At 41.3% G+C, this 64,724-nt stretch overlaps 1 protein-coding gene across 5 annotated transcripts; it reads right to left on the minus strand.

Moving 5' to 3' along the window:
* Positions 1–2,281: 2,281 nt before the first annotated feature.
* Positions 2,282–49,874, minus strand: znf516 (zinc finger protein 516). Of its 5 annotated transcripts, XM_055013693.1 has the most exons (6): positions 47,158–47,419; positions 20,742–23,032; positions 16,326–17,645; positions 12,833–12,937; positions 10,439–10,509; positions 6,193–6,388 (listed from the first exon to the last, which is right to left on the minus strand). In XM_055013693.1, the coding sequence occupies exons 2-6, from the start codon at positions 22,510–22,512 to the stop codon at positions 6,329–6,331; spliced, it is 3,327 nt and encodes a 1,108-aa protein (XP_054869668.1). In that variant the 5' UTR covers positions 22,513–23,032; positions 47,158–47,419; the 3' UTR covers positions 6,193–6,328. The 5 variants fall into 5 exon arrangements, with proteins under 5 accessions (XP_035808974.2, XP_054869667.1, XP_035808975.2 ...); XM_035953081.2 differs by lacking the exons at positions 10,439–10,509; positions 47,158–47,419 and adding an exon at positions 49,781–49,874 and having other exon boundaries at positions 2,282–6,388; XM_055013692.1 differs by lacking the exons at positions 10,439–10,509; positions 47,158–47,419 and adding an exon at positions 49,409–49,449 and having other exon boundaries at positions 2,282–6,388.
* Between the last annotated feature and the right edge of the window lie 14,850 nt (positions 49,875–64,724).

Genomic DNA, 64,724 nt, shown 5'->3' on the forward strand with positions numbered 1-64,724 from the left:
TGCTTGAAACATTTATGAGGAGGTTTGAAGATCGGTTCATACAGAAGCAGCAAGGCAAGCTGCAGAGTATGTCAGCATGTTTTTCATTTGGATTATTGTGGATCTATTGTGTGAAAATCTAAATTAAAGACAGCCTGTCTATCTTCAGCGTTAGTACATTCACAACCAGCACAGTCACTGGATCGGCTTGGATAGGAATCAGTAGGTCTACATCTGCATACAGGTTTGCTTTGGTCACTGTCTGGAACAAATAATTTACATGTAGCTTGAATATAAAAATATCGGCTCAGTGGGAAAATATTTACTATAGTTCTATCTTACATTGAATCCATCTACAGAACCAAATAAGATGTAGAATGTTGGAATGTGTCTAATTTTCTGATATGTTCATGCCATTATTCATACATGCAAATATACACAGATCAAACATAACACTGTGACCACCTGCCTAATACTGTGTTGGTCCCCTTTATGCTGCTAAAACTCCTCTGACCCAGTGGGGCATGGACTCAGGACCTCTAGGGATGTCCTGGTGGCACCAGGATGGTGGCAGTGGATTCTGTAGGTCCTGTGGGTTGCAGGGGGAGGCCTACCTAGATCACATTTATCCTGGAACATCCCACAGATGCTCAGTAAGATTTGGATGTGGGGAGTGTAGAAGCCGGGTGAACAGCTCAGCTCTATCGTGTTCTCCGGGCCACTCCTGAGCAGTTTTTGTGGTGTATTGGGGTGCATTGTCCAGCTGAGGGTGGTAACTGGCATCAAGGACTGCTGTTGCCATGGGGGTCAGGGGGTTGCTTGACCTGCAATGTTTAGGTGGGTGGTAAATGTCAAACATCCACATGAATGTCAGAACTTAAGGTTTCCCAGCAGAATGTTGCATCATAACAGGATGATCAATAATGTAGTAATTCCACAGAACATCAGATCTCTCCGTAGTAGAATTAGCATACTAAAAAATGCGATATCTTGTTTTTATGTAACATTTCCAAAGAAAACTGTACACGTTTGTCCTGTCAGGCATCATCTGCCAAATTTTAAAGCCTTTATCAGTCGATGGTGTTGACAACACCATAGTGCACCACTGAGCCAGAGGTTCTACGGTGTGTAAATAAGATTCCTTTATGAAGAATGCCAAGTCATTTATTTGCTTCCACACTGCTGGTACCAGTCGACAGCTCTTTGGTGTAAATACCTGAGGCGGCCAACGGTGAACATTCACAGCAACCTCCCCTAATCACACCTTTCAGCCTTTCTTTTGGGCAATGAAGGGTTTGTTTTGATAGACTTTATGGTGGCTTTTATGTTTAAAATGGTAATATTTGAGAGGGTAAAACTGCAACAAGGACATCAACAGGGCAGAATTAGGATGCACCAATCAGCATCTGTCTTCTCTAAGTTTAACCAATCAGCATTGAGACCTACCATGGAGAAGGTACTTGCCTTAAAAAAGGGTTCTACATTGTTGGTTCCTGCAGTCCAAAGCCTGGGCTGCCTTAAACCTAACAACATGTTCCTGTAATGAAAAGCAGAATTGTTTTGTCATGATTGAGCTGTATGTTTAGTTCAAATCCAAATCCCTGCAACTGTGATTGTGGATCAATAAATCGGAATCCAGGTACTTAGAGATCTTTGCTTAACCTGTATGTGTTTGGAAACCAGAAAAAAAAGATATATAAATACCACACAGAAAAAGCACCATTTAGTTTTAAACACGAGAATTTCCTGCTGCATGGTCAAACTGCTGAAGCTGAACTAACAAGAGAATGAAATAATGAGAAAAGTTTTGACAATTTTGAGTTAAATTTAACAGTTTAGCAGTTTTTACAGACTTTATGTGCTGCAGTCTGGGAGGATTTGTGAAAAGCACTGACTGTTATCCAGTGAGGTTACAGTAGAAGTCAATGATGGCAGAGATAAAGACTTTTTCACCTGCACCAGGCCTTTCTTTACATCACGATGTCCGTGACAATAAGATTAAATTTTAGTAGTTTGTCTGCAAGGTGCTGACCATGAAATCCAGTATCAGCAGCAAGATTAAGTCATGTGAGAGACACAAAAAATACAAAACATGCTGAGTTTGTTAAACCTGTCAATATTCAGATACGGTGCATTTCTAGGTTTCTTTGTTAATTTCACACAAGCAGTGTGAATAAAAGAGAAAAATAAAGTCTAAAAACTGCAAAGCTTTTTCATCTAAAGTTGGACGTGTTCAGTCGCGGCAGCTGTGGTAAATTTAAAAACAAACAAGCGAAAACCAGATGAAAAAAGCGCCAACAGGTGCCATTTTGTGTGTCTTTATTGTGGACATGACATTACATCTTTTGGAAATGATGTACAAAAGTGTAACAGAACTGAGAATGGCTCAGACGAGGTAGAGCTTTCACATCGGCTTGCTGGCTTGAAAACTACACAGTATAAAAACAAAAACAACCCAGAAAAATCAAATTAAAACAAACACTCCTGTCTGCCTCGGTCCTCTTATCCTTTTTGAAGTGATAATAAATACAGATATCAACTAAATACATTTGGAATAATAATGTCTTCTAAGGTAAATTAATCATGAAGCTCATAACAAAAGAAATACGGACACAAATAATACAACTTAAGAGGCATGATAAAAACCCAACCAAAGAGAAAAGAACAACACCTGCCAGCCCCTCTGGGAGGGCAGCCGTGACTAGCTACTGAACAAATCCTACAGTTTAGCAAAGAGAAAGACTAAAAACACACTCTTACATCTCTCTGAAAAAATAAGCACTGCGCACCTAGCATTATCAAACTTTCCACGAGGAGACGTAGCTAAAAAAGCTGTGCCACAGAACAAATCATTTGTCATTCATATCTATGGAATCATTCTATGAAACAAAAAAAAAGCCTCTAAACCAGAAATTACATTGAAGTGTGTTAGCCGGCACCAATAAAAAGACATTCTCAACAAAACCTTAGCTAGAGATGGACAAAATGAGAATGGTTAAAGCACTAACCTAGTCTAAGTGCACTAGTAATGCCATTTGGTTTCTACCGCTGTATATAAAGGGTTTGGTAAGAGTGGATTACAGATATACACTTTATATTACATACACTCACTCCTGCTTCATAGTTTTTCTAAGTCACACTTCGGAGTACAAATTCATAACTGAGGAGTTAATCTTAAAGGGAATTCTGTACAACATTGGTATTAGTACTACACTACCTCAAAGGCTAGAGTATCCGTTTCAAGTATTTTCACTATCCACACCTTCAATATACACATCTGTGTATTGTTAGGCATATTCAAGCACACAATATTGTATGCAGAACTAAACAACCAACTGGTAAAGCAACCGTTTCATCATGTGTTTGGGTAAAAACTACTGAGGTTTCAAAATAGATGGGAACTACAGTACTCTGTATGATCTGCTGTTGGTGTGAATTTTGAATCCAAGAAATTGACAGTTTCAGGTTTGCTCTTTATGTTTTTGAGCTGCTTTGCATTGCTTCTTCTTTTCCCCAACATGTTGAAGTAGGACTACTTATTGGGACCATTTAGGGGTGGAAAACAAAGCAAAACAAACAGCCCCACTTCATGTTCAGGCTTCCATTGCAAAGGAGGTAGGCTAAGCATCTAGACAGGCTGGAGTACACAGAAATGTTGTCAACTTCTTCCACAGTATACAGAGGTTTGAAGGGAATGCGCAAACACACATAAATGTACACTCGCACACACTTGTGTTAAGGCTGTGACAGCTCGACAATTCAATAGGCTTCAAAATGCCTCCACCTTGTGTATTTATTATCCCTGAACTCTCTGGAAGCTCAACCTCCTGACCTCCGGCTGCTCTCTCTGACCTCCTCACTCCGTCCCCCCAGAATTTTAAATCTTCATATCACCATTCAAGGATTAGACTGACAGCATGGGAGACTGGCTCATTAGTCCGTTTAAAAGTTCTGGCAACAAAATCAGCTACGCATTGCTGCTTATCGTGTCACTTGTTGCATGTCCAATAAGCAGGCGAATATATGGTGGATATGTTCACTCATGTGCCCATTTTATCAGTTAAACAAACCTGCCAGCCTTAAAGCAATAGTTTGACATTGTGGGAACACTTTCTTGCCAAGAGTTAGACGAGCACATCGTTGACATGTCTGTCTAGTAGTTTCATCCAGGTGGTTAATTTAGCTTAGCACAAACAGCAAGTCTGGCTCTGAATTTTTTCAGTCAAGTTGTTTAATTTGAGTCTTAGAATCTTTCAACTATCATACAAGAAAAAAAATGAATGTTTTTTAAGCAAAAGTCTAGACAAAGTAGGTTTTTGATTCTCTCCCATCCCAGTATTTTGATTACTTAGTTAGGCGGCACTAAGTTACGGTATCCTGCTGGCAGAAAGCTACCAGAAAGACTAATGCTGGGTTCAGACTACACAATATCGGCACAGAAACACCAAATACAAGAATATTTTCATAGATGACTATTGCTGCATCCAGCATCTGAGATGCCTCATGACATCCCACAAAAAAAATCCATAAAATCAGAATTCCTTTTAGTTTCTCTGCTGTTTGCTGACAACCTCCAAGAGCCCAAAGTGATCATCCAAAGACACAAAAGACACGACAAACTAACTTTTGAACCGGGTGGAATCTACAAATAGGCAGACGGTTGATTTTTATCTGAACAAAACAGCCAATTCCATTCACCCTATTGTTTGCTGACATTCTTGTTTTCAAGAGCTGGCGTTCCTGATCATTTCATTTGTTCTGACAAAATCACGGCAAGATGTCATGACTTTAAAATCGCCAAATCTGACTTTTCAGAGAAAATATTGTGTAGTCTGAACCCAGCATGCGATGATTTTGGTGTCACAGATTTCTTCAAATAGTTTTTGGAAGATCAACAGACTGAGAAGTTATCAGGAAACATTGGGCTGCAGTTTTTTGGGTTTTTTTGCCTAACATGAGAAGTATCACATTCATCTGTGCAAGTACACAAGCTGAAGTGTAATCCGTGCAATCTAGAGTCGACATATTCCTGCCACTCACACTGTTGTGGAGTGTAATTTAAAGTGAGATTTGTCTGAGTGGGAAACACTAATATGAGCAAGTTATGAAGGCAAACTCCACTCAGTCCCTTCCTCTTAAATGGGCAATAATTGAATGGCCATAAAAATGGGACGCTCATTTATATTGGCTATTAAAAACGCACGCTTTTTTTTAATGAGCACTAAAGCAGACACCCCCATTAGCGTTTTCTCTCTCTCTCTCTCTTCCTAACCCTACCTCTCTCCTTCTAATCATCGGCTACACAGCCTCAGAGTGGTCACTGCACTCCCACCGTTACACAGTGGAGTGAAGGGAAGTGAGTTTAACTGTAGCACACAGACACACGCACAGACAGACAGGCAGAAAGATGCAAGTTTTCATCTTCTGACTCAGAAACCCAGAGGAGACTAGCTTGCAATGTGCCAGTCGTCTACTGATGAATTGCAGAGCATCTTCTCTTTCCACGGGTTGACGATTGGTGTCCTGAGGAATGCACAAACTCACATACAATAAAACTAAAAAGAAAAAGTGTTGAGGGGGCAACTACAGCAGCCATGTAATCCCACAGTCCTTGATTAAAATGCTAGCAGTTGCATTCGAGTTCAGAAATTTTGCTGTTCCTGTAAATCTGCACGAGGCAGCTTCACTTGTTGGTACCTCCAAAATGGCAGCAAGAGGTAACTCTTTGAATTTTTTTAGGGCTTCTATATCCAGAAATCCTTTCAGGTGATGCAAACCTTCATCTCAGTGGAAAGAAGCAAAAGATTGAACATTAGTGAGTCCAGCTTTCCCACTAAGGAGACTTTATACTTCATTTTCCAACGGTGAGAGCAATTCCCACCTGTGTACACACCTGGTATACATCGTTTCTAAAAGCAGACTTTCACCAGAAATTCTTTCAATTATGCGAGAGGACACTCTTTCCCAATGCAGCCCCTCTTTGTGATTTTAAAATTTCCTGCTGCAGCCTCTTTCAGATTAAAAAAAAACTTCCAAAAACTACAAGAACCTTCACTGTGGAAAATTCCTCTAAAGGTCATTAAAGGATGATGGGTGGAAGAGAGAAGCTCAAAAGGTCAATAAAGAGTCTTGGGTCCATCTTCCAGATTTTAAAGAATGGTGGGGTTCCCTGACTAGGCTGGTCCTCGAGTCCAAGTCGTGGCGTGTCAGTCAGAAGGTTACTGTTGTGAGTTTGGTGGGTGTTTGGCAGCCAGCGCTCCTCGCTCCTTCTGGCTCAGTAACAAGGTCCTCGTGTCTGGGTACTGGCTGTTGTCAAAAGGCAAATGGTGGACGCTCTGGACGTGCGTCTTTAGGTTCCCTTTCTGAGAGGCTCGGTATGGGCAGAGCTGGCAGCAGAATGGCCTTTCCCCTGAGGAGCACACACATGAAGGCGAAAGGTCAGGGAGAGGCCAGAGGTGGCGCCTTACACAGGATTTAGAAGTTTGAATATACAAGGGATTAAACGAGACACATAAACCACAGATGAGATTTGCTGCAGTGGAAACGGAAAAAAAAGGAGGAAAAAACAAGCAAACAGACACATGATGGCTAGAAGTAGGAAAACATTATGCAGGTCAAGTGAAGCATTCATATTTAATTTTATATACCTAATTTAATGTAAAAAGTTCTCTATCCTGTCCCAGATGGAGTAATTGTTCCTCCCTCTTTCTTGCCATCTGGAGAAGAGTGCCACACATCCCATGTCTGTAAAGTCCTACTTTTGTCCCCATGTATTTGTCTCAATCACCCGGGTTACCCTATGGCCCCTTCACAAACATACTCTATATACAACCTATACTCTCTCTTTTAATTAGACTGACCTACAATGGCACAGACACTATTGTAAAAAAAAAAAATAATGAAAAAATAAAAAAATAGGCAACACACACCTGAACAAAACAAATGAGAGTGCCATTTAATTGCACCTAATTATCATTTTGATAAATGGAAGAATATCAAAGTGGGAAAACAAATGACTCCCCGCACCCCTCCCCACACCCTTCTCCCAGAAGAAGAAACAGGGAAATATAGCTGTTATCATACATCATCAACAGAGAATAGAAATAGAGAGAGGGGGGTGAGAAAGAAAGAGAGAGACAAAAAACAAAAAAAAGGTATAATTAATCACAAAAAAATCATCAAAAAAAAAGAAGGCTGGAAAGATGGCGAGACGTGAGAGGAAAAGCGAGAACCTCCACGACATCGTCCTGTGAGGAAGCATCGCTGACGGGACCGGTGCACTACATTATACTAAAGGTTATCGTCACCGTAAAGCAGCGTCAACACTACATCTAATTGGACCCCTCTGCCTCGCTTGCTCCCATCATTCATAGCGTGCGGTAAATCTGAGTCCGTGTGGGTATGTGTGTGACGTGTGTGATTAATTAAGATGGAGGCGCAGCGTGAGGAACCCGGCTCTCTCCGAATGTCAAAGCAGAGCAGATTTAGTCCTCCGGTCCCTCTGCTCTCAATCCTTGTCTCCATGACTGACTCTTAAAACTCTAAAAACACATTCGAGGAACTAAGTGCAATGTTACTGCAATTTGTTTCGTTTGTTCCCGAGTCTAATTTTCATGTAGCTCTCATTGTTCTTTTTTACTGACTGTGTTTACAAGCGCCGCAGTAATCTGGTTTCTCAAAAAGCAAAGTATCGTGTTTCTGTGTTCAAAAAAATACTATCGTTCAAAAGTTTGGGGTCACCCAGATGTTTTCCATGAAAACGCACACTTTTATTCATGTGCTAACATAATTGCACAAGCATCAATGAGCCTTTCAACACCATTATCTAACACAATGCAGCATTAGAACACAGGGGTGATGGTTGCTGGAAATGTTCCTCTGTACCCCTATGGAGATATTCCATTAAAAATCAGCTGTTTCCACCTAGAATAGTCATTTACCACATTAACAATGTCTAGACTGTTAAAAAACAGCTTTTCTTTCAGAGAAAAAGGACATTTCCAAGTGAGCCCAAACTTTTAAATGGTAGTGTAAGCTAATATGTTGTATCCAACATGTCTATTTGTCCTGTCAGTAATGCTAGCTGTTGGTTGTTTTTACTCTGCTGCTTCTTGCCATGTTGATAACTATAATTCTCTATCGATCGGTAACAAATTCCCGGACTCCGCCATGTACCTAACAACTTGTCTTTGCTCTTGTGCACATGCAAAAAGCAGATTAGAAACCTCTTTACACATATGCTTGGCAGAAAATTAAGTGTTTCCCATGAGAAATCTATTTGGGAAAATCACATTTCTCTAATCACCAGTTAAGGTAACAGGGAGGAAATCAGCTCACTAGAGAAATGCGACTGTAACCTGGTTACTTCAGTGCATGTAAACGCATCCATTAGGAAAGAAATTAACAACTATTCTTAATTATCAACTGAGCTGATAATTGTTTTTTTTTTTTTAAATAATCTCTTAGTCTGTGGTGTATTGTGGTTGTATGAGAATGAAAAGTTCTATATTTTAGCTGCATGCTGCATGTAGAAGTCAAGGTAGGGACAAGAGTTGAAAATTAGCACTAGCTTTAAACTCTCTATGCAGCGCATCAGTTGCATTCTACATGTTGGAATTATGTTAAACTACATTGTCCCAATCAAATAATATATTTTCATATTTAAAATGTCAAAAAAGGACACCAAAATGTCTAAAACCACAAGATGATATCACAAAATATCTTGTCTGGTCTGACCAATAACGGTCCAGAACCCAAACATATAGTTTCAGATAGTGAAAGCTGCAAAGCATCACATCTGAGGAAGTGGAAACAGGGAATGTTTTTAGCATAACTGCTTGTAAAGTGACCTTAAGTATGAATTTATTATAAAAAAAAAAAACAACAAGTTATTTCTAGTCTCCTGATGCTAGCTGACGAAAGCTAAAATTGACATTGATGAAGTCTGACTTCTGGTAGACGGAGCTCTTCTGTATGTTAGAACTTACATGCAGACATCTCATGTTAAAACAGGCTGAAGACCACATGTCAAATGCACACATACAAACTGACAAACAGAAAATTTGTGTTAAACGGCAGGAAAGCATCAAGACAGTTTTATTGTTATTATATGAATATTAAACGCTTCGGCTGCACTTTGCAAATATCTGTATGTGAGATTATTAGTTATGATTTAACTATGCTAAGCTAAATTTCAAATAAGCTGGAAACGGGTCACATACCGCTTCGTGTCACGGATTGTTAGCACTGGCTGTAAATAAAAGATGGACATAGCTTCCTAGTGTAATAAGTAAAACCAATACAGTATTGGTTTAAACCTGCATTGTTTCTAACAACCAGCAGGGGGCCACTAATGTTGTTGCAAAAAAGACAAGTGCAAGAGAAAATCACGCTACTTCTCCCTTTGATTTATTACCTCAGTAAACATTTTCCTAATAAATTTGTGTATGGTTTCAATTGCTAGTTTTAGGACGTTTTAAATACAGCATGAAATAAATTTTGTAAATTATGGTCTCATTTAGAAGAAAATAGCTGTTCTCCAGTCAGCTATATTCCTTACAGCTAAATGCCAATTCGAGGCTTCAAAACAGTAGTCCACAAACCGGTGGTTGACGTCACGGTTGCTACATCCATCTTTTATGTACATTCTATGATTTTTTACCAACAATAGAATCCTGTCAAACTCCTGCCAGTGTATCTGTATGTAACTGACTTGTGTATATTTGGGATCTTTGCTTTGGATAGCTGATATAACTTTTGCCGTTCTTGTGTGTACAACAGTGTGATGGAACTGTGCTGCTACAGAGTGAACCAGAAATAAATTCCATCTGTTTAGCTGTGATCGGTCAGTAAATTCACAAACTGATATTTTAAAGAGCTTTTACAAGGTGGCTTTATGAAGCTTAATGAAGTGGCGATAGGTTAAATAAATCTGTAACAGAAAGGAACCATAAACCAAAAACGCAGATGGAGATTTATATTAAGTGAGCAAAATTAAGTGTATGCAAATACCTCGCACTGTAGGAATCGGCAATTTTGCAAGGCTAAGGAAAATCAGATTTTAGTAATGCCAGTGTTGACGCAAATGATTAACAACTAAAGAAGGCCCATAAGCAATGTGCAACTTTAACAAACAGTGTTCTTGTTTGTGCCTTGTTAATTTCTGAGTTAATAAAAGAAATTTTTAAGCTTTTCAATGAGATCGATGTGATATGTACACTGGATGCACATGCTAATGTCACGTGTGATCCAGCAGCATGTGAGGATGCCAGGTGTTAATGCAGGTGCAGAGGGTGCCACATGTGACTGCAACACATGAACAAAGAAGAAAAAAGAACTCAAACAGAATGGGAGGCTGCAGGATTGACACAGACACACACATGCTGAAGTGAGACAATAACAATAAGGGAACATGCAGAAGCGATGAGGGAGCCCAGTGATTAGCCATCGTGCCACATACTTGTTTGGGAGCTTCAGAAGCGGTGGTGTGAGCGTCAGTACCTCTGTGGAGTCCGTTAAAATCAAACCCAACTGTGGGGGGAGAAGGAGGAAAGGGAGGAGGAGGAGGAGGAAGGGGAGGAGGAAGGGGAGGAGGGCATTTGGTTAAACGCTCTACCAGATCCACACAAGCATTTTATTTATTTGTCCATCCCACCGCCACCCGCACACTGTAGCGTTTGCCACCAGCGCCCCCGTTAATTGAGGGGAGCTGGCAGTGATGATGATGCTGATGATGGTGGTGATGATGATGGTGATGGAACCTGGTGGAGGCAAGTCAGTGATTTAATATGACGCATGTTAATAGAGGCCTCGGGGTGGCTGGCCTTTTCTGCATGTGCACGTCCACGCTGAAGACAACTGTCGGTGACAACGTTATTTACAGCCTCTGTGAGTGTTTACTGAGCCTACGCATGAGCATGTGTGTGTGTGTGTTTGTGTGTTAATGCAGTGTGTGTTGTGGGGGAAGGAGGAGGGAATTGCGGGGGGGGGGGGTTCAGGACTGCATCACTTACCATTTGGCCTCTGTCACTTAGAATCACTGGCTGTGCCACATATCATTCACACTCTCTATAAAGAAGCTACTTATCCCACTGTCTACTGTGATCACCGCCGGGCCGGCTGATGGACATGACAGGACAGGGGAGGAGGAGGAGGAGGAGGAGGAGGGAGGAAAGCAGGCAGCCGAGGAGAGGAAAGAAAACAAAAGGGAGGACGGAAAGAGTGAGATGAGAGGAAAATGAAGAGGGAGAGGATAGAAGAAAAGAGGAAAAATAGAGGAAGAAGAGATGGAATAGATGTGAAAATGAAACAAAAGAAGCAGAAAAGAGGAAGAGGACAAAAAAATAGGGAGAGCAAAAGAGTGGGGAAACACAAAGAGTGGAGGAAAAGAAGGAGAAAGGGAGACAAAGAAGGAGGTAATAGAAGAAAGAAGGAGGTGAGATGAGAAACAAAGAGAGCAGGGAAGGAATGAGAGGAAATAAGTAAGGAAAGTGGACAGAGAAAATGAAAAATAGAGCTAAAATGAGAAAGTGGAGGAAAAGCCAGGATGTCTAAATCAAGCTGTTTAGTGAATGGCACCGGGATGCATGCAAATGGATTCGTAAGGTTGGCGTGGACAAATGCTGTTCTGCTTCATTAGAATGCACAATTCCATCTCTCTAATTGACATGTGATTAATAATGTATACAATTTGTCACAGGTCAGTATCCGGAGCAAATCATGTTTCAGTTTAAAAAATAGAGACAGCTGCCCAGCCCAGGGCGGGGAAGGACTCACAGACCGGCTGTCACACTCAACTGAACAAAAAGATCTGTTCTGATTTATTTTGTAGGAGGCAGAGACGTAGCGGACGTACGGAGAGTCAGACGATGAAATATTGTTGAGAATGTGAATCCCCATGCATATATTCTCTATATCTCATGCCAGTGTTTGGGGGTGGATGGAGCTGTGAGGGTGGTGAAGTGTGTGCACAGGTGGTACGGGGATGAATGACTGGTGAAGAAGTGGGGAAAAAAACTGGGAACATATAAGAATACATGAATAACAAGCAGCTAATAAGGTTGTACAGGTTAAAGCAGGAACTGGACTTGTCTTGCTTACAGTGCATTGTCAGTGTCATATCTTTCCTTTATTTTTTTTGTGACTGATTACAAACTATTCCTCCCTCCAAAATACTTGCTGTGTCTAACTTTGGAAAGTCATATGACAGAACGTATTACCTGAACGTTTTAACCCAGATGCTCATTTTAAAGCACAAGAGCTCACTTAAATAGTTTTAAAAATATATGTGTTTTAAATGTGTGTTTAACAAGTTTGACATCTCATGAGTTTGCCTAATTATACAGAAAATTTATCGTAAACAGGATTACATGCTTGATTTTGAACATACGCTTCGCAAATTTCCAATAAAGAAAATAATATATTGCTTATGCTGTAATGTGATAGATTATGGTACATTATATTTTTGGTCAAACTAACTCTACATAGGATTTAATCATACTAAGCCCAACATAAAATGTGGCACATGCCCTTAGTTTGGTGTAATAATAATGCTTTATGTCATTTTTCACATTAATCAAATGCATAACATTTCTCTAAATATTGTGTTTTAATAGCATAAGTGTATTTAAAGTGTAAATATTCTCAATTTTGCAAGCATCTTACACTGAGAGCGGTGGGGTCTTTGAGATGCTGGGAAAAAAAGCCAATTTTGATGAAACACAAGGGTTAAAAACACTTCACTTTTCATGAGCCATTTCAATAGTTTTCTTGAGGCAGCGTAACTATGTGTAAATGTTCATTTTGTATTCCTTCTAGTGTGCTTGTGTGTCAAAGTATAATGGCTGCATGTTACCTGTGTGGGACCTCATATGAGTGCGCAGGTGGCTCGGCTGACTGAAACTCTTCCCACACTCATGGCAGAAATACTGTCCCTGCCGCATGAGAGACCTCAGCATCCCTGATCACACAAACACACACAACGGAAACACACAGTTAAATTACAGTTAAGTACAAAATCCATAAAACATTACAGGTTCAGCTGAAGGGTAAGAAATAAATCAAACATATGGGATGAACTCTAAGTAGATCCAACCTATTTAGTTCAAATCAACAGGTTTGTATTCAAAAGAGGCTCCAAATGAACTGTATTTAGTTAAAAACACAAAACAATCAAAGTATGTCTTCCTTGCTTCATTTATTTTATCTCAGGAGATACTGTTTTGCCAAATTTGGTCTTCATCAGATGTTTTGTGTTGTTCACAACTATATGAATAGCTTTTAAACAATACACACACAAAGCCAGAGTATCTTTTAATGACACATGCGTTGAATTCCCTGTTGAGATTTTTTTTTCTGTAAAGAGTAATCAAAAAGGTGAACTTCAGTATGATATTGTTGTAAGTAAGAAGCCATTTTCAGTGTTTGCAGGGACTGAATGAAGGCGTAAAGGTCAGTAATGGGCAGAGAATGAGTGGGTGTACGTAAGCGCAGAGCCTGGCTGGAGTGGTGGAGGTAGGTAGCATCAGTAGTGGACTCGCACAGGCATCATTAGTATGTCTAATGTGTCATTATGAGCGGCTAGCTCCAGGGGCTGGACTGCAGCTGTCACACAGCATCATCTCAGAGGCTGACAGCCAGACACACACAGCACACACACACCGCATAAATTACAGGCAATTAAAACGCCCCGGCTGTGATGTGCCCGCTCCGCTGCCCGTGTGTCACATGTCAGGTGTGTGTGTCGGCATGCGTTTCAGGAGTCGTATATGTGTGTGTTCGGTCCAAGGGAGGAAAGTGAGGCTGGCTACTTTTACACACATACACACACAATAATGCAACAACACTGACATTACGTGCACCGATCACCTTTACACGTTAATGGCCCCAAAGAGCAAAAAGAAATAACTTGTTGAATTTTGACGCTTTGAAATCTCATAAAACCTGCCACATGCTGTGACGTGATGTGGCTAGCTGTAACCATCAGGATTGTCTGGTAAGGTGAAAGGTTTCATCCCAACTTTCTTGCAGGATAGTTATGTGCCATGACAACTGATTTTAGCCCAACAATGTGAACCTAAATTACCCTCCAAAAGCAGATTGTACATAAAAAAAGTCTTGATTAATGCATGTTGTTCCATTGTTTTAAGCACATGTTGTAAAGCTGCAAAACTTGCAGGTGAACAAAATTAAACAGACAAACTTAAGGGTGTTTTTAACCCATCCATTATCTATACACCACTTAATCCTCATTAGGGTCGTGGGGGCTGGAGTCTATCCCAGCTGACTGAGGGTGAAGGCAGGGGACACCTGGACACGTCACCAGTCTATCACAGGGCTACACATAGAGACAAACAATCACATCCACAGTCACACCTACGGACAATTTAGAATCACCAATTAACCTCAGCATGTTTTTGGACTGAAGAAAACCCACGCATGCACAGGGAGATGCTTTTAATGCTACATGAATTTTACTTTCAGATTGATCTTAAAAACAAAAAGAAACGCGGGCAAAATCTACTAAGTTTTATCTCAGCACATCTAATGAGAGCTCTGAAACTATAATGAGGCAGTATAAGAAAAATGGCACCAGGAAATTAATTGTTAAGGGACAAGAAGCCCAACTGTGTTCGGTAAAGCAGATGGAATGCATACTGATTGGTTAAGAGAGCAGGTATTTGGCATAAAGGAACCTGTTGTTGCATGATGAAGGAAACTGGTATGCCGTACGTAATTTAGATAACAATGCAATAACGACGTGTCACTCATGTCAGATTGCAATCTTTTTCTAGATTGCATGTAAATGTTGCCGACATGAGCAGCATGAGGACGAGGCATTTAAAGGTGGTTGAATCTATTTAATGACATTCTGACCATTATGGGCACACTCCCTCACGCACACAGACACATGCACTACTCTGACCTCTCTTGTTGACAGATAATAGGCCTGAGGGTTTGGGGGTGAGGAAGGGGCTGCTTATTGCATAAACCCCCAGCAGACACATGAACACCCTAAGCGTAAGGGATGGCATATACCTGGGAAGTGCCCACTAGTTGTATGTGTATGTTTGTGTATGCATGAGGGATGGAGGGGGGACGCAGCAGGGACAAGGAAGACGGGGAGGCGAAGGAGGTGACGGAGAGTGTCTCTGGCAGCCCGACTGCTGGCCTCTGGATACTCTACTTCTACTACGGGCCGCCAGCCCTTCTCACTGATGCACTAATGAAAGACAAGACAGAGCTGGACGGAAAACACAAGCAGACGCGCACACACTCGTACGCGTATTACAGGGAGAAATAGGAGAAAGACTCAGTTGCTCAAAAAAGGTCACTTTATAGCATGTGACTCAAAGGGCTAAGGCAGATCGTGACGATATGCGCCTGGACGGGTGACAGCGATGTCATGCGTCTGCTCTGGGGCTGTTGTCTTTGACCCCTGGCTCCACACAACCCCACTTGACCCCAGAGACACAACTGAAAATGGGCAAATAATACGGATGTTCGGTAATGACCATTTCCAAAGCAGCTGGTGGGGTAATTATTCTGTCTCATCTCTCTCTCTTTGCCTCCTCTCTTCCCGCTCTCTCTGTTTTGCCTCCCTCCATTCGCATCTGTGCGAGTCTCTCGTCAGGCAGAGCCGTGACCTAAACAGTTTGTGACAGCTTTCTGGGAGAGTGGAGCTAGAGACTAGGCATGCCTCGCAGACCTGAGAGTAGCAAAGGTTCTCTCACGTCTTTCACGGTATAAAAAAAATAATAATAACACGACCCACTCCTTTTGCATCTAAAAAACCCAAGCACATATGGACACGCATGCTGCCCCAGTTAAAGCCTTGTATGGTATCTCGCAAACATGCAAACTCACGTGTGTGTGTGTGTGTGTGTGTGTGTGTGTGCTCATTTAATGGATCTCTTCTTCATTATTAAAATCTCATCAGAATGGAGCATTATGTGTCTCTGCCCATCACTTTCTGCCAGATGGTGAGGTAGTGTTTGTGAGTGAGGGCAATATGTGCACCTATTCAATATGGTTCATACATTACATGTGGATCTATGTGACTGCTGGTGTCTTTTTCTTCCTTTTGCTGTCAAATATAATCATAACAGCTCAAAACCAAGTTGCTCAGTCACTGGAAAACATTTTCTTACAACTCTTGACATCTGGCATTTTCTCCAAAGCCAAGATCCTTTGGGCTTTTTGCATGTGAGCTAATGGTGAGGGATTTTCTCCAATCTAGTTTGTAGAATAAAGAAATAAAAAAAAATATTTTGAAGTGTGTTGCCTCTAATTTTCACAAATACATGAGTAAATCAGCCAAAAAAAACTGAACAACAATTTGTCCCTACCAGTGGGATCCAGCAGGGCGTTGGCTGCTCCCCAGCGGTGGTAGAGGGCAGCCAGTTCATGTGGGCTGTAGTTTTTGAGGAAGGTGAGGATGTCGGTTGGCATCTCTGGTGTCTCTGCAATTGGCTCGTGCTTCACATCTCCACGAGCTTCTGAAGGTAATGAAGACGAGGAGGGGGAGGAGGAGTTCTGCAGAGTGCCTCCCTGTGCCTGGGAGGCGCCATAGTTGTGTGCTGCTGCTGAACTATGGGTGATAGTGCTGGGCCTCGTAGTGTTCGCCCGAACCTGGCTGTGGGAGTTGGGAAGCGGCTGATGAGGGGAGCCCCTAGCTCGGCTGTACTCGGCTAGGCCGTGTTTGCTGGACAGCATGAAGCCCAGACCCTCCTGAGGCATCAAGTAGCGGTCGGCCATCCTGGAAGCTGTAGCAGAGCTGGGGCTTGGTGCTGAGGAGCGTGAGAGAGAACCAGTGTTCTTCTCCATGGAGCTAGAAGATGACAGCGAGCTTGCTCGTGGGTACATGTCCACTTTGGGTCTGAACCGAGACTGATGACTCTGGTCCTCCATGTGTCTGACGCTGCTGCTGGTGCTGCTGCCTGGCCGAACAGGGACTCTCCCAGCTTGGTTGCCTGAGGTGGAGGAGGAGCCCCGAGAGGATGAGGAGCAGGGAGTAGAGGATGATGATGAAGGTGTGGCTGCATGACTGGCTGGCTTGCTCTTCTTTGGAACCTCAGTGGAGCAGGCTGGAGGCCGTGTACGCTGGGTGCGCATCAGTGGAGGCAGTGGTTGACACTCCTTCCCTTCCAGGACTGGCGGAGGTCCAGTGCGTCTCCTGGAGGATAACAAGCTGTCCCGGGAGCCCTTTGAGTTGTTTTTAAGAGCCCATTTAGGAGCCAGATTGGAGCTACTGCTGTTGATGCGGTGAGCCACAGTCTGGTGCATCCACAGCACCTCGGGGTAGCGGGTGGAGTGAGAGCAGAAGGAGCACTTGTGGTTTGGGAGGTTTTTCCTGTCCAAGGCTGAGGAGGCTATTCCCCTAATGCCCTCAGCCCTGACACACAGATCCACAGGGGTCATGCTGGGATCCAGTGCAGTGGATCGGGCTGAAAAGTAAGCAGGAGGGGACGCAGAGTTGTTCAGGCCCTGAAGAAGAGCTTTCTTCAGTTTGGGATAACCACTGGGAGTGCTTCTATCCAAGCTGGAGCTGGGGCTGGGGATGGGGCTGGGTCTATCTTTGGAGTTGTGTTGGACATGAACATGAGCCAAATAGACCTGTGACTCTGTGGTGACAAAGTCACAACGGTTGCAGATGTAGGGGTTCTCATCTGTAGGGAAAAAGAATGACAGCATAAAGGTGGATGAGCAGTCCATAAAATCACCCTGTTCAGACTCTGCTCTAACAATAGCTAACTCAGAGCTCATTAGCTGAGTTCACTCAGTCAGAATCATGTTGTTTCATCCTGATGTAGCTTTGGTGAACGGCCACTAGGCTGCAGTATTGGTCAGTATTCACATATCCCCTCTTTATATCTTGCATGAGAACATACACTAAAATAAAATGATTACTTCTACCATTCTGCTACCTAAATAAAAATAAACAATAAATAATTTTATCATCTCCTAATTAAAATCTTGTTTAAGGATTTGCTATTTGTTCAACAATACACAATGGACATGTATTTGAAAGTATTTCTGTGAAGTTGATGTATTCATAAGTTTAAGAGTTTGTCAGAAAGGTTTTCATTGTCTCAGTGGTCATTTCTGAGCTGTACCACGGTCCATATGGTGTGAAAATATACAGCATAGTATCAAACATTATTTAAACATTGCATGAATACCTTATTGACACATTTAAATTGATAAGGCTGGTTAGTTTATTCAAAGACTCTTGAACTGGAATTGGATTGATTGTGCAGTGTATTAAGTCAATATTGTTAGTCACTGAGGTGCAGTGTTTTCCGTTCACCACTAGGTGGCGTTTTTGTCTTTGCAAATTAATTTTATTGTTATCACTGTGAAACTTAAGCTCCCGTGATATAGAATTTCCAGGAGAAATCTAAATAATAAAAATATTAATAAAAAGTACTTTTGTGATATTAGTATAAACAGCTGTATTGTTTGGATAAAAACATCATTAACGGGAAAAAAGCTGAAATGTGAAAATCCATAAATTCTACATAAATCATTCAGAGGCTGGGTCAGGCAGGATTATATCACCTACTGCATACACACATATAAAGTCTATGATGCAACACTTCTGGTACTGTAAGTAGCATATTATTGTAGTCTCCACTACCCCTCCTCTTTTCACCAGTAACCTGCCATCTGTTTTTTGTTTGGCTTCCTGTTGGCAACAGTGGCCAAAACTCACAGCTCGGACTGTGCCAAGGTGAAACCCTCTGGCTGGGCAGTTTAGCAGGCAAGGTGGTAAGACTGATGTGTTCTGGTTATAAGTACAGTATTACTCAGTAAATGAACAGCCAGACAATGAAACAATTATTCTGACAATACTTTAACATCAAACATACTTTTACTATCCCTCCAAGAAAGCAACAGTGGGGGCTGCAGTTACACTTGTCTTGTAGAGGGCGGTGTAATGGACATATGTATCCAAGAAACTCATATTAGAACCATTTTAAATAATATGCATCCTCAAAAATAGCTAAAAGGCTGTACGAGACATCATTTGGGAGTGTCCTCTGAGTGTCTCTTTCCCCATTGCCTGCATTCCTGCTCCACTGGGAGGTGACACTATAAATAACCAATGCCTCAGACATCGGGCAGCCTGGCTGGCTCAATAGTAAGAAGAGTGGTAGAGTGACAGTGGAAGTGTCACAAGAGGTAACCTTAGAGATTAGGAAGGAGTCAGTGGGGGAAAGAGAAGAAAGGCCATGAGGAAAAAGATGGATGGATTAAATCTTGACAATAACATTTATTTGAAAAATGCTGAAATCGTCTAAATTTTAACTTTAGTTGGTTTTATTACTAAAAATGTTACATTTTTATCAAGTATCAGCTAAAATTTTGCACATACATTTGCATACAGTGTATATGTCAGAACCTAAAAGAATCTTGTAACCCAAATGCAATTCCTGAAACCAGACACCAGGATGTCCATGGTTTGGAGCGAATGAATTCTCTACAGTACATTTACGACTATAAAAGAAGCTAGTCATGTTTTTAACTGCTGTGGTGCCAGACCACCTTTTGATGTTTCCACTCACGTTAATAATTGGTTGTTCTACAGTAAGCAACATTAGTGGAAACATACAAACATATATTCATGGCTGAGACATTAAACAGAGGACAAAAAAACATATTCACACACAGATAAGGGGGAGAGAGGGGAGTTTCCTGAGACAGGAAGACCTGAAATAGCACACAGCTCGATCAAGCCTGAAGAAATGTTACTGCTATTTTTGAATCTCTGTACTAACAGGGAAGAATGGAAACAATCTCTACAAGTCTTTGCTATCTGCTTTTCTAAGCATTACAAATAGTATTTTCAGCAAGTTTGAAAGGTAAAAGACAAAAGCCAGAGAGCTCTCAAGTGCTGCAAACACAGGAGTCCTTCCTTTAGAATATTTCACTTGTGTTTATGGGTGTTTTTCCCTTGCATGGGCAAGTTTTCTTTTTTGCTCTGCAGTGTTTATTGGTTGTGGAGGTGAAAAAATGATAGGCATTTCAAAAATGCCCTCTGCTCTGCTGACATGCCACTGAAAGGCACAAAGTTTCATTTAACTGTTAACTTCATTGCTCTGTGATACATAATAATAGTGCTGCTGTAAACACATTTTCCAGTGGCAATTAAAGTTTATTGACCATATTTGACGGTATTTGTGTGCTTTTGTAGTGCGGCTGAAAATGATGTAATTTTAACATGGTGCCACATGGGGGCTCCAGTTCCCACTCGATAGAGAAAGATGAGCCGAGGAGCTGCACCTTCATCAACAGATGTTTACTATGGAGTGACAGGGGCTTCAAGTGGGAGCTTTGAAAAGATCTACGGCCATATCTGCCACTAAGAACCTGCAGAGTGTGTTTCTACACATGAATTTACATACTGTTTTAAGCTACAAAGTAGAAGAGTGCCTTAAAATATTGACTGTATGCAGGAATAATGGTGACATCAGTGACTGAAACTGCCACAAAGTAATCCTTAGAGTTGCATCATTCAGCTGTTTCTATTCAACTAAACCCTTATCATTCTAAATACCAAAAATACATGAATACCTTGTGCGTGACTGAATGAATGAAACAGTAAAAGAAGCCGCAATTCCCAAACATTTGACTGGGAGTAACATTTACTGGCCTAAAGTTACTTCTGCATGTTCCATATATATTGTTCTTTTAAATATAGATGAGAAGATGAGAGAAACATGGTAAAACCTATAGAAAATGACAGATGTTGCTTGACTAACCTGCAGGCTCTCCAGAGTTTGAGGAACCAATCTCTGAGGCCTGGTCTCCAAGGGTGGAGGCTGGTGGAGAGTCTCCATACCCGGGGGTGCTGGGCCGGCTGGGGGAGCCTGACTCTGGATCACTGGTGGAGCCCCATCGGTCATCTCTGGTGGTTCTTTCCTTGTCGCCCACCGACGCCCTGCCTCCATCCTTCCTGTGGACCCGCTGGTGAACGACCATCTGGTGACGACTGCGAAACACCTTCCCGCACTCAAAGCACTCGTTGGACTTGGTGGAAGCCTGCGACTGGGATGGTCGCCGTCTGTCTTGGCGAGATGAAGGTCGGTACTCCGAGTCGCTGAGGCTCTCTGGTGTTCGATCGCCTGACAAGTTGTGGCTGCCCAACCCATAGCTGCTGCGTCTGCCTGAGCTACGTTTCTCTTGACCTTGCAGGACATAACGGCTGCTCTCCTTCTCAAAAACCACAGCGGCTCCAGCCAGGGTCTCCTCCCCCATACTTCCTCCACCATTGGAGGCCTTGTAAGTTGGCTCCACTGGCTCCACAACCCTTCCTTTAGTGGCTAACTGCCAGGCCTGGTAGCTGCAAACTGGATCTAACTCTGGGATTCTTTGACCCAGAATCTTTTTCTCGTTTTCCCCCTCTTCATCCAGTGTCTTTTCCTCAACAGGCTGGAGGTTTAAGCAGTCAAGGAAACGTCTCTTAGCAGCTGGTGAGTCCTCCTCTTCAGTGGGTCTGCGTTGGTTTGGGGATTTCCTGCTGTAGCTGAGACTGTGAACTTTATCATGGGCTCTCAGGCTCTCTCTGTTGTGAAACAGGTTCCCACACTTGGAGCACATCTGATAGATAGATGTAACAGAGACAGTAACAATATCAGGATCCTGGGCTACATCGTTGATTGTGGCTGGATGCTCAGTTGATTCTGCTTTTGACCGTGACCTGGATTTGGTGTTGTGTGTTTTCATATGAGATTTGAGGAACCAAGCTTCACGGAAACGTCTCCCACAAATCCGACAGCAGTGGTCCAGGATCCCTGCATGTTTTTTCATGTGCGACTTCAAAAACCAGGCTTGTGTGAAGACCTGGCCACAGGTCTCACAAGGGAAGGTCCCGTCGCTCTGGGGTTGGATCAGGCTTGGATCAGGTTCAGTCACAGCCTCTTCCTTAACAGTGGTCTCCTCTTCTGTGTCTGCTGTTATGTGGACCTTCTCGATATGGCTGAGGAGCTGATCCTCCCGCTGGGCCTCGTAGCCACACAGACGGCAACAGTAAGGCCGCTGCTCAGTGACAGACTTTTCCCTTTTCATGCTCCTTGCAGGCACCTTCCTCCGACTTTCCTCGCCTCCGTCCCCATTGATCATGCGGTTGCAGGCGGAGCTGCTCTTAGTTGGACTGGTGCCTCCATCAAGACCCTCTGAAACCCTCATCTCCTCCTCTTCCGCCCCACCCTCCTCATCTTCATTGGAGTGGTGGCTAGACAGGGTGCCCAGTTTGTGGCTTCGGATGTGGACTTTGAGGTTGCCCTTCTGCGAGGCCCTATGATCACAGTATGGGCATTTGTAAGGGCGTGCACCCGTGTGGCGCCTCATATGCTGCGACAATGAGCTCAGGAAAGGGAAGCTGCGTCCACAGATGTTGCAGTCGTAAGCCCCAGGGATTCTGTCATCCTCACCCTCAATCTCATTTCCAGGGTTGGACTTGTCTCCACTCAACTTCTCCTTCTGACCTCCTGCCTGGGTCTCCATTACCTCCACACTGTCTCTGGGATTCATGGTATAAATTAAACTGCCCTGTCTACCTGGCCTTTTGCAAGCTCAATAACACTTGAAACTACTGCTATCTGCAGCTGTACATCTAGGGATGTATAGTGTGCCTTTGCTGGTCAGTTAAAATGCTATCTGCACTCAATCATCCAGCGATCAAGCTGCTAACAGAGCAGCTGAGATTGCAAAATCCAGTTACTGGATGCCACACAATGTATCCATCTTCAGTGACTCAGACCATAAAAAGCAACTTTTCATTTGCTTTCTCAGGCTAACAAAGGCTTGGCGTATAATATATAACTGAGATTAAACAATCTCTTTGTCAGAATATTGTGACAGTATCCCTCAATTTCAGGTCATCACTGTATCAGTGAAGTTTTTAAAGGTTATTGCATTAGAGTAGCTAATGCACCACACTTCTGTTCTTCATTTTGCAGGTTTCTTTGTCCTCAGCTTTTATGCGTATCAACAGCTTCCAGTGACATAATAGTAAGGTCTCTATAGCGGGGCCTGCACGTATGCCATCCACCTAAGAAAGAAAAAAGAGGGAGAGAGAGAAACAGGGAACTTGTTAGTGAAGTTGCATCATTTTAAGAATACCTTAGTTTTCAGACACATTCACTTTCTATTTTTAAAGCACAGCTAAAGCGAGCTACAGAAGGCAGACTGTATGAGTAAGAAGGCAGACATACATGCTTGTTTGCTAATACAAAAGTAGGTAAACTAAAACATCAGTTAGTATAACATCATAAGATACAACACAAATAGATTAACATTTTCAGAAACATGTTTTTTTGGGGTAAAACTACAAAGGCAAATACATCAGTGACTAGTAAGTGAAAGGAAAAAGTACAATATATTTTTGAATACATACTACTACATACATAAATGAGTGAGCAAGATATTTAAAATCAAATATACAACCCACAGTTAAATCTAAATATGTTCTGACACAGATCATCGACCCCAAAATCCATCGCAGACATAAAACACCCAACTGTCTTCTAACATTTATCTATATAAATTGAGATTATGTGGGTTACAGCCACATGTGTAGGCTACTATGTGTCTGTATTTGCATTGTGCACCACCACTATACATGTGCATGCACGTGTGTGCAATGCTTGTGTGTGCGCGCTGTGACTGTGCACGAGTCGTGCAGGGCTTGGGGGCTCTGACGCCACAGTGGCTGAGTCGACACTTTACACAATCAGGGTGATAGTTGAGGGGGGTGAGTCGTGTTCACATCAGCAGGATCAGCAGTGCCACCATATTCCCTCCCCATACTGGCCTCACACAGCCGCCTCAACTGACACTATCACATGACAGGGTTCTTAAGTACACAACAGGAAGTGGCTCTTCAGACAGTTTGCTTTGCTCTATTTCTCAAACTGGAGTTGAATGGGTTTAGGGAGAGAGTCAAATAGAAAGAGAAAGAGAGATAGAGATAAGAGGAGACAGACAAAGACTTAAGCAGTGTTGACTAATTTCATACTATATCTATTTCGTTTAGTAGGTGGAATACTTGATAGAATTTGCATATTTTCAACTGTTTCTGTGTCAGGTTGCTCAACTACTGTGGTTGTGAAGCCTTACGTTCATCCAGTAATGTATATGCACACATATAGTTCTATTGTGCCCAATGTACACTGAAATAGTCATGTTTTCCCTATATTTATTTAGTATGACATGCTGTTTTTCACAGTTGCAAAGTCCCAATCTTATCACGAGATTGATTAAAGGTTAATCACATTTTTATTTATTTTCTGCCTGTCAGCTCACTGAAACATGATTAAATAAGACAGCTTTGTTGATAAAAATGACACATTTTATGTATAAAACAAGATCCAACTTCTATCACCAAACTGAAACATGAACAGAAATTTCCATGGGAAATCTGCTTGAAAGTGTGGACTATATGAAATGTGACTGACAACATTATTACAGGCAATTACATAAAGTGTCAGGGCACATGAGCTGAGTTACTGCCAGGCTCTAATTATAAGTGGATAATTGATCATAATCATAAGAGGATAAGGTGGTGGAGGAGGGAAGTTAGCACAAGAACAATCATATGTCTTAAACTCTTGCACTGAAAATGAGTACCCTGCACCAGAGCCACCTATCTATCTGGAATGATTTATGCTATTGAAATCAGCCTCGATGGTTCCCCATGCTTCCTCCTGGACTGCTTACTGAGCCAAGGCTTGCAGTGAACAAGCACTGTCCCAGCCAGAAGTGCAGCTGCAGGTGACATTACTTTAAAACAAAGTATATTATCAGATCTGGACTTTTGACTGTCCAAACATAACATACTCAATGCTGAACTAAACAGGATAAAGGCTCACTGTAAGCATTTGAAAATCCTTAACCTTTAAATGTGCAGGCAGTACCAGTGCCTGTAGCTCCACCACTTTAATGAAGATTAATGTCTCAACAACTGTTAGATGGATTGCCATAAAATTTCTAGCTACATCCATGACACCCAAGGGATCAATCCTGATGACTATTATGGTCCACTGACTTTTCAAAGTTTTTGCTTATCTACTGGATTGATTGGCTCAAAATTATGCAGAAATTCATGTGTCCGAGGGCGTAAATCTTCATGACCCCAGGTTTTTCTTCTTGTCTCAGCAAGAATTGTTCTGAAATTTAGTACTGACATTCATGCCCACTTCTGGACAATACTACTGCTACTACTACTACTACTACTACTACTACTACTACTACTACTAATAATAATAATAATAATAATAATAATAATAATACTGGTGATCCCTGGCCTTGAGTCAATCTATGAAAAAATCCTCCAAATCTTTCCTGAAGAAAATACAATTTGTTCTAAACATGATTGGCAGTGTAGTTGTACATGAACATAATTTCTAGGATAGAGAACAGCAGCGTGATGTTGTAAATGTCAGTTTATATTATTCCAACATCATGACATTATATTGATTCTCTGTTATGTACAGAGTTTTTTTTTACATGATAAGATCAATACCTGTGGCTGACTTCAAGTGTTTGGTAAAGTAAACCCGAGATCTTGGAAAGAGAGTCTTCAAAAGATATCCTGATTAATATGAAGTTTTACTGGAAAGAGTCATAAATACTACTTTTTTTTAATTATATCTAACAAACGAGGCAATCAGGGGATGATGGACACATAACAGCAAAATAAGGAAAACAAAGCTGTCTAACCCCAAACCATTCATCCACTATAGTGTTTTCTTCCATCTGCTCCATCTGTTCTCTGTCTCCACATCCTAGTGCTTCATTAATACTTGGTAGTTTCTTCCAATTCTGGCACTAAAAACAAAGGATAATGATCTTATTTCCTATTAAATGGCCTTGCTGACTGGGGGTCAGGAGGGCTGGGAGGGGTTGAGGCTATTCAACAGTAAGCCTGTCATCCACCAGACAGTCACATGTGCAAATTGAAATGTAATGAGATTAAGCACCAGAAGGGAAACAATGCAGGCTCCTCACCATTGAAGCTAAAGGAAAGAAAAAAAATATATAAATCGGCTTAAGGAGGGAGAAACTGTCCAGGAGAGACGGAGAAGATTACCAATCATCGAAGTCATCAAAAAAGACAGGAGGCTTCAAAGCTTTATTAAAAAGCAACATAACACGATAAGTGGATACAGTGTCTTTCCTGAAGTTACCAAGATCAGTCCACTTTGTAAACCCTGACTGTCATTGACATCCTCCAGCTAATTAACCTGACACACAAAGACACACACACACACACACACACACACACACACACACACACACACACACACACACACACACACACACACACACACACACACACACACACACACACACAAGAAACGTTAATAAAACAGAGATAGTGACAGTGTGCAGCTGAAACTGGAGCTGAAGTTGGTGTTTCATTTCCTGGTTGAGTGTGTTTAAGAGCCACATTCTCATTGGAACATTTAATGCTTAATACTAGGACCTGACCCTAATTGGGAACATGGCCTCTGCGGTATCAGACATGCCATTAATGGACACTCAAGATGCCCTACCATGAGTCACCGGGAGTCAACGGAGGCCTACACTCAGCTGATAATGACTGCTGTGTCAAACAAAAACAAACTCTTCTTTTTTTCTGCCTCTCCTTCCTAACATGCTCAACCTCTGCTGTTCTGCTTTCTGAACACTGAACCGGAGCAGCTGGAGATCAGCAAGAGGAAGAAATCCACTCTTATTTTCCCATCTACACTTTTACAGAGTGGCCCGGCTATTTCTGACACTGCTGAGGTCCACATCTGGAGTAAATCTTGAAACGGTGTCAAACTGCATGCTGGCCAGCTGAGGACCTGTTTATAGGTGTCAGCTTTCTGTTTTGTATTTGTTTTCACACAGTAGCACTAAACTTCGCACAATGTGAACTTAATGTAGAAAAATGCAGTACTAATATGAAACCATAACGAATAGAAAAACTACCAAAAAGTACACTGACTGTGTCAGCTCAACAGCCCCCTCTAGAGACCACACATTCTGTTTGCAGATGACATTTGGTGCAATAAGGTGCAGAGGGTTAATCATATCTGCTCACAAAATAGGACTACAACAGCCTGCTATCTAAAGAGCACTGCTTTTGTTCGACAAAGATCTGCCAAGGATAAAAGGCCTCGCTGTTTTGCTTCCTTCATGATAGAAAACACTGTCATCCAGCCAGGAAGCACCTTCATCATGGCAATCATCTCAGAGGCAGCCATGACACAAATCTCCTGCACCCAAGGGTGCGGAGATTGGCTTTCATAACGCACTGACTCACTCACACTGTCACCTTATCACTGGTAATGACTGTAGGTCGTTCTCGTGTGGGACATCCTTCAGCCGTGATGGGATCTGTTTCCCTCCCATAGCAGCACAGAGACGAGCAGCTGAGGTTAAGGAAAAAAATACACAGCGGGGAAAAAATAAAGAGTGGACCTTCTGTTAAAATGAACACATGCACGCATACATGCAGGAGAACTGAGGAATCAAAAGCAAAACAGAGGGGGCTTTTAATGTCCACACACATCTTTTCAAAGTCTATATACGCACACTGTGGGCTTTTAACACTGTTTCATACAGGCAGCATTGAAAGCTTAACAGCCCATACAGAGAGCAGCTCACACACACGTGCATATGCACACACACACACACACACACACACACACACACACATACATTGCTTCATGGAGCATACCATACAGAGAGCACTTTACAAAATACCTCGCTGTCCTCAGTACAGTTGCTCATAAAGTGGAGACATTCAGTGCTTAGAGTGGGACAGAGGGGATGGTATGGAGTCTTAAACACACACAGACACACACACACAAACACACACAGCATAGAGCCAGTGTATTCTCAGACCAATCAATAATCCATTATGAACAAACTGCTCTTCACCTCCCACCCTGCTCTAAACCGGCAGACAAAGAGGTCTGCTGTACGCTTCCCGATGAACAGAGAAAAAAGTAAAGCACAGCTGGATACACACCACGCACACACCTACAGACTGTTCGCACACATACACACACAAAAAAGAAAAGAAAAGAAACGCACATGCTGGAGATGTGAGGCATTTAGAAGGTGACAACTGTGTCAGCTGTGAAATGAAACAAAAGAAAAACTTTGTGGTTGACAGACAAGGTTCTGCTCCAGGTGCTGTTAAGTACTGTTGATTTACTTGCATGCCGTATATCAAAAATTTTGTCTGCAGCCATAAGTGGAAAACACGCAACTTACTTTTCTCCATATAGGTTTAGAAACTGTAGGCAATGCTTTAAAAAAAAACCTGTATTTCAGTAAAATAATGCTAATATTGTGATAATATGTATCTGCTCATCCCTGATAAGTTTCTCACATACTTGCACAATACCACATCTGGCGACATATGCATTTGTGTGTGTACAAGCTAGAAGGGATAATCCTTCAGAGACTACATGAAGACAGATGTGATGTAGGTGTGTGTTTGAATGAGTTTTCATCCAGTTTTGTACTGGCAGCTCCCTTATTAAGGTCTGTCCTGATGCTCTGATTTTAGCAAAAGCAGCTCTGTTTTGTGAGTTTTGGCTAAAGCTTGGCTCATGTTTGACTTATTTTGATTTTAGCTTTGACACATTGGTGCACAAACACACAGCAGACACATTGCCAGGATCTGCTGCTGCCTGTTTTCCCAAACAGCCCAATGAAAAACATCCCACCCGCAAGGAAATTTGGCATAATGAGACTGAGGATTGTTAATGTGATTCTAGTTTGATTGATGCATCGCCCATCTAGTTTGATTCCAAACTGATTCTAATTCAGATCTAATCCAGAATCAGATCTATGACCAATTTGGGTCCAGCTTGGTCTGAGTTATATATTTTTTTCCTTTAGTCCCTGCTCTGTCAGAGCAGGTCATTCTCATAAGCAGGAAGAGCAGTGGGGGGCTTTGTGGTATTGTTGGGGTCTCCAATCCCCATCCTATCCCTGGTTCCATCCCTGCCCCCCATCCCTTAAACCCAGTCAGAACAATAGAGGGGGTCCACGCTGTCTGTCCCTCCTCAAACTCCCCCCATCACTCCTGATAAATAGGCTGAGAAGGGATCCTGCCTGCCTGCTCCATTTGCGTGAGAAGGGTTTTGGATAGAAAAGAGTCCACTGGGTCCCGGTTTATGAGTGTGTAGGAAGTGGCAGGTGTTTGGGTCAATACTGTCATGTTACATTTTGGTGACCCACTCATGCTAGTGGGATTATTGGACGGGTAAGAAGGACACATGGTTTCTGAGCCCCACAGAGTGACCTGCACATGAACAGAACACACTGTAGTAAATGACGTAGGCTAGATGGAAAAAAAGAAACAAAACTCAATATTTTTGGTTTACACGTGTCGGTTGTGCTATGTGGTTGCTGCAACATGTGACTTACTATTAATGTGTATTTTGCTTGACAGCTTTGTTTTCAGTCAAAATGAGTAAAATGAAATGTCACCATTTCAGAACGAAAAATGTATGTTTATGTGTTTCTAACAAATTTGAAAAAATTACACGTGCTTTTCGTTGGTGGTTTTAAATTATAGCACTAAACTAATCAACAGTGCGTGATACCTGCTGCTATAATTCAGCGTTTCATACCAACAAGCGCCGCCTGCTCTCATGGGTCCAACCATCTTCAGCTTCCTGTGGGATTCAGTGTGTGCATGCATGTGTGTATATGTGAGTGTGAGTGTGCATGCTTGCCTCCTCCTCCCCCCCTCCGTCTCAAACTCTGCCTGTTTTTCTCACACCACTCGTTAACCCCTGGGTGCTCCTGCTCATGGAGCCCCCAACCACCCCTCTCCTGAGCCACAGCAGCATTCCTCACACTTAGCACACACACTGCGATCTACTGTCACTGCTCAGCACACACTAAACTCCTCCAAAGTACCTCCGAGTTCACAAACAGTAGATATGTTTACTGCATAAACTCTTCTTGTGCAGGATTGTTGCTTTAAATCGTTCAGTCTAAAACCAAACTTTAACCCCGACCTCAACCTTAATCTAACGGCAACCTCAAATCCAAATCTTAATCCCAAACTATTGGAGTGGATGTAAGGATGATCAAAATGTGCTTATGTAACAAGATCTTTTTTTTAATGTTCCTTACAAGGATAGACATTTAGAAACACTTACAGATAAATAAGTAATTTAGAAAGCTACAGCCGTGTTTTCTCAGAGATAAGATGGTGCACTTTTATTCTATTCAGATCCATGCAAATGCCGGTAAAACTATCCCGTCTATGCTTTCTGATAATGCAACTGAAAGCACACTGAGGAAGTATGGGCCAGAGGTACAAAGAGCACAACTGCAACTTGTTGGTGTAATAGTGGCGAAAGTAGAGGAGGCAGTCGTGGCGATCAATTTAAATCTAAATTGAAACTCCTCCATCTCTGTTCACCCCACTCCCCAACTGTCCACTCTTCTCACAACTCTCACTGCCTTCTTCCTCCTCTTCCTCTGTGCTCCCCTCCATCCTTCTGCAGGCCTGAACAACCTCTGCAGCTGAACCTAAATCAGTCTCTCTGAAGTGTAATTAGACCAGCGACCTCAAAGTTGGCCACCAGTCTTTCACACTGTCACACTGTCTGATAAAACCGTTTTATTTTGCCGGCTGCTGAGGAAACAGGGCTTTGCGGTTAGTGAGTTTAGACACACATGTATGTACGCGTCACTCGCACACAAGCAACAGGAGAGGGTATGCATTTGAAATTAGTCATACTGTTGTGTATAAATGTGCATCTTCAGGCCAGACAGCAGCACTGAGACACAACATTAACAGGACAACAGCCGAGAGTTTCAACTTGTAATTTGGCTGACGAACATTAATAAGCTCCAGCTGATAAAATCTGCCGCAGGTACTTGTCATTTCACACAGAAAGACTGATGTGAGAACCATGCAACCCATGCTGACTGTACCAGCTGGTGGCTATGTGAAGGAAAAACAGACAATCTGCACTTTTGCGGCTTATTAAAGGGCATCGGTTTACAAGAAACTGATTTGTCAGTCACTTTAGGAATGCTGATCCCAAAATCACCTTCAGTGTGTTTTAAGAGATGAAATTTAGCCTCAGAATGACTCCACTTGAGCATTATCTCAAATACAAGCTATTCAACACAATATTCTAGAATATATTATCATGCAGTTGTCATTCAACAATCCACTATAGAACCAAAAAGGATTTGTCTGACTGTCATCTCATTCCTTAATGGCTAAACAGGCATCAATACACACTTTAAGGAGCAAAAGTACACACTGAGGTGTTGCATTGACTTTCTCATAGCTTTTTTTTCTGTGCATGAATACAGTGTGTCTGCTAAAATATTCTTTGTCCAATCATCTACTTCTTTTTGTTACTTGCTGTGTGTCTTGTTTTCAAACCTGCCTCTACCTAGAGGCAAAATCTGAAGAACACATCCTGTAAGATTTGTCAAGAGCAGATATGAGAACATGGCAGGGCAACGGATCTGCTTCTGAGTCTTTCTTACCGCCTGCGCACACACACACACACACACACACACACACACACACACACACACACACACACACACACACACACACACACACACACACACACACACACACACACACACAAAACACGCACTGGCAGCAGGATGGGAGGGTTTCCACCGAAATCTCCTGATGGCTCTACTACAGAAAGAGTGTGTGGGCTCAAACAGGCAGTTGTTGTTGCGAGGTGTTCACACACTGATCTAATGTACAATCACACACACACAACACACAAACAGATTAGAAAGAAACATAACTCCAAACAAAGTAACCTGTGGGGAAAATCCAATTTCATCCCTTTGGAAAAATGTTATTGTGAACAGTATGAACTGAGTATTGAACCACCTTTGTGTGTGCATATGTGTCAGTGCCGCAGAAAATAAAAAGCAGCGCTGTATAGATTCAACATAAATTTAGTTTTGGACGCCACAGATCATCTTTTATAGTTACAGTATAAATTATTTTGACAGCATACATGATACAAGTACCATAAAACATTAGAAGGTCATGGTGTGTTACTGAGAAAAATCCCCACTGGTACACTGCATCAGGCAGCATCAAAATGATACTATGAACAATGTGGTAGAAATCAGAAACCTAATATTAATGCAACAAAATTATAAAAAAAAAATCAATACATAGGATATTACATTATCGCAAAAAATATGGATTATTACAGATCAAACTCATATTTAAATTATAATTCCCTTTTCTTTTACCATTGGGCTTGTACGATGATACAGACCTATCTTCCCATTCAACTCATTCTTGTAACACAACAAAGATGTGGAAATCACTGTTGACAATGATCCCAACAATGACCAATGTTGTTTGCAACACGCTGATCATTCTATAAAAATGAAATTAAATAATTTTAATGTTGCACAAATCTGACATTGTGCCTTGAAATTGCTGCTAGCAGTTAATTAGATTAGTTTGGCATAAAGATTGGAAATAGGAAGCTACTATGTGTCTGTCCTGAGGCAACAAAATCAATCAGCCTAAAGGGATTTCAAAAGTTCACCAAATAAAAATTATGCATTGTGCTTAAATGCTAATAAAACCCAGTGGGTCATTTTTGTACACTAAGTTTTGTACTCAGAAAAAACAATAAATAACTTCAGGTGTAAATGGTTTGGTAAATAGGAGTTTTTGCCTATTAGCTTAGTCTCTATTCTAAGCTAAGCTGCTGGTATTAGCTGAATAGTTAGAGTACAGATATGACATCAGCATCAATTTACTTGTCTGTTTTTTTGGCAAGAGAGCAGCTATCTTTCAACAAAATCATTCTTAACATTCAGTGTAAGAATGTGCCTTGAAAATCACTGTTACGTCCTACAAACATACTTTTAGTCCCGGTGGGATTATTATAGTGGGAACATGAAAGTGATACGACTGGAAATACAAAATACCACAAAGTTCACTAAGGTTAGCACAAACTCATTATTGATCATCACAAGTCCCTAAAGGAATATTCTCAAAGTGTTTTTGTGTGTGTGTGTGTGTGTGTGTGTGTGTGTGTGTGTGTGTGTTGCAACATCTGCCCAGGATTTCATAGCCAAAAATAATAAAAAAAAAAGAAGAAGCACCACACAGGAACTGGAGCTGCTAGATGAGAATAACAAACGATGTCTTTTATATGGGACAAAGAGTTTTCTAGAGAGTGCACCGAAGCTACATGACACGTTTCTTTCATAGGCAGGCTGACAGGCATTACCATGAGAGAGAGCTTATGTGGCTAGGTGGTCGTGATGGATGGCTGTATAACAAGAGCTGGAGATCCCATCTGGGTCACGTCTTATCAGGCTGACTGATTCACATTGATGAAATCATGCCAGCTTGTTAACTCACCCAGTGGAAAAACCTTAAACCAATACCGAGGAAAACAAGGCGGCATCAGAGGAGAGAGGGAGAGAGATGCATGTCAAGGAGAGCAGAAACGGCAGAGCAAATAATAAGAGGGAGGGCAGCAGAGGGAAGATAAGTGGTAAATAGTGATGTAAAGTCACGGCAGGAGATGGATTGGGATAATAAGAGCTGACTGAGAGGGAGAGAGAGAGATGGAGATGTGGCCGATCGAGGTAGACAGAGAGCAGAGAAGAATGCAGGCTGCAGAAAATGTCCATCTTACAGGACTTTTTATGAAATTTGGACTATTGATCACAACTGTCTGATGAGAAGATCACTATGAAAAATATAAGTTTCTCTCTGGGTTTGAGCTCTATGTGGAGTTTTTCTCTCTCTAACATTGTTTAGGGAGGACTTCACAACTTGTTATGACACATACCGTTTGTAGCATAATCATATAACAGGACATTAACCAGGATTCACTCTCTCAACACTCTTTCAACAATTCTACAGAGACAATCTAAAAGTTACACTGTAAAACCAACCATCAAGCTACACTGTACACTGAGTGAATCTGTTTGTCAGGTGATGTGAGGGAAACTGTGAACTCCTTTAATTTTTTCCAGCTTGATGAATGTTGTAGTGTAAAAACTTTAAAAAAAAAAAAAAAAGAAATCTAAGACATCTTTCCTCTCCCAGAAGTTCCAATCTATGCGCTTAAACTGTGAAAAACTACCACTCGAGTTCCACCACTGTCTGTAATAGTGGAAAACATCTGTCTCCGGAGCTGCGATGACACAAGACGCAGTGTGGCAAAATGACAAAGAACGAAGATAAACAACACCTACATACGGCACATACAGAAAGTTCAAAATAGGAAAATATTACTTAGGTGGTGGGGTGAATAACATCCGAAACGCATGATTGAAAAGCTGAGTGATTGATGAACAGTAATACTGCAAAACAAGCTGGAAAAAGCTCCATATGTATCTAAATCAGTCACTCCTTCAATTCATTTTCCCTCCTGATGCAGGTGGGCTGAAGAAAGCCAGATCACAGCATTCTGTCGGTAAACAAGCAGCATTCCTCAACCCGCCTGTTTGCAATGAAACTCACCACCACAACACGATCTGCACCAGTTGCTGTGTGTTTAGACAGTAGTGGGTTTACCAGATCGACATCTGGAAGCAGACAGCAACTACACCGGCATGAATGTCAGGCTGACAACCTGTCTGGTAATAGGTTACATAATGACAATGAGAATTTTGTTGTAACAAATGGAAGTCAAGTGAGGACTGTGTGAGTCCAAGTTTGGACAATAAATGATGGTAACTCTTCTCTATAGGCCCGGTTTTGCTTTACTTCTTAAATCCAAAACATTCGGATGGTAGCTTTTCAGACTTGTTGCTAAGTTTAACAGTTACACAGATTAAATAACTTCCAGTTGTTCCAATATGCTTGTTGTAGCCATCTGTCCATTAGCTATAACCATTTTATCCTGCAGAGGGTCGCAGGAGGAGCTGCAGACAACCATGCACAGTCACACGTCTTGTTATTTTAAAATCACCAATCTTTTTGCACTGTGGGAAGAGGCTGGAGCACCTGCACTTAACCTGCACAGGCACATGGAGAACAACTCTACACAGAATGACACCTGAATTCATTGTATTTTCTGTTTAACCACTGTGGCTTTCAACTACAGTTTTAAAGTATTATTTAAAAAAAAAAAAGACATTATGTCAGTAGAAAATAGACAAGGTCATGCATTTAATCTGTTTAGCACATTGATCATAGGTGAACTGGAGTATTTGGTTTCATACTTAATAATTTATATGAATAGGTTTGAAAGATTATGTAAAAGCTAGCTAAAGCGCTAAATCAGCTCAGTGTACATCATTTGTTTGTTTGTTTGCTTGTTTACAGCCTATTAACATTCACTGGTTAGGTATATTACAAGGATTTGCCACTCTGAGCTAAATGCTTCAGAAACCATTGACTTAGGCACCGTAACACTTTGGGTATAGCACGCTAAGATGCTAAATTAACCCCTTGACACCTATTGTCGCGAATTTGCATCATACCACTTTCATTCAGACTGCAGCCTAGATAGTGTATCCATTCCCCCAATGCAGATTTGTGCAATTTCAATACGTACCTCTGAACCTTTTGTAAGCGCTGGTTTCTCGTAGGACCAGTTGGAGTGGGACTTAATTATTATAAATCTGTTATTATTATTTTTATATATCTGTTCTATGTGTAATAGACAAATTAACAATCTCCACCTATTTTAGCATCAGCTGGAAAGCAAAAACACATTTTTTTAAATTTAATTGTAAATAAATTCAGGTGTCGAGGGGTTAAGATGATGAACATGGTGAAGTGTAAATCCTGATGATATTGTTGTAGGTTTGAATATGTTTGCTTGCTTGTGTTAGTATTTGCCTCAAATCAGCATCACGCACAGACCGATACTGCGGATGTAGACTCTTGTTTCTTTTGTCTTGTTTGTTCCTTTTCTATTTCTCTAGCAGTGTATTCATGAAGCCAAAGTACTGGGTATTTTGTTTATCACCACAGATGCTGCAAAGCTAAAGAAACAGTTCATCATTCAGCTTGGGACGCTATACATATATTGTCCTTGAAATAAGAACGACAATTGTCTCAGTCCTCGGCATTTAGATGAATCAATTGGTTGGAGATGTGCTGAAATTTGATTGCAGTTTGTGTATATGGCACAACAACTGCTGTGTCTCATGTAAAATACATTCATAACAGAATGTGGCGTATTTAGAGTGGTTAGGTTTGTGTGATCAACTTATAGTAGTAGTAGTATTTTAGTAGTCTACTTTTTGATGGACAATAATGACAGGGTTTGGCATTCTCAATAATTAAATTCTGAAGAAAATATCAAATAAATGGAAATATAAGACAATTTAATGTGAGTTTTTCTTAATTGTGGTAACTCCACTCTGTGCTCCACTGAATGTTAATCTGTTAATTCAGTGCAGCCGCTGAGGATACTATAGAAAATGGCAAACTTTGCATCAAGCAGTCATGTTTGTGCAGCTTTCCCTGGAGGGATCAGACACTTCCAAAGGGAGTTACCTGCTAAAAACTAACAGGCCTGTTACACATGAAATGAGCGACAGAGGATTGAGGATTATGTACAGTCATTCTCTCCACATCGCACCAGTGGACAGCTTTACACAACACACTGCAGTGAGGAAAGACTGCAGGACGGGTGACTAAAAATGGAGACGACTCACTTCTAACGAAACGTGGAGACAGAGTCAAAGTCTGCTGGTAAACTACCATGTATTTGTATGAATCCAAGATGAGCAAATCAAACCGTGCTTTGGGTTTGAAGTGAGGAAAACATAGGGCTTAAGCTTACAAAGACAGAAATGGTGACGGCAATCAGTATTTGTTATGACAACAAATATGATTTGAGATATACAGACAATGTAGTGGAAGGTTCACGAGTCCCACTGTAAATACTGTATAAACAGCAGCAGTAATGAGCAGCATTTGTCCTATGATGAAAACTAAAAAGATTGATGTTACAAAATGACGAAATTGACTTCCGATCTGACAGAGGATCTGATATTGTTTATATGATGCAGCTTAACTGATTACATATTTATTGGACAGTTAATTAATACGTCACTCTGCAGTATTCTGACATATTCCACACGCTTAGTAGCAGCTCTTGTTTGAACTATTACATGGTATTCATGCTTTTTTTATGGCTTTTCCACAATGTTTATTTGGAATCAGAAAATTGGCAGATATAAAAACACCGAAATTTGGCAAAGAATGATTAGTTGCTTGAATTAAAGACCTGGCAGTAGCAGCCCTTAAAAATCCTAATACATACAAGTATATCACACAAACCTCCACCTCAGATCTATCTGGCACAATGATGCCTGCGGAGCCTGCTGTCCAGGTACTTGAATCTAAGCATACCAGCTGCTTCTGGGACTCAAACCTAGTTGTGAAAATCAATATGCATTTAAAAGGAGTCGTATCAGAATTCGTACAGCAGCCGGCTTCAGCCTTAGAGATGGTACAAGCACAGCATCTGCAGCTCGGGGTTGTAATTTACATCTCTGACTAAGATGGTCTCAATATGACTGAGTGCAAAGTAACTTGCATAAAAATGCAGATATGCTGCATTTCCCAAAGTCAGCACTTCTTCTAGATGCGTAGCCCTGACCGCGGATCCTGCCTGCCTCTCTGTTTGATGAGATTAGGACTGCAGAAATGGGTCAGATCTTTCTGTGTGATTTATTGAGGGTTTGTTTTTTAGGGAAGACGGGCTTTTGTGACTACCCTTAAGACTATTAATTGGGTGATTTTGTGGAGTTGGTCAGGTATAATCTGATGGGATTAGCGGCTACGCTCTTTAAATAGAGTTGTGCAAGCCAGGGATTAGATGATCACAGCCAGCCGCACTCAAGAGCAACAGATTTTCATCTCTACGGTTTTAGTTTGAGAGGAAAAAAGCATCGTCGCTGCGATGATGGATGTTTGTTGCTGTTTGTAAAATACATAACATGATGGAATATTGAGCTAGAAATGGGATATTTACTCTCCAATTATCACTTTGTTTGTTTCTAGCAGGGAGTTCATAATAGTGGAAAAGCTCCGGTCTGGGGATGTGTTTGGCTGGTATGGGGCTGGGGGTGGATGAAGGAGGAGAGGGGGGGCAGTACCAGGGGCCCCTACCTTCCTCCCCTCAACTATCCTCCTCACATCTGGATACAATGTAGGAGCAGGGCACCGAGGCCAGGGGGTGTATAGCTAAAGGGAGGGTGTTAGTGTGCTGGGGGATTCTTTACAAAACATCAAGAGTGCTGCTGCTGCTGCTGCTAGTGGTGGTGGATGCTGGGGCAGTAAGGTTGTGTGTGTTGTGGTGGTAGGAGGGGAGTGCAGGAGACGGGGGGTGGGGTACTAAAAAGCTCCCTATCTTTGGTCTCTTCTTCCCTGTGTAGTTGACTGCAAGGCCCCCGAGCAACAGACGGACAGAGAGGCAGCTGGGAACTGAGGTAAGCAGCAGACAGCAGCCCAGGAAACACAATGTGGGAGCACAAATCCAGATGAGGTTAAAAAAATAAATAAAAATTTGGTGTCTCCGCTCTCCTCATGCACTGGATATAACCTGACAATCCCTCCAGGTTCAGACTGCCATACATTGAATAGAGATTTTTTTTTTGTTTAAAAGTAAGAATCAAAATCAATGCAGCAGCACCACCAGAGATAACGTCTTTCTTCATTTCATGCATCCTCCCTCCTTGACAAATTCTGGGGCCTGCATCACCTACACTGCAGCAGTTCAGACAGAGGTTCAGGTGTGTGATGCTTGCATAGCCTTGAGCTGCTGGCCTCAAGCAGAGATGGCGAGCAGGCTTCAGAGCTCTGGTAAACTCACATCTTTCTAACTTTATTGTCAAACTGCAGTCTTCGCTCCCAACTGATGCCGACTCAAGTGGCATCACTTGAGGACATTTATCAGACTTCATGCAACTCCCTCAGAAGACACTAAAGGCTTTATATAACTTTCTTTCCCAAGCTCCCCGACTCCTCTGCACGCACTTTGATGTGTAAAATCAGTGCACTTTCCCTTTAATATTATGTAATGCATCCGTCTTGTGAAATAGGAAGATATTTAGGTGAAGAGCAACAAGGGTCATAATGTAATGTATGTCAAAACAGTCAAAACACATTGAAGATTTATACTATTTTTGTATGTGGACACATGAAAAGAAGGAAGAGCAATAAGATAAGGTAAAAAAGCAAAAAGCTTATGCTTATTTTAGTGTTTTTCTTGTATATTCCTAGCTGAAAACAATCCCCCAGAAAAGATGACGGATGCACATTGCCTGCAACCTGCTTCTGCATCCAGATTGCACGCTTGGAGTTGAACTGCATCTCTTATCCGCATGTGGATTTGAGGTGAGCTCATTAGCCGCTGGGCGACCCTCCTCCTCCTCACCTCTGTCCTCAGTGACCCTGAAGCCTGCTCGACCCTGCCAGAGCACCTCCTGTTCCAACTTCCTCAATGCCTGTTTGTTCTATTCACTCCAAATATAAGAAATGTAAGGAGTAAAACTCTGACAGTGGCCAATCTCCTAGATGGCTTACATTTCTCTCTAATTCACAGAGGTCTCGGTATAATTAAAGCTTTTACGGTGCACAAATCTGCTCACTTCCTCCTATTATTCATTCTTTTGATTCATTCTGAGACAGCCAACAGTTTCTGTGAAAAAAGGAGAAGTCAGACTGCCCTCTATATTTCCATATGAGTGGACATGACCTACTAGAGAGGGGTTTTTCTTTTCCCACAGCAAAAAAGGGCATAACAAGTCAATAATAGTACTGCTCATTTAAAACGTAATGCATACATATGTACTTTGAAAGCATACATTTGTTCAAGTAATTGTGGTATTTTTAAGTTACGTTCCCATAATTGAGGAAACACATCATGCATTTCCGCTCTATAATGACGAGCAAACATTTTTTGACAGGATAGAGTCCAGCCATATGTACCCCCGTCTCCCACACACAGCGCACTGAAACACATCGTGGCAAGGTTAGGCTGACATCAGCGGCTAACGATCAGTTCCTCTGTGGGCTGAATGATTAGCTGCAGTAGCCTGCAGACATTTCCAGCTTGTTTCCCTAAGTTAGTCAGACATGCAACATCACTGGCCTTCAGTCCCGAACAAACTACATCCACTCTCTTCCATTCGCTGATTCTGCACCAAAAAAAGACTTTTAGGGACTAATAGATGAGGCTTACAATGTAGTGAATATGGAGCAGCTGAGATGGAGGAAGTCAAGCAGAGAAGAATGGGCACAGAAGTTTGTAGTATTTGAAGTTGTTTTCATATCTAAATGGAGTAACGATAGTTCCTTGAGGGAGATTAGACAATGTGTGTGTGTGTGTGTGTGTGTGTGTGTGTGTGTGTGTGTAAAGAGGTGGAGTATGTGGCAGCTGCATCAAAGTGAAACTGAAGTAAGAATGAAAGGTTGAGAGTATTTGCAAATACTTTTAAGGTGGCAGTCCATAACTTCCTTTTTTGTTTCTCTTGTTTTCAGTTTCCAACTGAAGTTCCTAATAATGTTAATTGCTGCTGTACTTCTGCTCCCGACTTCCCAGAAATTACTTTAGAATCAAACATTTTAAAAGTTCCTATGAGTAACATTCCTGTTCTTTGTCTGTGAACATCACCAACTTTCTACTCTAAAACAACAGTGTGTAATGTCATGCACAGTCCTGGACTTTCCCAGGAACAGAATTCAACAGAATCTAAACTTATATATATCTTAGGTAAAATTTTTGAGGACATTTCTACTCTCATTTAGAATGCTTATTAACTGGAACTGAATGCCGAATGCTAAAAAGGAGCCTCTCAGCTTAGGAAACAGTCCACCCAACCCCCACCCACCCTTAATGCCCTCTGGGCTGCTGTGAGTTTGGATTAAGTTTGGGTGCCATATCCCCTCCCTGCCAAACCCTGCAAAACACACAGACACCTACATGCTGAGTGTGTGTGTCATTTTGGTCTATCAAACATGATGAAAAGCTAATCTAGACTAGATAGGCGAGGTGGAAGGCATGCAGAGACGAGAAAAGATGGTTTTGCAAATGATTAGGTAAGATGATACCTAAACAGATCCATATGACATGTTTCACTCATGGGCCACTGCTTTATTAGACACACGAGGGATTCATTTCTAAAAAGTAGAAAATGAATCTATAATAAAAGGTGTCGATGCAAGCCACTTCGCAGTATCCTTCCTTGAATTCCCATTGTAATGCTATCTAATTAAAGTCTAAGTGCATGTGTGTGTGTAGTGTGCATGCAAGGTGTGTGTATAAAGCAGTGGATCAATAATGGTAGTCTACTACAGTGGCATCTGGGCTGTACAAAGAGTGCTGTTCCTTCCCACTGCAGCTCTTCTCTCTCTCTCTTTCAATCCCTGATCACAGCCACGTGGTTCTCTGGGCTATTTCTCCCAGCTAAGCTTATTTCTCTTCTTTAATCCCGCAGCAATCACAGCAACAATGCCAAGCGTTGGTTCATAGAGGCAGGCAGAAATCTATTAACTATGATCACCATGTCAGCTCAAACCTGATAAGCACTGCTAATGAATCCGGCACATGCAGCCCCAGCGCTGCATGCTCGTGGTTGTTATTTCATTGGATCATCAATAATGTGTAAGACAGAAAATCAACATGAGTGACGGTGATGGATAATGCAGCTTGTAATGTAGTAAATGGGCTTCCATTTGAGTTGAAGTGAGAGTCAGTTTTCTGCAAAACTCCAACACATCCTACTCAGTGCAACTGATGAAATGTATGCACTGACAAAGATGCTGCAAAGCTGCTTGCATCACTGCAGGCTCGGGCTGCTCTGAGTGTCCTCGGATAATAGAGGGTGGCACTGATAAATGGGCTCGATATCCAGCCCTGATTATCAGATCAGCCACTCAGTGTGGCCCACCTCTGATTTAAGTGTAGTTCCAAGCTTAGCTGCTAAAATTATGATTTATTAGTACAACTGCTAACAGTAGTGGTGGGAGCAGTGGTCTGTCAGCGAGGTTCTAACTGCAAATCCTGCAGACACACACCTACATGTGTCAGATAAAGATGAACAAGGAAGCACAAAATGGATTGCTCACTGCTTTCCCGTTATTTAAGCATCTGGAATCACAGATATTTTTAGTAAGACTTCTAACAAAAAGACGTCAGAAAGTTTAAATGTTGTTTTTGCTACACAATCTGCCAGTGAAATAAAATTCATTTAAAATGATGACGTTGTTAAACTACTCACATTAACCACTAATAGCAATTAATTTCTTTCATTATTAAAATATTGAGGAAACGTGATGAGCATTGTGCGTAATCTCAGAATGACTGGTAATGTTTCCCATAAATATGCATCAATTATTGCAACTGAAAAGCAATCAGTATGGAATAATTTAATGAGTGCAGGTGTTATGTATAGTTGTACTAATGTTGAACTTTAAGCAATAAGTTGATGTGCACAAATGAAAATGTTTGAAATCTAACTTTTGTAATATAAATGGAAAAAAGAAGGACTATATAGTAGCCACAGTTAATTAGCACAGGTTGTTTTCACACCTGCATTCAGTTGTTGTTATTTTTACAAATACCAAGACCTGTGCGCTGCCATTGTTTTATACTAATAAAGGAAGTATAAATAAACAACTGGCACATTGTAGCATGTTTAACTATTTTTTGTTGTTAAATTTGTTTGTTTTTGCTTTCACTAGTAAGTTCTTGTCTCCCATGGTGGTTTCCTGTTTCAAAGGGGTTTTCCACCACAGTAGGGGGTAAATTTAATTTTTGTCATGATGACCAAGTTTGAAAATAGCCACTTCCTGATACACATCATTTATCCACAGATTTAATAGAGAAAATATTAACAAAAACTCTACGGAAGACCCTGTTCTTCTCTCTCCACCCCTCTACAATGGGTTAAGGCTAAAATGGCCCTGTGCCTAAATCCCCCTCTCCTCAGCTCCTCCCCTACCCCCCACCAACTCTAACCCCTAACCCCTCTCCTATCTTAATCCTCTGATTACTACATCAATTTCTTTGGGTCTAATTTAGGTGGCCACCAGCTTCATGGTTTAGTACCTGGACAGCGCCGCTCGCCTTGTCAAAGACTGTATTGATCCATGTGGGTGCTGGGGTGCAGACGTGACCCAAATAAAAGGATTAGCTACCCACCTGTTACCAAACTTTTGAGAAAATTAGCATCCAAGAATAAGCAGTAAACTTAAACATCCAATAGAAACGCATAGGATGACAGCAAATGTAAATTCCTTCTGATTATCCTACGCAGTAAGCAATACGTTTCCCATGGAGGCCTCATTTATAATTTAATCCAGGAGCTTGGTGTTTCTAGGCTAACACAGAGAGATTGCCCTTTCAGAGTGGAAACCCCCACCATGTGGCAGGGAATCAATGCCATCACCGCAGAATAGACACTGGACCCTGTATTTAAATGATGTGGCTATCTGGACCACCAGCAAAGAGAGGTTTGCTTCTTTCAATTGTTTTTTTTTTTTTCCATTTTCATTTTCTGTTTCATAATAATACAAGAAACAGCTGTTAAAATAGGATTTGCACTTGTTGTTTGCTGCCTCTCGCCATAATCCAACCTCAATATGCCACAGAAAGTTATTTAAGCCCGCAAAGGCAGATGCATATTTGCTTTCATGTAGAAAGGATTGATGCAATCTAAAGTCTAACAGGGAAGAGTTGGGAGAAAGAACAGAAATAACAGCGCGCGTATGACTTTTGGCAGGAAAACATATCTGTCTTGTGACTTGATGTCTTTTTTTTCAGATCCATTATAGTTCAAAGCCACACAACATTAACACGAGCAGTCGGGACAGACATGAGGAAGTAGAGTCAGAGCAGGGTAGTAATTACAGTGGAAAAAAGGAGCGAATATGTTCAATTTACGACTTAAGTATGCATATGGATGACCCAATTATCCAGCTCTGGAACCTCTCTGTGTGAACTCAGCAAGGTGTTGGATACCACCCACAGAGACCTCAGTCCATGCTAATGATTGTCAGTATTACATGAAAATAAACAGTTTTTCCAGCTTTCCAAACGCCTCAGCCAGGATATCGACACATTTAAACCACAGCCATTTTCCATGAAAGAAACAAGCCAGGCACCTGGTGAGGAATACAAAATGTGTTGCAAAAACTGTCCTAAATCAAGAAGACAGCTGATTTTGCCTAGTCACACATTAGTATTCATGTTTTTGGTCAACTTGCAAACATGAGTCCAAACTTTACTGAACTTACAGCTCAGTTTTTCTCACAATCAATTCACGTGAAGAATTGCATTTTTAAAATCCATTATATGCTCTTCTATGGATGCTATAGTTGGTAATGTGTTCTTTAAAGCTCTTGAGCAATGAGATTAAAAGGAGCAAAAAAAAAGAGCTGTGGGCCAGAAAACCAAAAAAAAAAAAAAAAAAAAGCTAAAAGTCGCTATAAATCTCCACAGAGCTGAGGATGAGTTGCAAGGTTGGGAAACAATTCTCTGAGGGTTCATCAGTGTAAGAAAAGCTTTTACATTACACACGGTCATTTCATCTTTTGTTAATGTAATCTTCTGACCATGGCAGCTTTAATCTTTACTGCTGAGTAAGACTAAAGTCAGCAGAAGCAGCAATGTATCAATTACCTAACAAAAAGGAAAAAGAAAGGTTTGCCGCACATCCAATTCAGTGATATTGCCTTTAAAAATCTACTGTGACAGAGCCTTCTACAGTGCTACCCCCCCAGCTCCCCCTCCCTCAGTTGGTGAAGGTAAATGACTATGTCCATGGTGAAAAGGCACAAGGCAGTAATGAGTAATGAAAACAGCCGAGTTAGTGCTGCCATTCAGTAAAGGGCCTGCTGCTGTGGAATGTGAGGCGCCATTCATTCACATGGGTTAAAAATGCATTTCTGCCACCACAAAGCCCTGCCTTGTCCTCATTGTTTCTGGCCACACCAATAAAACACTTCCACATTCTGAGGGGACAAGACAAAAAAAAAAATGAAATTGCTAATTTTACTCCTACATATACAGGAAAAAAGAGGGGTGGGGTGGGGGGGTGGATGAACTTTGCAACAAAAAAAAAAAGAAAAGTCAAGACTTTGGAAGAGACAAAGAGTTGTGGTTGAGTTGAAAGTTTGATCATGATAAGTGAGGGACAGAAAAGTAAGCACACACAAGCTGCATGCAAAAGACAGTCCTATTGACAAAAGCCAAATGTATGCGGCATTTATTCAAACTATGAAAAGACGCACAATGGTGGAAGGCAATCAAACATAAAAGGCTTCACTCGAGTCATGTGTGAGCTCTCGAGGGATCTGTTTGTGAATGCGAGGCATCTGTGACAGGCTTTGTAAAAAATCTCATCTTTCTGTCATTTTGGAACATGCATCACGTTAGTATTAGTCAGCCGGTAAGTCACATTTAAACATAGGTCATGTTCCTCTTTCGCCTCGCTTTACAAAAGCTCAACATGTGACCTCACTGTATATTTACTCGCATGACATAACCCTCTAAGAAAAACACTGCCAACACTCAAATCTTCAGGTAGAGTTAATCCTGTTTGTGGCTTTCCTTCCTCTTGGACAGACAGGTAAAAAAAACAAAACAAAAAGGTGATCTAAAGTCTAGACACAAATCAATTCAGAAAAGCAGTTATTTACTTGTTCCCCCTAAAGATTATTGACTGCATGTGTTTACCTTCGGATCTATTCCTGGTACTGAGTCGGGGAACAGGTGGCGCTCCTAGGGGCTGTTTATTATCTAACAGTTAATTTGGGGAACTTAGATCATTTATTGTTGTTGTGTGGTGTTGTGTTCACCGGCTTAACCACAGCGAGAGAGCTGCAGGCTAAAGAAGAAATGTTTAACATAATGTCTGAAATCTGACATGAGGGAGACAATGTAATCCTGTCTGCAAAACAACCCTCTCTCTCTGTCTCTTCCTCCCTCCCTCCTCCCTCCCTGCCTCCCTCCCTCTGCTCTGTATTTCTTTCTCTTTCTGTATGTGTGACCTTAGACAGAAGAAAACGCTGTATCTGTCGACAACTACAGAAGAAAACAGTGCACCACAGAATCTCAGAGGAGCGAGGAAAAGAGGGGGAAAAAAGCGATCAAGTAGAGTAAACTCACAGCTGAGGATCTCATGCAGACTGTCAATTTGTGACAGATAATTACTGGATTACTGAAAGAACGCCAGATCATCACAGACATGTATAAAAGTTGGAAGACACTATAGAGTAAAACTCACTCCAGCACTACACACAAATACATATCATAGTGTTGTGCGTGTGTGTGTGTGTGTGTGTGTGTGTGTGTGTGTGTGTGTGTGTGTGTGTGTGTGTGTGTGTGTAAACTCCACTAACACAAAGCCACTTCTATCTATTTAGGCTACTTTTGCTAGTCAAAATTCCAACAACAGCAGATAAGACAACGCCTAGTTTTTTTTCTTTCCTCCCCCTCCTCTTTATCATTTGTATTACTCAGACTACAAACAAAATGAAGGTGAGCGTGTTTTGGCACACGTGCGCGCATGCACACGCGCGCTCGTGCACGCTCACCCCCCCCTCCCCATCCCTCTACTGCAAACTCTGCTTTTACATAACTATCTCCTCTGATAACTACTCCAGCCAGCCCCTGAAGCAGGATCACTATGGCAATATTCCAGTAATACACCTATAATATTTGAAGTTTAACAGCTTTTATAGCGACCTCAGCTTTATGGATATTCTGTCACCTGTGCCAATAATTTTCACTGCTGCTGCTTAGTAAGTTTACAGCACTGTTTTATCACCTTTTAATATCACCATGAAATTCCTCTAAGAACTTCATCCTGCCTGTTATTTACGCACCACCCATCCTAAATGTGTCTCAGGATTACTGTGGCTCCCCTTTTTTGCGCAAGGTTCCACTGTGTTATCTGTCAAACATTCCTCAAAATGACCCTTATCTCCACTGTAGCACATGCACTTTTCCCCCACTCTTTGCTGCCTGTTTCTTAATCGCACCCCCCCTCTCTTCTACACTCTTTAAGGAAATGACTAGGTTAAAACTAGAAAAAGATTGCAGTATAGAAGCAGCAGCAGCTGCAACAGCAGCCCCCCTCCCTCCCTCCTCTACGATGGAGAACACCCTCAACATAACAAACAATAATAATTATATACAGTCACTTCCTTACCGGTTAAAACACTGCTCAGCTCAAACACTCGTGTTAAAAAAGAAAGAAAACCGGTGCAGCTCTTTCCCCAAAAAGCAAATGTAAAGAGTCCAGATCCAGCAGAGAGACCCTGAATGTTCCAGTGCAGCGACTGACAGCAGCAACCCGCGGTTCAACTTTGCCGAAATCGCGTAGAATTATTATCTCTGGCGAACTCCTGTCTCCTTGTGTTGTAGAACAGTACAGGTTCCTCTCTCTATCTCCCTCTCTCTCCTCGCTGTTTCTGTCTCTCTCTCTCTCTCTCTCGTCTCTTGTCGTTTCACTGGTGCTGCCTTCACGTGTTGTCGGAAATGTCGGAGATAAACTGGTCAACGTTCAGGATTCTATAGTAATTTATTTATTTATTAAACTGAAGCATAGGGGTTATGTTAAACATGTTTTTCCTTTTTAAAAAAACGACTCAATCTCCCAATCTGTGCGTACCGCATAGTATTTATGCGTCCTAAATTTGGACTCCAACATGGGGCAGTGTTATATGAGTTACTGCCTATTTTAAGTTATCATAAGGAAGTGATGTTAGGGTTGGTGCCATGTGTTTTTATAAATTAGTCAACTAATTGGTGATTATCGTTTATTTTCTTGCTGGTTTCTCTCATATGCGAAGACATCTTTTAGTTTAAGTTTAAAAATATGACGTAAGAGTTGTTATTATGCTTTAAAAGTTTCCATCTGAATAACTATGTCACGCATGGTAATGTTTATTTACACCAGAAAAAAAGTTTTTGTGGTTATTCCATTAACATTTTGACATTTTTAGGGACTTAAATGATCTTTCAATTTCCCATGAGTGACAAAGGAAGTGCCTGCATGTACGGTTTCTTCATAAAACACATGTGATCATCCAACATCCCCTAGTGAGGTCCGGTAGTCGTTCCCTTTTAAAGTTCACCCTACGCTATTTCTGACTTCCAGCGTAGGAAATGCGGAGGTTAGGGTAGCACCTGAACGCACCATGAATGGACAGAGGCACTGTGTGTGTCTCTGTGTGTACGTGAAACACTGAGGACAAGATCGAAGGGCGACAAAAAAAAGAAGCAGAAAAAGTTTGTCCCTTGTCACCAAAACCTCAGTCCCTCACGCAAATTACGCACATTCCACTGTGTCTTTGTTTGATTTTATGTCACCATCGCGTCCTATCAGGAGGAAGGATCAGCTGTGGCGTTCATGTGTGTGTGTTTAATTATAAAGTGTCCAGAGTAGAGGCGACACCGAACAATTGTCTCCCAGCTCGCCAGCAGCTCCGTGCGCAATTGGTTCCGTGCGTAAAAATGTTGGCACCACCGATAACGCTGCGTAAGATCGAGTTTGTACACTTAATTCGAGCACACACCCTCGTTTCTGGTGGAGTCACCTGTACGTACACGTCAGATAATGGGGGGTTAAAGAAAATAAACGCTCATTAATTTGGATTTCCTCGTGCTTGGAGCCCCCCCACCTCACCACTGTGTACCTTTACCATAACAGCAGGCTCACATCCTGTAGGTGCATCATCACTTTGGGGGAAAAAAAGTTTCAAGCAAAGACCCCCCATCACACACAGACACACACAGACACACACACGCACACACACAACACCCGATCGACCCCCCTCCTCTTTTCCCTCACTCCTCCCTCGCCACATGTTTCCGCCGCCCCCCCTCCCAAACACACGTAACACACACACACACACACACACACACACACACACACACACACACACACACACACATACACACACCGCATGCAGATTGTGAGAGCTTCAGCGAGAGCGCAGAGATTGAAAAGAAGAAGAAATGCGACACACCAGAGAGCTTCCAGCGGTTTCAGATCCTCATATTCACGGCTAGAAGAGGAGCCACCGGTACCCGACTGCTTGGCACCTGTGCCTTGCTCAGCGGCAGTTGTGCCATGTCTATTAAGTAGGACACGACTTCCTAATATGGATATACCCCCCACCACCCCATCCTTTTTTTTAACCCCCCACCCTCCCTTTAACGTTCACCAACCCCTTGTGAATAAAACAGTCTCTACAAAAAACGACAGAGAGAATGAGAATGAGAGAGAAACTGCTCTTCCTCCTCTTTTTCCGCACCGGGCTGCCTTCTTTAAAAAAAAAATTAACTGCTTACAACTCTGTAACTGCCATCTGTCTGTTTGATGCTGCAATGGAAGAGCGTGTTATCCACAAATTACTCAAGGAAGAGATGAAGTGTCGGAAAGTTGTTTTTTTCACCTGATAGAGGATGCTCCTTTTTTCTCCCCAGCACTTTCTAACTGGAAAATAAACCAAACAAGTTTAGTCTGCTTTTTGAAGGTTGACATGATGTCTTACATAAATTCCAAGTATCATCAAAACTGGGTGCATGGCATCATAGCAGAAGTGGGGATTATAAATATATTCTTCTGGTCCTGCTGCCATAAGATGATCACCGACGGATCATACATGATATCTCTCTCTTGATATATTTTTTTAATCAACCACTACAGCCCTGCCTGAATGTAACCTAAATCAAGATCAATCGCCTTCCACCTACAGCTCAATCAAAACACACGAGGTGCTCCACTAGTCTCAGGACGTGTATAAATAGAAGGAAATACTGCGTACCTGCTTTATCCAAAAGAATAATCCAGGGTGACTTCAAGAAGCACAGACAATCCTAAAGGTGAAAGCATGCTCTTTGCAGTGTATGCTGAAGTGCATGATTGAGTAGGTCGAGTCCATTCCGTCCCGTGGGGGGGTTTGGAGCATCGATCTCTCCCCGCTATCATACACATACCACGTAAATGTTTTGTTTATATGCTAAATATGAACACATTGCTTGTATTTCAAACCGCATCAGCTCCCGAGGTAACACACGTGGACATGGTGCCTGCGTGAGTGTTTTCACAATTTCCTGACACCCCTTTTCCGCAGCGGAATGGTTCGTCCCGTATTAAATAGAACTATCTGCTATTGTCTCATCAGCGAAAAGTTGTTGATATTGCTAAAGACTCCAAAAAGTGCTTCAACAGTGCGATACTGTCCAGTTTACCGATAAAATGTTGCGATTTTGAATGATGTCAAGCCACAGCAGAGACAGGAAATTACACGTGGTTATGTAATTTCATGCTTTTTCAACTGAGTGACATTTTATTGACTGCTGGAAAGTCATCCTCCTTGATCCACCCTGGTACAACACCCAGACAGCTGTTTCTCTAGAAATAAAAGTTTAATGTATAAAATGAAACCTTGTCATACTGTTATCAACCAATAACTTCATTTTATGGGAAAATCTTCCTATTTTTTTGTTACATACATTCATACAAATATTAAGTCTCATACCATCTTATTGTTTCATTCTGTGCTCGCAAAACATTGATTTTTCATGTGGAAAAGCACTGAAATAAACAAAACCAGATCCATTGCTATACATTAGTTTGCATTTGCTAGCAGATTTGTTTTCATTTTATTATTAGTTTTTTAAAGATTTCAAACAGTAAAAAAATAAATTAGATGTATATCTTCTCCAGTGAAAATGTTTTGCCACTTTAATCTTGATGGAATGCACAGTCCATTTTCTTTTCAGTCAAGCAGGTTCTCAGTCCTGTTTCACACATACACACAGAAATGGTAAACAGAATAACTCAGCTCGCAACTTATGCTCAAAAGTTCATTATCTAATCACTGTAATTGTCACAGTACACACATGATGCTGCTACTTAGAACTCCAAGTTAGCTTACATGTCCTGGTTTTAAAAAATTAAATACTGATATTGATTGATTAATGTGTTTATTTTTGACACACCCGAGAAAATGTCAGATGACAAACAGGGATTGCCTCCCTTGCAAGACTGGAAAGTCTAGAAACACATGGAACATGAATGTGATGACCCAAAGGTGTGGATAATGTGATCATCCATTACATACTGTGGAATTTTAGATCAATGTCTCAGCATGTATCACACTCATCACCGCCCAAGTGTGTACATTTTTCCAGCATAAAGATTTTGAGCTGCACCAGTGCTGCTGATTAAATGAGCTGCAGCTTATTGTTCGCTTTAGTCATGTGCAATAACTGCCACTCTCGTGTGTGTTGTGATTGTTGTGCAGAGGTCAGGCTTGTTTGCTCAGCATGCGTTCAGTGAGAGGGAGTCATGTCGCTGACTGCTGATGTACCAGTGACTTAAGAAACACAGACATCTTATCAGCGACGAGCCCTTGAATTGTAACGGCAGGCACAGTTCTTTGTATACGCAACCCCCTAGAGCTCCACAGGGGCTCCCTGAGCCTCAGCACACACAGGCACTGAAATACTCACACCCATACACACTGACCGATGTGTATCTTAAGAGCTGAAATGCATCGCTGCCTTCTCAAAAATAAGCTGTAGTAAGATCCAAACACACCCTTGAGCGTGCACACACGTGCATGCAGAAGAACATTCATGTCAAAACTATTAAGTAAGTCATTAAATCCTTGATGAAATATGATCTACTCAGCAAACGCACAGGTGAAAATACAGATAGCCCCTCAAGCACACACACACACAGATATGTCTACTAAAATGCACTGCAGCATTCTTGAAATGTGATCTACTAGCACACATAATACACACACACACACAAACACACACCAATACACAAGCATGCATGCAGACTTCCTTACAGAGACACACTAAGATGTTTAACATGCAACATGGCTACTAAAATATCCCACTACCATGCTTTGGAAATGTAATCTGCTCCTACGCACTCACGCACGGCATTATTCACATTCATTATTACACACATGCATGAAAAAGAAATTAACTCACACCCATGGATCTAACAAAGACACATCAGTGATACATAATTACACACTGAACAGAGCCTCCCTACTCTCTCTCTCCCTGTAGTGTGTGAGTCACTGTTCAGATACTTCCTGTTATAAGAGAACCGTCTTTAAAACAGCCTCCCTTTCTCCTCATTCCTGCTTTCCAAGTCAGAGGGAATGTCAGGCCAAACACACACCAAGGTGTCCTCTCCCACTCTCTCTCCTCTGCCTCTCTCTCTCTTTCACTCCGAACCAGTCGGCAGAGAAGCCTTTCTGTCGTTTGCTGAACGCCCTTCAGTCTGCACCCACTCAGCAATTTAAAACATACCTCAGTGAACCTTCACCTTTAAAAAGAAGGGTTTTGAAAATCTTCTCCCACCTATTGTACCGGTGGCGCATGCAGATAAACAATGCATGCGTGCATTTGCACTCCACTGCATGCATAGCTGCTTGTGCATGCGTGGCAGACACATACGCACACCTCAGGGCAGCTCTTATAATAGCTATCCCTGGTATCAACACAGTGATGTGCAGTGCAGCACTGATTTACATTACTCTATGTGGTGCCAGTGCGTATTTGTCTTACCTGACTACAGCTTTAATTGCACTTGTGTTCTATGTATTAATACAAAAATAAAACCATAAATTAACAACATATCTGTGAAAACACAGAACAACTTAAATATTGTAGGTAGGAAATGTGAGTGGGAGCCATAAGGCATTTCATTATCCATATTTGTCCCTCATATAATCTACTTAACATGTGACAAATATTTGCTTTAGGGAGGGGGGGGGTCTTTTCTGACTTTACTTTTGTGCATGTTTTGACCCACTTTTTCTCTCTCAAGTTTATCCCCTCTTGTCTCAAAATGGCAGTAGCGTTCAGCACTAGGACACGCCGTGATCGCGAGCCTTCTCCAGTGACTGACACCTTCAGCCCCCTTGTGCTCAATTAGCTTGTAGTGCATTAACGACTGCATGCTAATTGTCAGCTGGCAAAGGAGTGCAAGGAGAACCCTCAAGGAGATACCTCAGGGAGGGCTGGGGTGGGGGTGGTGGGTGTGCTTTGTTGCCTAACCAGCACATGAGCACATAAAGTATCTGTGAGCAGCAGGAGGAAGCCCACCTCGTGCCATACAACCTGAAATATTTATGGGATATATCACATTCCCTCTTTTGAATTAACAAATAACACCCCTTTTTGGACTCTGATGCCACGCCTCACTCAATTCAGTTACACAGAAGGGAAGCTCAAATGTCCTTTGTAGGTAGGAAATACAACTTATAGGTACATAATTCACATTTTCAATTAATTCACACACTTCTTTCCTTTTAAGTGATGAAATAAAAGGGATACATGTTTCCAGAATGGCTTCACTTGATTCTGAATTCAGGAAGATTATGTTCTCTTACTTCTTCATTGCTACTACTGTACAGGAGGAAGTGCTTCTCCCTTCACTCTCACTCTTTCGCTCTCTCTCTCTCTATCTTGTTGACTCGATCTCAAACAGTTTTTGGATCTCATCTACTTCCTGGTTACACTCCTCCCCTCCCCTCCTTTTTAAAATGTTCACATCTCTCTCATTTCACCCCCCTCACTCTCACCCCCATCTCGCCCTACTCCTCTTCTTCTCTTTTGGTCGGCCACCGTTCCTTTCCAACTTATCAAATTCCATAGGGTGGGGAGGGGAAGTGAGGGTGGATCCACCCACATGAGTGATCATTCATTGCTATTTTAGCAGTGTTGTTCTCAGCTGGGGCCACAACATCCACCTGCAAAAAAAAAAAAGAGAGAAAAGGAAAAAAGCTCCCAATACAACTCAGCTCTTGTTGCATCACTGGATCAGCATAAATGTAGGAGCATAAAAATGGCAATACATCACAGCACAAACATCGTTAAACCATGCTTATAATAGCTAATTTGCCGGCAGCAGCAGGGACGATAAAGATAAAGGTAAACGGCTGACTCCTGTTGTTGTTGGTTCAGGGTGTGTGCAGTGTGTATTTGTGTGTCAGGAGGGGAGGGGTTGTTGAAAAGTCCTCTCAGTGTAAAGGGAAGGTGACTGATTGAGAAGTCCCAGGTTGTGTTCTGTTGCTAATATAGTTATGTGGCGTAATCGTGCAATAATAACATCATAATCCCATCTGGAATGAGAAACTGTGGACTGTGTGCTACAGTGATTGAGGCCATTTCCTGTGTGTGTGTGTGTGTGTGTGTGTGTCGGTGGCAGTGCATTTTAAGCAGCGGTGACTGCAGGAGGCAGCCTGATGGATACAGGATCATACTGCAGAGCTGACATTGTCTTCAGTCCTCCTCCTCTTCCTCCACCTCCTCCTCCTTCACCCTCCCCTACTGTCTGCCTGCCTCTCAGCAGAATGATCACTCTAAAAAACACACACACACACACACTAGCCTTGAACACACACAGCTGCAACTGCAAGAGCAGCCACACATTCCCTGCAAGAACACACATGTATACATTACACACACTGATAAAGTCTGATTGCAAGAGAGCTGGTGAGCAAAAGTGCATACATGCCTGCACGCACTCAAAAGGTATAGCTTCATATTCCCCACAGCAAACTACTGCTCACCCCTCCCTGCCTGCATACAGTACACATATACTCCCCGACCCATTCAAAGGCAGCCATGCATGTTCAGAGACAAGGTGCCGTGAGAGCAAACAATAAGACAAAAACAGCCATCAGGGATACCGAGGGAAGATCACAGCTCTGGATTTCATCATTAAATCTTATGTCATTCTGTGAGTGGTGTTGCACAGCCCACATGAGAATCCCATGTCTGACTTACACAAGGCAAACAGGAAGTCAGGCATGGAGGCGTTGTTGCCACCAACATGCACGCATGGTTTATTGTACTGGTGACAGAGACCCTGTCACGTACAGCCTGTCACTGAAGAGGGGAAGTGTCCGCTCCTGTCGTAGCCCTTTAATCCAAACACAGAGCCGGCTCTGTCTGTCCGCAGGTTCAGAAGAAATAGGGAGGAAACAGAGGGTGTGTGTGTGTGGTGTGAAGGTGAATAAAAACTTGTGCATGTAGTGTATATGCTCACGTGCTGCACCAGTGTATCTGAACCTCTTTCTATACATCGGCTCATGCTGCAATTTGAAGCCACCACTATTGTGCTGCTGGGTCTCATGCATTTGGTGTCCAATGGCAGCATTAACTATAGCCTTTATTTTGAACATTATTGTTTGCACATTTCTCATCAGGTAAAAAAAAAAAAAGTAATATTTTTAGTTAAAAAATGTATGTTATCTCTTAAAACCGGCCAAGTTGCTGTTTTAACACCACTAGACTCATACAGCTTTTGGCTCACACTCACAATGATACCTTATGTCGAAAGCTGTCATATTACCGTTGTGTTTATTTGTGCGATGATGTTGTAATTAACACGTTGCCCTGGACGTGTTGCCTGTTTGACATTGTGTCTGACATTGAATCTGGTGGTAGACAACCGCTCAGAGGCATGTGATGAGTATGCCGGCGAGAGGCTCGAGTCTAGACTCCAGGCGACACACCATATGATATTGATTATCTTTTGTTTGGCTATCTCTGCAGCTCCTTGCCCTAAAGGACTTGACTCACATTATTGTCTGGCATGAGGCTCTATTATTCCAATTTAGCAAGCTCTCCAACCAGTGGTAAATGCAATACTGTTGACATGTGTCCATAAGATGCCATAATGAGGCTGCAAAACTTTTCACCTCCAATTTATTCTTATTTTTTATGAACACGGTTGAAAAAGTTTTTTAAGAAATAATCTTAATTGGTTGAGGAATAGTACAGGAAATCCACTGCATGTAATAAAAGACTAAAAATAATGTTATATCGTTTAAAAAAAAAATCCATTCTCCTGAAAAGACTTCTTCAGATCAGATCAGCTGGCTATGTAACTACTTTAACTATCGTATTTAACGAATATATATAAATAGATTTTACTCTTCTATTCTGCTGTTGTCTGTATTCAGTGAAATACTTGTAAAAATAAGCATATTTTGCAAAGCGGACAGAAAAGCTGCATTTGTAAGTTGTTGTCTTGTAAGATTTTCTTTCCTTTGCTTGCTGGGTTCTATCACATCGTGTAGTGTGACAGTTCGACTGATTTCATGAACATATTTTTTGACTCAACACTCCATAAATACGTGGTGTTTCATGTATAAGTGTGGGTCCATGTGTTTGCTTTTGTGTGAATCTGAGGTGGTGAGAATGAGACGGAAGTGTAGCTAGGACCAGAGGTTTCAGGCGACCCATTTTCTATGAAATACTCTATTATCGAGGTCACACAAGTTGTGGGGAAAGTTTGCATTTATACATTTATTTCAACTAAATGTCAAGGATATTTCTGTCAATCAAAACTGAGTATTAATAACTGTGTCTGTAGCAGCTGTTGTACCTTTTAAACACCAGCTTCAGCCATTAGAGAGTGAAGATAATAATAAAAAAAAAAAAAAAGCATAACCAACAGAGCATTATAACCCTCTAAAAGTTTTCTATTAGATACAGCTGGGTCACGCAGACTGTATGAAAGAATGGATTAGGCTATTTAGCAACAGTGGATTTAAATAGTGACAGCTACCGCAATGTATATTAAATTCATAGTGAACTAAACACATTGTTTAGTTTCACAAAATGCAAACAGGAACTATATCCAATGCAAACAACATCCTGAAATGTACAATCCTTTTTTTGTTGTCAGCATTAGATTTCAGTATTTTAGTCAATATACACAACCACTGAACTCTACAGTATTTGAAGTCCAAGAGACAAAAGTCAAAATCATCGAATTTTCTAAACTGTATATATCTCTATAGATCTAATGTAACACTTTGACAATTTAACATTATTTTGTTATTAGCCTGATTTAAATATTCTTATGGAAATCTGATTTTAAATATGTTAAACTATTAACACTTTTATAATAACCAAGTTGTTATTTAAATAATAAGAAAGGAGCATGTCGCAGGTTTGGTTGGTCAGCTTACAAAGCAATACGAAGACAGTAGCAAATTCATGTGACTCCCTGTGTCCCTGTTTTTTCAGTTTGTCGTCCAGCTCTACCAGTGATGCATGAAACATGATTTCAGCTGCAGAGTTATAGAGTTCAGGCCCCACATTACCTGCTGTGCAGACACTTCCAAAATCTGAAATAGTACCGTCTAAAATCTGCTTACACACCCACTCACCTAACCCTCCCCTCAAACACTCACTCACTCAACATTATGCCCATTTTCACACACACTCCCTCGATTATAGCACTAAAAAGTTGAAATTGTAGTTTTTATGTGGTTTATGCAGTATCGCTTTAATAAGGTCAGCATCTGAAAAAAAATAGAACCGTCACACTTGTGTTAACTTCCCTGAGATTGTTTATTAAATTACCACCTCATGGTTATGTTTTGAGTGTAAACGCTCTCCTTCAGACAAAGAAACACAGTGATGCCTCCTTCAAATATAAACTATGATGGCTCATACGCAGTTTATCCCATAATAGTCTCAGCAAACTTATGAGATTTTTCCAGTTGGTAACATCTATCTGTCTGTCTGTCTGTCTATCTATCTATCTATCTATCTATGTATGCCTTTAATTAAAACAAACAAATTTAAAAAAGGTTTATATGTTGTTATGGCTTCAAATAGGTTTTGGGTTGACAGATTGTAAAATCTGACTTTAACCTACCTTTAGACGATATAAACACTTATTTCTGCTAATGCTCCGAATTCAAATCCATTTTTTAGCTACCGAAGACTTGACCCTTAAAACCCTTCATTAATTATTGATATATCTACAGACTTGATGGAATATCAAAGTTGGTGAATCCACGAGCATTTGTTAATGAACTGCATTATTACCAAGATTTTTTCCCCATTAATGAGTGATGACTTATATTTAAAGAATTAATAAATGTTTTATTAACCATAATGAAGACATTAGCTACAACTTATGCACTCTCTATGAGTGCCTTATTAGAAAACGGTATGACAGAATTTAATTGGATCCAAAAAAAAGACAAAACGTCCCTTGAGTCAAGTCACCATTTACCAAGCTGTGAATCAAACAGATCTGAGAATATACACTGCTAACAATGTTTGGGCTGTGCTTGTCAGATATCTACCTGGCTGTCCTTTACTTGCTATAGAAAAGAAGAGTCAGATATGTTACAGCAATTCCTTTTCGTGCATGATGTAAGGGAAAATGTATGCATGCTATGATTCCAGCCAAAGGCTACAGCAGGTGATGTCAGTAATTAGCTCCTCTCTGGCCGATGGAGGTAATCACCTGTTGTACAGTAGTCATTGGTTAGAAACCTGCTCCCAGGGCTCGACTGCCTTCATTTTTCGATTTTATATAGAACATTCACCACCCTTAGGCTGTGAGAACAATTTTTTGGTCTAAAATACCACTCACTACCTTTCTGGGTAGTTGTGTACCTTTTGTTTCACTAAGAATAAAATCCAACATTTATGCAAAAACTACTGGTTATCTTTCAGACTAACATATTGGACATAAACACAAATGATACATTAACAGAATATAGCTCAGTGATACAGGTTTGGCTTGAGATCACTTACAAAACAGATCATTCTCTAGCTGACAGATTTTTATACTATACTCTATTTTATTACCCAAAGATTGCCAGTATTTCACAAATCATGATATTAGAGATTGCCAGTATTTCACAAATCATGATATTAGAGATTGCCAGTATTTCACAAATCGGGATATTAGAAAGCTCTAGCTTCCTGCCACAGTTCAAAGACATGCATAATAGGTTAATTGGTGTTTTTAAGTTGACAGCATGTGTGATCTACTCCAATGTGTACCCCGCCTTTCAATGTGAATGGAGGAATAATAGAAAGAACTCTGAACACTGAAACAAAGTCTGGACTAGAGTTACTGCAGTAGTATGACTCTGTTAACCAGTGAAGCTGCAGTTTGCATCCATGTCTGTCTACACTCACGTAACACAGTACACAACAGAAATGAGTACACCGCTGTGCAATATCACTTGAATGTCAAATTATATAAAATTGACCTTAACATAATTGCATCACTTCTACATTGAGCAGCAGGTTATGTGCTCTTCTGTAAATGAAAAACTAGCAATTTAGATTTACTATAATAAAAGTAGAGGGTCCACGGGGACTCATTCCATTTCATCCAGCATTGCTGAGATTCTGTTTTTTTAAGGCTATTTTTGATTACAAACTCAAACCTCCTCAGCATGGAGGATACCAAATTTCTGCCATTCTTTCAGCTGCTTTTTGTTAGGTGGGGGCTGCACTCCCTCTCTCAAGAAATACTCTAATGTTGCTCTATTGGATTCAAGTTGGGCAACATACATGGCCAGGTCGTAGTTTTCACTTTTTTTCCTTTGGCAGCATTTGTATAATTTTTTTAATGTGCTTTGAATCATTAACAAGCTGAAGTAGTTTTTTTTTTTTGTTTGTTGTTTATCAACAAGCATTCATGGTGCACCTATAATGGCATCTCTCCAACACTTTTTGCACTCATGCAGCTCCATATCATCACAAGCCCACCTCTGTGCTTCACTGTCAGGACTATGTACTCGCTGTGACAATTCTGACCAGGTTCATGCCTACTATTTGACCAAAGATTGTGCTCCCAATTCAACAGGCTTCTTTGTCTACATTTTAAATAATGTAGTCTTGCAATTTAGTGCCAAAGAGAAAACAACAGTGATTTTTTTTTTAGATGTTGTGTATAGAGGTTGACATTATGCAATTTCCTTCACACTGAGCTGTCACAGAAGCTCCAGTTTCCATTGATAACCCCTGAGTCAAATGTAAAGCACTTACCCATCTGTTCTTCAGAGTCAGACTGTGAAAGTAGCGCACTGTCTGTGTTATCATTTCAGGAGGACAGCAGCTGCTCTGATTAGGGGAACTGTGCTCGGTCTATACTGTCTGACTATTGACTGGAACTGTACTTTGACTGATTCTTAGTTAGTTTACAGATCTTCCTGTAACCTTTCTCCCTTTCAGACAAACCAAATTTTGAATTCCTCTAGTGATTTTTCCCATGTGGAGCCAAGATGCAGACATAACCCAAAGGTCAAAAAATGAGGAAGTTTTGGCATTCACAGGTCAGTTTATAACCCTGTTCACACTATTAGGCTAATTGGAAATGGTGTGAGTGTAATAATTCTTGAGTTATGATTTTTTGCTAAATTTGAATAAATTCCTTCAAGACGTTCAAGAGACATTCACAAGAATGGGGCATATGGACAGACAAACAGCCTGAAAACCACACAGGCATTAAACTGAGTACAAATTTGTCTGGCAGAACTTAATTAATCACCTTATGATCCATACATGTATCCTGTAACCCTTTAGAACTGGGGTGTCAAATTCCTTTTACTTCAGGGGCCACATTCAGCCCAATTTAATCTCAAGTGGGTCGAACCAGTAAAATCATAACATAATAACCTAGAAGTAACGCCAACTCCAATTTTTTTTTGTTTTAGCTCAAAAAAGTACATTCTGAAAATGTTCACATTAACTTTCTTTTTATAGAACATTATGAACAACCTGACATTTCTTAAGAAAAACACGTGAAATTTCAACAATATTCTGACTCAGTTTATCATCTGTGTGTCACATCTTACACGTCACAGTGTGTCCACAAAGGCACAAAACATTTAATCACAGATATCTGGACCTCAACAATATTACTTTTGAAATTTATATTCATTTCCATTTCTGTGTGGTAATCCTGACCACCTGAACTGACACACCATACAAACTAAAGTGGGAACTATTAAGGAAAAAAGTAAGTTGTCCCCCTGCCTTGAAAAAATGCATAAAAGTTATGGCAGTGCATCAACAATAGGGTTCAACCAAACCAAACTCTTTTGCACTGAAGCTGCTGACTCACATTATATTGCACAATGTTCAGTGTCTTCTAATATTTATACAGTAAGTATTCATTTTCACCTTGCAAAGTCATCCCGTGGGTCAGATTGGATCCTCTGGTGGGCCGGTTTTGGCCCGCGGGGCTTATGTCTGACACCCCTGCCTTAGAGGGACACATACCCAGGTTGAGATTCACTGGCCCCGATGGTTGCTGACTGAGCTAGTACATAAAACCCCTCCAGTTACTGCAGAGAAATGCTACTTCAGTTACACTCTAACTTCAGTTAGCATTTGTTCTGCAGAAAGAAGTGGCATTGTTTCTGCAGACAAGTGCTTTTACTTTTGATACTTAAAACACACTTAGTTGATAATACAAGTACCTTTACTTAAGTAGGCTTTTGAATGCAGAACATTTACCTGTTGGAGTATTTTTATATTTTTATATTGTTTTTATTTAAGTGCTTTGTGGACAGTAGACATTTTCTAGTAAAATGTACATTAACCACAAAGCTGCTGTACCTGTATCTGCAACTGTGAAACTTAACAAACGGTTGTTTTGCAGCGTACAAAACACACAGAACAGACGTCTTGTATTGCCCTCCACTTATCTTGATCTTGCTAATTATATCCAAGGCGTGTGTGTGTGTGATGGTGTGCGTCTGTGTACGCAACCGTGTGTTTGACTTTCCTACTTATGCCACAGACAGCTGTTGTTTGTATTGCCCCAAGTGCTCAAACCGACTTTGTAATTAGCCCTATCTAGTGTTACTTTACTGAAGTGATGAGTGTGTACAGTGGAGGAAAAAAGCCCAAAACCCCCACCCAAAAACACCACCAGTAATATCCCACTTCACAACGCCCTACCCACCCCCAATCCTTTCTGAAAAGTAGAGCCTGGATCACCACACACACGCACACACGCACACGCACACACACACACACACACACACACACACACACACACACACACACACACACACACACAGCACTAGCTGGTGACAATAGCTCCAACACAGAAGCTCAACACAGCTGATGCTGAAACATGTCAGTTCAATGGTTGTCCATCCATTATCCATCCATTATCTATACACCGCTTATTCCTCACTAGGGTCGCGGGGGGTGCTGGAGCCTATCCCAGCTGACTCGGGCGAAGGCAGGGGACACCCTGGACAGGTCGCCAGTCTGTCGCAGGGCCACATACAAAGACAAACAATCACTCACACATTCACACCTACGGGCAATTTAGAGTAATCAATTAACCTCAGCATATTTTTGGACTGTGGGAGGAAGCCGGAGTACCCGGAGAAAACCCACGCATGCACAGGGAGAACATGCAAACTCCATGCAGAAAGATCCCGGGAAAGCCGGGACGCGAACCAGGGACCTTCTAGCTGCAAGGCGAAAGTGCTAACCACTACGCCACTGTGCAGCCCTCAATGGTTGTCAGTTGTTCCAAAATATTTGAAGAAAGCATAAAGCATGTGTGTGTTTCATCACACAAAGAGACTTTCATCAGTCTTGTAGGTTAAAAAACCTGCCTACACACACAGCAACCTGTTGCCGTAAAGGGCGAACTTGTCAGATTTACTCAAATCAATGCAATACAATACAATCACATAAACAAAGGTACATATGGGTGTTTTTCATTATCTTGTGCACTTCAATAATGAAAGTAAAAGTTGAAATACACACAGGCCTCGTATAGGAAGGTGAGGGAGGAAATCATGGCAAGGCATGCATTTTTTTTTTAACTGAGAGGGGGGATGGGTGGCTTTCAGATTGTCCCTCCTCCCTCTTCCTCTGTCTTTTTTTTTTTTTCCTTTTCCCTCTCATCTTTGTTCAAGGGCTGCCTGGCTCAAACAAGCTGCTCCTGCACACTGAACTACAAGAAATGAGTCAAAAGTGGCAAGAAAAAAGTCAGATGGACATTGTTACTGATGGGGAGTTACTGTGTTTACTTGACACACTGTCTATTATTATGGTGTGGTGGTGGTGTGACCATGTGTGTGTGTGAGAAAGAGAGCGAAAGAATACGAGTGTGTCTGTGTGTATGCGCATGGGAACGAGTGGGTGTGGTGTCAGGGGAGTTGCAGTAAAGTGGACATAAAAGGATGAACAAAAACATACTCATTTAACTTATGTTTCACATGTTTGGAATATTTAAATAACAACGAAAAGCAAAAACATTCCTGCTTTATTGCTGTGCTTCATCATTCTTGTAATTTCTATTCCTTTTTGCACTCACATTCTAATTTTCTCCTTGCTAAGTCCTCCTATGATCTCTTGCCGCAATGAATAATGAATAAAAGACTCAGGAAAACATTGATCATCTTCATCATCATCTCCTTTTTTCCTCGTCTCCTTCACCTCTTTCATCACTATACTGCAGGAGGGCTCTGGTGTATGTCTTGGGTTTAATGACCACTGATGACGCACAAACACAATTTCCAACTCCATCTATATGCTGTGGGTAGGCAGGGACACACAAAGCTCCTCTCTGAAAAACTCTCTCTCTCCGTCTGCCTCACAAAGCCTGCATGCCTCTCATTTGTAAATCACTTAAAAGCATGACAAATGTGCATTGGAAGTTTCAGAGCGTCCCTCTTGAAAGCATTTGCAAGTCTCTCATTCACACCCACTTCTCTGATACACAACCGCATTGTGCTTGCTAGACATATAGCTTGGCACTACACGCATGGTCATTGTGGCTTAATTGGTATCAGTTTGAAACTGTAACAGAAATATTTACTGTAATGAAAAGGTGATTTGCAGCGTGTGAGTCTTATCTTTGCATTTGCTTCGAAGGGAATAATGAGATACGCCGAAAAATGACGGAGGCAGGTCAGTGGCTGATTACATTCAGTGTGCCTAGCAGCTGAAAAGAAAGGAGTTTTGTAGTTGCGAAATGATTTGAGAGCGGCGAGAATGTTGAACCGAAATCCAAAACAAAGGAGTCTTGTCCCACAACACTAATCCCAGCAGAACATTTCTACCATAGACTGGGAATTACTGTGTATTTCAATCATGTGATGGGCCATCAAGCAGGGGGTTTACAGCAGTTTCTTGTGTGTTTGGTTTTGAATGTAATCTAAGCTGATGGGCAGTGGCTAGGAATTTATATTGCCACAACAGTATTTTACAGTTTGGGCTCTGAATGAAACATACTGTATTCCAGCAAGTTAACACATCATCTTGTTTATACAAATTATAGGGGAAAAGAAAAGAATCGTAACCTTGCTCTATTACTACAAGTGGGAAGATTGTGAATAGGCCAGTAAGGGGTCAGCAACAAAAACTCCTATCCTACATTAAGAAGATTACTATCAATGCAGTCACTCCTGTGGGAAACTATTTTTAAATACTGTAAATCTACAATAAAACAAAAAGTTTCAAGGTCTTCACAAACTATAAAGATTCTTCACTGCCTCACCACAACAGTACAATCATGAGAATCCAACATAAAGTGGTTGAAATGTTATGGTGTAGAACTTTAAAATACGTGTGCAGAATCCACTCATACTTGACAATAAGACTATAGTACAATAAAGTAGATTTTGGTATCACTGCTGTAGTTTATTTACTGTGAGTTATACTCTTGGGTGGTATGGCCTGCTTTAGCCACCAGAAGGATCTGTCATTGGTATGATTTCATATACAAGGCAATACTTGGACTACTGCCCACCTACATTTGCTCCTTAACTGCACAGAAAAGTTCTGATCTTCACTCTCTCCATTCACAAGATCATTTGTTGCTTTCTGTTCCATATGCCTGTACTAAATTGTGAAAAAAGGCTTTTGTTTATGCTGCACCTTTTGCATGGAATGTGTTGCAGAAACACTGGAAAATGACTTAATCTC

The sequence above is a fragment of the Amphiprion ocellaris genome, chromosome 9, assembly GCF_022539595.1.
Source record: "Amphiprion ocellaris isolate individual 3 ecotype Okinawa chromosome 9, ASM2253959v1, whole genome shotgun sequence".
Classification (NCBI taxonomy): Eukaryota; Metazoa; Chordata; class Actinopteri; family Pomacentridae; genus Amphiprion; species Amphiprion ocellaris.

Bases quoted from the DNA above. Each gene is read 5' to 3' on its own strand.
- znf516 (XM_035953081.2), bottom strand. From the start codon at position 22,512: ATGAATCCCAGAGACAGTGTGGAGGTAATGGAGACCCAGGCAGGAGGT. The intron at 12,938-16,325 runs GTAGGGACAAAT...TTGTGTGATCAG, and splicing joins CGCCCTGCTGGATCCCACTG to GGATGCTGAGGTCTCTCATG. The intron at 6,389-12,832 runs GTAACATGCAGC...TGTGCTCCTCAG, and splicing joins TCATATGAGGTCCCACACAG to GGGAAAGGCCATTCTGCTGC.